The sequence below is a fragment of the Myotis lucifugus genome, unplaced genomic scaffold (genome assembly GCF_000147115.1).
Source record: "Myotis lucifugus unplaced genomic scaffold, Myoluc2.0 scaffold_0, whole genome shotgun sequence".
NCBI classification, from domain to species: Eukaryota; Metazoa; Chordata; class Mammalia; order Chiroptera; family Vespertilionidae; genus Myotis; species Myotis lucifugus.
In genome coordinates this window covers 15,243,030-15,315,118 of record NW_005871048.1, presented here as the reverse complement: position 1 = coordinate 15,315,118, position 72,089 = coordinate 15,243,030, and positions in this window count along the sequence as shown.

The window sequence follows — 72,089 nt, the reverse complement described above, 5'->3', positions numbered from 1 at the left end:
CTAGCTACTTCTGGTACAGCTTTCTTAGAATACAATGTGCAAATGAATTTAATTCCTACATTTATTGATTTAAAGTTTCAATGATTAAATAGTCAATTCTATTTCATCTACATTATCTTGTTTAGCAATCATTACCTGATAAAGTGCACAGCAAAGAACAATTACCAATCTAATGAATGTAAGCCAATGTCAACCCAAGAACTAAAATCCATTTTTACTATAAATAAACTTTCTGTATTTCAGGTAAACTCTAAACTATGACACATAAATTTTTATTCAAAACAATCTAGCAAATAAGACATTTCAGCTGAGAACACAGTAAAACCAATCTTTTTCTCCCTTTTCTTTCCATTTAATCCCCTGAGTTTGGGTAAATTTCATCAATGAAGGGTCATATTGAAAGCTCAGAGTTATCTGGAGGGTTAGTTTTCTGATTAAAGAAGGAACATTGAACTTTTAGTCAGGACAACATTCTGGGAAAATCAGCTATTCAGTCATGCTGCACCTGCTATTGGAATAATTTATTATGAAATTCGTTCACTTAAAAGAAGGTGTAGGTAATTAAATTTTCAACTCAATATTTGCTATGTAGTAGGAGCTAACATTTTAAATTAAGGGGGCTTTTGCAAGGGCACATGTATATGGGGGTTACTGTAGGTCCCAGGGAAAAATGACCCACTTACCATTGCTAACTCTCATGGCACGCTACCAAAATGCATTCCTGGAAGTTCTTCATCTTTGTTAGTGTACATATATCTGCCTCTTCTTGAAAATGGGCTGTTCTGTTATTGATGTTGAATGCCAATTCTCTGCATTCCCATGTTCACATTTACCTTTGAATTGGAATCACCCATGTCTCTGCTGTCAGCTGACTGCATACTCATTTTCCCTGAAGTTCCGGTTTAAGATAAGACTTTACTTACATTCCAGTCTCCAGCTGGAATATGTGCTTAAAAGCACTGACATGCACCCTTGAATGTGACAGGCAGAAATAGTGCAGGAGGAGTGCAATGTGGATCTTGGTAGGGATCCCATCCTCATCCTTCCCGTAGTCTGACAGATTGATTGTAATTCTGATCTCAATGTCGGCTCTCCACTGGATAATTACAGAATTCTGGGTAAAGCATTCACTCACCCTTTCTTTCTTTGCCAAAGGATTTGGTGAAGACATTGATGGGCTCCATGGCAGTTTCTGTTGCTATTAATCATCATATACGGAAAGCTTAGCCTAGTACAGTGATGGCGAACCTATGACACGCGTGTCAGAGGTGACACGCGAACTCATTTTTTTGGTTGATTTTTCTTTGTTAAATGGCATTTAAATATATAAAATAAATATCAAAAATATGTCTTTGTTTTACTATGGTTGCAAATATCAAAAAATTTCTATATGTGACACGGCACCAGAGTTAAGTTAGGGTTTTTCAAAATGCTGACACGCCGAGCTCAAAAGGTTCGCCGTCACTGGCCTAGTATGTTTTCTGCCAACATGAACAAGACAGGATTTTTGTCCTTTACAAATTCACATGGCTCAAGATGAAGAACTAAATAAAAATAACTCTGTCTTGTACCACTATGTCTGAAATTTAATTCAGAGCAGATAGTGTTATGGTGTTTCTGTTATTACAGATTCAGTATTGGCTAGAGTTGCATCTAGATCTCTATCACCTCGCTTTTATGTAGGTGAGGAATGTAAGAGTTGGCTAGGATCACTTAGCTGCTGCTGCTTTACATATTTTTCCTTAAGGAGATCTCCGAATGCCCCAGTATTTAAAGTGAATGCAATCAAGAATCATCTTTTGAAGTAATAAAATGTAATCTATAGAAAAATCTGACTTCAATTTTCTTCTTCCTAAATGTTCATTTACTCAGAAGAAGCCCAGTAGAGAGTTTATGGCTCATTTGAAGCATATCAGGATCTGTTTAATGAAGAGAAGCAGTTGGAGCTGCATATTTTCAGTTGTGAAAAAGGAAATTAATAAGAGATGGAGATAATCATGGCTTCTATGGAAGTCAGCTTGCAATACAGGTATGACTGCCTCCCACAGAGGTTTACACAGTTAGATACACTCAGCTGCTGATTGTCTTGTGCTTTTGTGCAGAGGCCTGTCACAATATAATGTGACAAGGATGTATTAAAGCACCATCCACCCCCACAGGTCAAAATATTCTGATACCGTATATTTAAGTAGCACCTGGCTCCAGGGACCTCACAGTGCTGACACACAACATTACTCCCTGATTACATTTCACAGGCCCCTGCAGTGACTGGTTGACCGCTGTGCAAATCCAGCCATAAGTGTGTACTCCGAGTGAGGAAACAGAATGGGACTTGGGAATCCAGCCCCAAGTTTGAACTTTAAGTGCAGTGCTGCATGATGAATTAAAGGTGAGGAGGCTAAGACTAGACTTCAGAAAGGGCTTCATCTCCAGAGCAACATTAAATGTAAAATTACGTTCAAGGATAGAGTGGTCATGACTGGTAATACAGAAAAAAATGGCTGGGAATTATGGGTGATGATTAAGAAATAAAGTAAGAGACTAAAGAAATAAAGTTATTAAGAGAAAGATGGTCTGACTGGTTGGTCCAGTTGACTACCATTTGTTTCCTGAGTATCAGTGGCTCATCAACACACAGTAAAAGAACTATGCTTATTTAAATCTATATCAAGCTGCAGCTCCACTTGTGGGTGAGATGTGTGACAGAGGCAGGAGGAATTTTTGGCCAAGGGAGCATCATACACATCCAAGCTATCTGGGAACTGGCAGACCGCCCAGTTCAGCAATTTAACACATTTATTGGGGTAATGGAATATACCTTTATATCAAAGGGACATGTATTCAGTCTTTCTCGCCACATTTTCTGCATGTGAATATCAATGGGGCCTCAGAGTTCAGAAAAACATGTGGCCTTGATTTCCACTTAACAGTAATGTCTCTAGTATACATTCTTATTTGTACAAAATGAGTGGTGTTGAGGATGCCCCTCTCCCTTCTAGATTCTTTTTGGTATATGGGCTAAGGGTAATAATTCCTTCTCTTCTGTCATTAGCTTGGCCTAATACTTACAGGATGAATGATAGTCATATTATTTTCATATGTGAGAAAACCCAATAAACCCCTCAAGAACCGACTGCAATTAGGTCACTGATTACCATATTGAATAACTTGCTACTATGTTGTCATCACTGTCAGAATGAAGGGAAGGAAAGAATAACTATGGATACCAAGTACAAGGACATTTTAGTTCCTTTTCCTTCCAATGCAGAATTTATGAAAATACAGTAAATATAAGACCTTTGTTGTCCTAGGCTCTTTCTCTAGGCTCAGGACTTCAGTGCAAACCCCTCTAGTCTTCTGGTTGCTCAACTCCCAGAGGAATGCCCTGAGGACCAAGAGACCCTGCCCACTTAAAACCCACTCCCCCCTTGTAGACCATCCTCTAGGTACCTACAACCTGGAAATTCCTATCTATTGGCCCCAGATCCACTTCCAGTGATTTTGTGTGCCTTTCCCCCAGACTTTTCTAAGTCTGAGGACAAGGGTCAGTTGTTTCAGGGTGTAGGAAGCTTTCATTTCTAGGTTGCATGTCCCAGGTATGCTTGGGAGGTCCCTCCCCATGTGATCATGGGTGGGAGTGTGATGGGGTGTGTGTGACTTGTGAACTGGGGGCCTCTATTTGTACTCTTGCCCTGTACTCTGTAAATATTAGGTGTGGGTCTGTATAGACACAAGGCAAACAATCTCAGTCACCACCCCCATATTTACCAATATAACCCCATAGTGAATCTTAGGTCTCTGCCTGCAGAAATAACCTTTTTTTTTTGTCTTTTCTTAAATTCTACAAAGCCCTGGCCTTCTTCCTTTCTTTTAAAACCCAACAGCCAACCACCAGCTTACATCCTACTTTTTCAATCTTCTAAAAATCTTTGTAGGAACAAAGAATGCCAAAGGCAGCGTGCATACACTCAATCAAGAAAGTAATTTTGGAAACTATGGTCTGCACAAATGGATAAGGCAATTAGGTAAGGTCAGGAGGCATGGCTTTAAGGCTCAGGGTGAAATTATGTTGAGGGAATTTTTTGGTAACTGCCCTCTGGCATGCTTTATTCCCTGCTTCTTGGAAATGATTTTCATATTCCTTATTTTTCATCAATGATGTCTTTTCATTCTCTATGGCAAGTGTGAGCCTGGCCAGGTCGAGTATCAGCAGGACTTTGAGGTGAGTAGACAGAGTAGCTGTTGTAGGATTAGAATGCTGGGTGTAATTTCAGAGGAGCTAGCCACATCTGTTCTCTTCCCAGACTAACACTCTCTTAGCCTATAGTTTATGCCTTTAGGAAGCAGGGTGCGGGGGTGGGGGGTGGGGGGGCAGAAAAGGAATAACAAATGAAGAGAAGGGAATGGAAATCAGTGAAGTGGTAAAAAGTACAGAAGGGAGATTACAACCAAATCTGGCCTTTTACAAAATTTTAATTTAGGAGAATCTTGGAAAAATGAACACCTATTTACAAACTGTATCACTGCATTTAGAATCATTTCTTAGAGTTGACTCTGCAAAATGAGCTTAGATGGGTCAGCGGATATCAGTATTTTAACACTCAATCTCTTTGTCAAATTATAATCTTCACTTCAACCAGAAGTGTCTGAAGATTCTTGTTTTATTGCATTTTTACCAGTATTAGCAAGGACTTCTGTCTTAATATTTAAAAATTCTTTGTGTAATAGCCAAGGTGTTACTTTACTGTTTTAACTTTATTTTCAATTATATAGACAAATACAAGACAGTGTTTTTTTGCCTTGTATTTCCTTATATTTTAAAATTACTTATTTAGGTATTTCGCCCTTATAAGTATGTTAGAATCTTAGAAATTTAGTTCCATAAGCCTTCCTTTTAGATATTAAATGGCACATCTGTATGTACGTAAAAAGCAACCAGTACAATGTGTTTTCAACTCAATTGGTTTTTCTCATATATACACCCAGGCATGATCTTTCCATTTATTTTATTTTATTTTTTTAAAAATATATTTTATTGGTTTTTTACAGAGAGGAAGGGAGAGAGATAGAGAGTTAGAAACATCGACGAGAGAGAAACATCCATCAGCTGCCTCCCGCACATCTCCCACTGGGGATATGCCCGCAACCAAGGTACATGCCCTTGACCGGAATCGAACCCGGGACCCTTCAGTCCGCAGGCCGACGCTCTATCCACCGAGCCAAACCGGTTTCGGCTATTTTTATTTTTTTAAAGTTTCCTTCCAGATCTTATAGCAGTTGAGTGACATAGGATGTGGTTTAAACTGAATTTGTCACATTAAAAGACTATATATTTTTTTTAACTTTTTTTTAAAAAAATATATTTTATTGATTTTTTACAGAGAGGAAGGGAGAGGGATAGAGAGCTAGAAACATCGATGAGAGAGAAACATCGATCAGCTGCCTCCTGCACGCCCCCCAGTGGGGATGTGCCCGCAACCAAGGTACATGCCCTTGACCGGAATCGAACGCGGGACCCTTGAGTTCGCAGGCCGACGCTCTATCCACTGAGCCAAACCGGTTCGGCAAAAAAGACTATATTTTAAAGTCTGATAATTTAAAATCCAAATAGAAGATACCATGGGTCATGAATTGAAACATAACTGTAGCTAATTCTAACTTGTTTTCAAGTCGGCTGTTTTTCACATAGGCACCGATATATGAGTCACATATAAGATGATTTTCTCAGCAGAGGAGAAAAAAATCAAAATGCTTTTTGCTCCTTTGAGCAAAAAGATATCTGGTAAGAGAAAGGAAAACTTGTGCCAAGAATTTTTCCCTGGTCCCCAGAGACAATCAAGTGAAATGGCCACTTCAGGCAGAGTCTCCATCTGCTACCGGAGTCCAGACTAAAGGCTTTCACACTTGATTTTCTGGACTTGATTATTTCTAAAGCATGTTCTCACATTAAAGGAATAGCATATATACCATGAGTGAAGAATAGGAAGACAATAAAATGTCCCTGCCTCTCAAATTAAATCAAACTTAATCTTTTTTGAATGGTTCAAGAGGTTGCCTTTTTCGTTCATTGATTCGTTTGTTCAATTAGTATTTATTGAGCTCTGTGCTTAAGGCATTAAGCTAGGTGCAAGAGGGATATAAAAACAAATTATTCTGCATCCTGCCTCATAAGAATGTGCGGTTGAGTAGGAATGATGTGACACATTTTTAAATGGAAATAATCCAAGGTAGAAGTGATAAATGACACGCAGGAGGTTCAGCTGAAGTGCCATGGATGTTTTGTGTGAGGAGAACATCTGAGCAGTCCATCTTGACAGGCTTCGGAACTGCTCCTCCAAAGTCCACTTGCTTATGTAGTTGGAGCAACTGTTCTGCACATAGCAGAACTTCCTGGGAGTGCAGCTCAGGACTGTCCCTCCATGGTTCAAGTAGGTGTGTGGAAAGAAAGACAGCCTACTTAAGGTATGACCTACAGTGACTCATGGACTAAAGGGCTGGCTGACTGGTCAGGGTCTTGGAAATAGCAAAGTTGAAAAATCGTGATAAGGATGTCTGAGAGAGAAGTGTATAAATGGATTTTTGAGAATGGGTAGAGCATGTGAAGATACTCATGTTCCACAAAATGCCCATCAGAGGACATCCACTGCAGAGATGAACAAGATGTTCTTTCCCCTGGATACCAGTCTCTTTTCCCCAGCCACCGACTTCTATTCAAATGAGTTGAAATACAAAGTACCTAAGGTGGCAGGAATAAAAGCTATGCATGGGTTCAAACTTGTAGTCTTCTTCGACTGCCATTCAGACTGCCACCCACAACTTAGACCAACACTGAACTCATGGTAGGGCACCATTTGCCAGGGAGGACCATACCTGGTGGCATGCTAGTTCTTGACCACTCTTTATATAAGGAGGACATAGCTTTGTCCTTACAGGGATAGATTCATATTTCAGGAATGCTCAACTCCCCATTCTTGTATCTGAGGAATATTTTCTTCATTGTCAAGGTGTATCATCTCTGGCCAGTGGACACATTTTTCATCATAATAAGTGTGGAAACAGGCACACACCCATGATCTCAGCATATGTGTCATTGGTGGGAAGCACTTGGTTTAATAAAATGGCAGGATGGCTGGCTGAGAGTTATGGTTCTAGCTAGGAAACACCTCGTGAAATTGAGCTACTGTATGATAAGATGTGGTATATGCCACAAACCACCATCTCTCTTAGCTAGTTTCTCATACATTAGTTTCTATGTTAGCCAGAACACATGGCTTCTGCAATAAAACAGTGAGGATGAGAATGGGTGGACCATGTTAGATATCTTTTGATTGCATTCCAGATGGCTCTGTCATTCTCCTGGTCTCTGCCTCAGAAGGCTATAGGTTCCAGTTTGGTTTGGCCATTGGGATTCTTGTAGGATTGCTTCAGGAAGTGTATGTCCCTTGACTGGGAGTGGCCTCTTTTACACAGCTCTATGTGAGTCTGGTAACCTTTCTTGTTACTGCACTATCCCTTGTGGCTCTCCTACACGGACTCACAGCTTTGTAAATAGTATTTTGACCTTTTTTGGCATATTCTAATGTGAAGTGTTACCTGCTTCTTATTGGGACCCTGACTGATACAGCTGCTTAACACCACAATATAGTGACAGACAAAATGAACCAAAATCCTATGTGCATTTTAGACCTATTCATCTGTAAGTTGACATTACAGTGATAGCTAACCTTCTAAATCATCAAAATGATTAAATTATATATGGTAAAAGTTTAAGATGTAAAACATTTTATGATAGCTCATATTTAATACAGACATTATTTTAGTACTATCATAAACTTTAGAAATATTTTATAACAATTTAAGGAATGAAGAAACAGCCAGAAATATTAAAAGACTTGGCCAAAATGTTAAAGTAGTACCAGAAATATGATTAGAATCTAGTACTTTCTTGGAATATCCTCTATATTTTTCAACTTGTGTAATATGAGAAGACTGGTATATTCATTTATCCTTATGAGCAAGGCTTTTCCATTAATCATTTGGCTCAGTATGTCCTATCAGTATGGATATAGTACAATTCATATAGTCAGTAATTGGAGATGACTTCACAGAATCTTCCAGAAATTTGGTGAATATTAGATTGCAATTTTGTATTTATTACTTTGTCTTTCAAATTCTACACAGAATTTCTTGAGGTCTGGACTTTATTATTTTTACATGCTCAATGCATTGTACAGTGTTTGTCACTTAGTATTCTGTCAGTATAACATATTTTTATATTAAATAGATGTCCAACACTCGTTACTGGGTGAGAAGTTAAAGAAGTCTTTTCTGAGTAGTCTGCTTTCCCTGAATATCTTGGAATGGTTTAATATATTTTATAGTTGTTTCTCTGAATATGAAGCCTGTGCTTTTATAAAATGCCTTTTTTTAATCTTCAAAGTTTAGTTCACACAGCTGCAGTCAGCATTGTTTTATAACCAGGAGCATTCCTTCTTATTTAAATTTCTCTTGCTCCCAGGAGCCTGCTCTGACTTCACCATCAGCTCTATAATTATAGAATCAGAAAGCTCATCTTCGAAATTCAGAATTTGCTCTTCAGGTGATCTGTTGGGACATCCTCAGGTATTATGTGTGAAGAGATTTATTGATGGAATCCCTTCTATCTTCATAGACAGAGAGGCTGGCCAGTTTAAAGCCAGTGTTCTATGACAAGGATGTTAGTGAATGAAAGCTGTGAGGGATCCCCCTGAGGATATATGTTCTGGAGACTGACTCAAGCCAAGGTTATTGGCAACCTGTCCCTGCTGGTTGGTGGTGAGACCCAAGCCCAAAGGAGCTTTAAAACTGTCCTTGTTGCAATAGTGATGTGATATCTAATATAATTCAGATCACTTAATTATTGAACTTCCAGCAAGATTTTCCTTCTGTTTTCAAATGAAAGGGAATAAAATTAACCCTTTAGACCCTGTGAATTGGGCTACGAGAAGCAATTCCACGTGTGACATAATGTGTTGAATTGACAGAAAACGTGCATGTAAACATAAGAGAAGTGCATATGATCATGTTAAAATTATAACAACCCAAGGGTTTGAAGGAACACACAGGTTTTGTTATTTCCCCGTCTCTGTACTTCCTCTTACAATAAATAAGCTTGCTGTGTCTCCTCAAGGAGAATATTGTTGTATTTTACAGAGTTTAGAATGAAGGAATTGCTATTCTTAATATTCACTTTCAGCTGTTAATTGCATCTTCAATGAAAGGGAAAATGACAATTGCTAAGAAATGGCATAATCCTTTGACTTCTTTATTTTCTTAGCCTGGTGCCATTTTGAAGTTAGGCAACTGAGAATGATGGTAGAAATTGGAGGGCATAGAGAGAGGAAAAGACAAACATTTCTAGTCCTATTGGATTTTTTAAAATACATTTTTATTGATTTCAGAGAGGAAGGGAGAAAGAGAGAGAGAGAGAGAGAGAGAGAGAGAGAGAGAGCACAATGATGACAGAATCATTGATTGGCTGCCTCCTGCATGTCCCCTACTGGGGATCGATGCAACCTGGACATATGCCCTTGACTGGACTTAAATCCAGGACCCTTCAGTCTGCAGGACTATGTTCTATCCACTGAGCCAAACCAGCTAGGGCAAGTCTTATTGGATTTTAAACACCATCAGCTGGGTAGGTGTTAATGCCTAGAGAAAGTGAAATAACTCATTATCTGCAAAGGGGGAAAAAGAGTATGAAAAATCAACAAGAGGAAGAATTTGTTTCTGCTTTTAATGTTTGGTCACAAAAATTGTCAGCCTGTGGTTTATAGCTACTGGACTTTTGGACACCATGCTCATGGCATTATGGGGATTTGAAAGGAATATTGCTACTCTTGATACACACAACTCAATAATCAGTACAAATTGCCTTTTTATTTATGTCTGTTGGTGTTTGCTTGTTTTGTCATAGGAATTTCTAGTAGCCAAGGGAATTGTAAGTTAGAAACACGTGTGCTTTTGTGTTGGAAATGAAGGGAATGGTAAAGAATGGAGCAGAATGGTGGCCAGTCTCTGTGGAAACTTTACTTTCTCTTCTACTTTCCAGAGTTGTCTTTGTATCGTATTTTCACCTCACGTTCACAGCTGTGCACAGTAGAAATTTGTAAACAAGAGTCTGTCTATGTCTTCTCTGTGGATTTGGGGTTTCCTTGGAATACTAATGGTGTCAGGGGAATGGGTAGTGTTGACACAGATTTCTGGACTGGTTGCTATTAACAGACAAACAATTAGATAGGTATGACAACCTATGTAGTTAAAATATCCTCTCAGAAAATGTCCCTTCTCAAAGGAGAGGATGGTGCATTAGTGAGTCACTTCCTTTGCACATATACCAGTCCTAGTGGGCAGAGAGCATTTAGTCCCCTGTGGTTTGCAGAAAATGGCTGTGATGTCATTGCCCAGCAAACAAGAATGTTATCTGAATGAGTCAAGAATCGATGCATCACTCAACTCAACCGAGTAAAACCTGTGATCTCGAGAGAAATACATCCCAGGCACAATTTCTTTCTTTGCTGTAAATTAGTCACTATGTGAGACAGTGTTAATCCTTCCAGGGCCCCAGAGTAAGGTGGCAGTGCTAAAGGAGTATCAGCAGAGCTTCACAGAATGCCTTTTGTACAGGAGAATTTGGTTATTCCTTCCTTCATAAAACAGATAATCTGGGCTCCTCTGTTGTCCTCAACCTATTTTTTTTATAATTTACTTTTTTTTTTTACTTATTCTTACATTGATCCAACATTTAATGAAAGCCTACCTTGTCAGGCCACTGTGCTAGTCCCAAGGTATATAAACATGAACGTGATGTAGATAGAACTCACCATTTATCCTTCAAGAACCTCAATCACACACCTGCTTCTTCAGTATCAAGAGTGCTTAACCTCAACTACCTGGTTGACTAATTTCTAAGACATTCTGCAAAATTGTGCGTGCATGTGTGTGTGTGCGTGCACATGAGAGAAGACCCATTGCTTTTATCATATTTGCAAACTGGCCTAGGAAATATGTTTTTTTCTAAAAAAATATGTTTTTATTGATTTTAGAGAGAAAGGAAGGGAGAGGGATAGAGAGATAGAAGCATCAATGAAAGAGAAACATCAATTGGCTGCCTTCTGCTCCCAACTGCAGATCTAGCTCGCAACCCAGGCATATATCCTGACCAGAAATTGAACAGGTGACCCCTTGGTTCATGGGTCAATACTCACACTGAGCCACACTGCCAGGTAAGAATCAGATTTTTATAATTAAAATTATTGCTCCTGGTAATTTGAGTAGATATTAGAATGTGTTTGATTAAATTGGCAGATTTTATTTATTTATTTATTTATTTTTATTTATTTATTTTAAAATATATCTTATTGACTTTTTACAGAGAGGAAGGGAGAAGGATAGAGAGTTAGAAATATCAATGAGAGAGAAACATCGATCAGCTGCCTCCTGCACAACCCCTATTGGGGATGTGCCCGCAACCAAGGTACATGCCTTTGACTGGAATCAAACCTGGGACCTTTCAGTCTGCAGGCTGACACTCTATCCACTGAGCCAAACCAATTTGGGCAAGTTGGTAGATTTTAGACATCAGGTTACATGTACAAGTCAAAAGTTGACAAACTTCAGGACCAAGGGAACAAACCAAATAGTTGCACAAGAGTCACCAACTTCTGCAAAGCAGAAAAAATCTTGTTTGCACATTTTCTTGGGCATCTGGGACTTTGTATAAGAAGTGATTACTCAACACATCACACATAAATAACATAAATACTGCAAAACAAAAGAATTTGATTCACCATCAGCCACTGATCTATCTTTTACAAATCTAGCTATTTTTGTTCATTGCATAACTTTACTTTAACTTTTTAGAAACTAGAATGTTCTCTGGAGTATGGGAAACTGTTTTGCTACATTTTACCCCTTTAGCAATATTTATTGTTGTGACCTATTCTAACTACTTAAAATATCCCGCCTTTAAAACTTTTCAATGTAAATGAACAATGTAATTTGGAAGGACAATTAGCCAATTTTTGAGTTGGGTACTTCGGTATTATAAAGGAAAACCATAGTAAAAGAGCCACAATTTATAAAATGTCTTACATTTTATTATCATTATCTTATTTAAGTTTCATGATAATCCTATTAGATAAGCACTATTATCCTTATAGTATAGATCACAAAGTTAATGCTTAATTACAATCTACCTTCTTTAAAATTATTAGCTATGTTTGAATATCAGGTAAGCAAAACAGAATGTCCTCTTATTAGTGAAATCTAAATGGAACATTTGCTGAATTTTTATCTACTATATTAAATATTGATGACTGTTATATACGAGTTTTCAATAGTTGTGTGAACACAATCTCTGATTAATACCTTTGTAGTCAATGTTCCTTATTGAAAACATGTACCTTTTTATACATTTGTTCTGTGAGATGAGAATGTTTCTAGATTCAGCAGTTATCTAGCGTAGGTTATAGAGTACATGGAAATGCTAATAGCATTTTATGGGAAATAAACTGTTTACAACTGGCTACCACTTGCCATAGGTGTTTTATACACATGAACATGAACTTCAAGAACAAGCCTTTGGGGAAGAAAATATTTCGGATGAGGAAATTGTTCAGAAAGTTGTATAACTTTTCTCAAGTTAGTCAGTCCATGACATGTCCACTCTGTATTCCAATGTAAGTATTTTTTATTTGAAAACTCATCCCATTACCCAAGATACTCTACTAGGAGCAAATTTGGAGGAAATACTGAAAAGGGTAGTTGATTGCCGTGACTCTCAAATTAGTTATGTGCCCGCTGGGTCACATGTTCTCTCAGAGACCAATAATGGAAAGGCAGTGTCAGTGGAAACTGATAGAAACTGACAAAAGAAACTCCTGTTGCTGATTTGTTTTCCCATTTGTTCTCAGAGAGTCGATTTAATGGCTGCACAAGCAATATCCAAATGGGAAGAAGGGTTTAGGGTCACCTAAAATGAATAGCACTATTAGTTCTGACCAGAGAGAAGCAGAATAAAGTTGGCAAGCGTATCTGCTCCTGTATTTTTCTCTCAAAGTCACCAAGCCAAAATCATCGAAGCCTCAGAGAATTTCACCATCACCTTCTGAGAGGATTGCTGTTTGCAGAAGGTGGTGACACGGCAGCATCTCTGGAATGACCTTGAATAATTTTCTAAGGTTAGGCAGAGTCAATACTTCCACATTTGAGTCTCTGAGTATGTCCTTTAGGTAATTTAATGTGTGTGTGTATGTGTGTGTATGTGTGTGTGTCTAGGTAGTATTAACAAATGTAGATATGTGTACTATAACAAGAGCTAACATTCACTAAATATTGAATGTTTCTGGATGTTACATTAACAACTCTAATCTTGATTTTACATCTGCAAGACATTATCATCCCAATTATATAGATGGACACACCGAGTCCCATGAAAAGTAAACATCTCTTAGACCTAGTATGGAATTTTAGTTACTGTGCTGCCTCACACACTAAGTGCATTGTCTGATACAGACACAGACGGACACATGTAAACACACCTATGGTAATGCCAGGGGCAGAACATCTGAATTTATGTTTCAGCCTTTCATTAGAATCACTTGTAGAATAAGTAGCAGTAGTGTATAATAAAAGTAATTTTTATTTCTTCAATTAATTTTGATTCAGCTAGTTTGCCCTAATCCATAGTACATTGACCAAAAATGTCATTGTTAAATTACAGTGATTCATTTGACACAGAAAAGTTGAGAAAGAGATAAATTATTTTAATAAAAATATAACCTCTCTACGAACAAGTCATTTTTTTTAAAGGGCAAGAAGAATGAGGTATATTTTTGCCCTGTCATCTCTGTGGCCGCCACTGAAATCTAAAGGTGCTTATTTGACTGTTATAATGAGCTAATGTTGTCCTGCAGACACTATGACAGACCTGCAATTACATTTCCCCTTTGATTTCTTTAGAAAGAGAAATGTAGACAACTTTGTGTGTGAAATCAAGTAAAGAGTGAAACTTTGTCCTAGAGATCTAAGCTGAGAGAGGAAGCATTTAATACTGAGAGTTGGAAAGGTTTTTAATTTTCACTTAATACCCGGGGCAAGACTGAGGGAAAAAAATCTTGAGCAAGATAGGAGGGAAAAAGGTACCATTTAGTCTATACCAAAGAAGGGGAGGATTTTGTCAATTAATTCATTAGTGTTACCAGAGGGACAAACAGCGTGATTATATGGGCATATATGACTTATTTTCTTTACTCATTTGATAAGTGGTGGAGAGATGTCTGTTTCCAGTGTAAGCCATGGGTTCCCTAGGGTCATATGAACAGCAGTTGGAGTGACAATCCCAAGAGCATGAAGAGGTGAGATAAGAAGTAGTGTGATAACTCAAGGGGAAGCCAGGAATAAATTCCTTGAGCAGCTAAGTGGGCCTCTCCCACCTCACTTTTCTGACTCCTGGTTCTTTCTGAATAGAGAAGACCAGTACCCAACCCAAGAGTGATATAGTGATTAGCTAGTGGACCTATTGGTTAACCCACCTTTAATGTTTATAAAAGAATTATCTTGACTATTATTTCTGGTTGTGAATTTTAAAACAACCCAACAACAAAAACACCCTGCCCAGTGGCACCTGAGTTTGTCCATGTATCTCTGTTTTTCAAACTAATCAATGTTTGATTTCTATAGATTAGCACTGGACATATAAAAAAGATAAGAGGAAAACATAGACTTGGTTTTGGGAACCAATTATAATTATTACTACCACATATGGAATGCCAGACACAGTATCTATAATATTTTACTCAATCTTCAGAACATTCTGACGAGACAGGTATTATCATATAATGGCACCTGGTGGTTAAGTATGGGCTTTGGAGTTCACTGTGTAGTGTCCTCTGGGTGTGATGTCACTTTTCTAAACCTCAGTTTCCTCAACTGTAAAACGGGATAATAGTAGCTACCTTCTAGAGATAGCCTGTGAAATGCTTAACACAATACCTGGCATACTGGAAACTGTGGATTGTTAACTTTATTAGAAGTTCAGAAAGGTTAAGCAATTTAGTAAAGGTCACAAAGTTAGTGTGTAGCAAAGGAGAGATTCACATCTAATTTTGGTTGGTTCCAAAACTCCTTTTTCTGCTGCACTAAAAATCACATTCATTTCTTTGTCTTAAAAAAAAAAAAGACTGTTTCTTCTAAAAATCAAATCCCACATGTAGAGTCATGTTGGAGAAAGAAATGGTCCAAAAAATGTAGAGCTGTATTAGATATCTGATGCCATACTTGGCCCAAATGTGAATTAGGAAAAACAGGAAGGAAGGAAGGAAGGAAGGAAGGAAGGAAGGAAGGAAGGAAGGAAGGGAGGGAGGGAGGGAGGGAGGGAGGGAGGGAGGGAGGGAGGAAGGGAAGGAGGGAGGGAGGGAGGAAGGAAAGGAGGGAGGGAGGGAGGGAGGACACCCCTGCTTTATAGTTCAAATCTGACAAATCCTATTCTAGAGCACAAGGACTAGTTAGAAATGGCTTAAAAAGAACAACCCAGAGCAGAGTTCTCTTAACCAGGCAGAATCCTTAGTCTCAACCTTTATAGTTTCAAGTGACAGAACTCCACTTCTAACTACCTTGTGCAAAGCAAGGGAGTTTGCTAGAAGGTTCTTGGGGGTAAATAATGTGCTCATGTGTAGAGTGGAAAGGCGACAGTGAAGCTTCGGTGCTCCAGAAACAGCAGGAACCAGATACTCAAATGACACCAGAACTCCATTTTACATCTCAGTGTCAATCTGTATTTAGGCTTTGTTATTATTTTAAAATACAGAATTGCAGAGAACATGACTGTTGACAGTTTCCAGTTTTCATGCCTTGCAGCATTCATCCCCACAGAGTCTAAATTACTTCCTCAGTTACCATTTCAAATCCCAAGGAAGAGCTCTGGTCGACCCCAGGAGGCCCACAGGGCAAGGGCTGTGGGAATGTTGCCGGACCCTTAATTAGGGGAGGAATGACTCTTAAAAGGGAGGGTTTAGGAGACATCACTGTCCAGCTACATCAGGAAGATTGAAAACAGAGGGCCCTTTGTTTTCAAACAGGTTTGTTAGAGTGTAAACTTATGAGTCCTGAGGCTTAAATATGGGCATACATGTTTAAAATATGCGTGTAGGAAACTCTTTTCTAGGGAAACTTAAAAAGGCCACACTATTCAGACTATCCAAGCGCTTCTCATTTTGCCATCGCTTATTCTTCTAAATGGATAGTGGAATTTTACAGGAGACTAGGGTATTTAGGAAGGTGGGGCTTTAACTTTTAAGATTAATGGTAAAAAGCATAGTTAAGTTTAAAAATAAAACAAAAAACAAAACTATGGCACTGAGATTTCAAATCTCAAACCAGATTGATTCAGTAACATAGCTCTTGAAGTTTTCCTATTTATTTGAAAGCACATGCAAATGACCCCAGCTTTTCTCTTGTCTTTCACTGTTTTTGTTTAATTTCCATCAGTATTAATCATTAAGGAGGTACAAACTGGTGTCTTTCAGAGCCTCATTTTACTCCGTCTGTTATGTTTTTTAATATTTTATTGATTTTTTACAGAGAGGAAGGGAGAGGGATAGAGAGTTAGAAACATCGATGAGAGAGAAACATTGATCAGCTGCCTCCTGCACACCCCCCACTGGGGATGTGCTCACAACCAAGGTACATGCTCTTGACCAGAATCGAACCTGGGACCCTTCAGTCTGCAGGCTGACGCTCTATCCACTGAGCTAAACCAGTTAGGGCTGTTATGTTTTTTAAAATAAGCTTTCTCCTAGTGAAAGACATTCTCAACAATCTTTGGCACTTGTTCAATCTTTCCTTGTCTTTTATGACCTTGACACTTTTGAAAAATATATGCTAATCATTTTGCAGAATGTCCCTCTATTTGGCTTGTCTGATGTCTTCCCCCATGATTAGATTGAAGGTATGCATTATGTTTATGGCTTGTACTTTTTCAGTCACCTTTTAAATGTTTTCTTTACTTCTAGTTTCCTTCCAGTTTCTCTATACTAAGTTCTTTTAGAAGAAAGATTTATCCACATCCCCATTCCTGCACCACTCATGCACACACAAATTAGGGATACCCTATTGCCTATTAGGAAAAGTGCACACTTCCGAGTCCATCCCCAAAGCCATGTGCAGTCTCATAACCACATTTCTATACTACTCTTGACTCATACTGAACTGGTGAACATGAAGCAGACTTTTTATTTTTCTTTATTGTTGAAAGTATTACAGATGCCTGCTTTGTTTTATTTTTCCTCATTGAACCCCTCCTTCCTGCACCTACCCTCCCAAACCTTTGCCACATTATTGTCTATGTCCATGGGCTGTGCATATATGCATAGTAAATCTCCCCACATACACCTTCCATCTGAAATTCATGTTTGTTCACAGTTATATGTCTCTGGATCTATTTTGTTTATTAGTTTTTTGTGGTTTTTTTTTGTTTTCATTAGATTCCACATATGAGTGAGATCATGTGATACTTATCTTTCTCTGACTGGCTTATTTTGCTTAGCATAATACTCTCCAGGTCCATTCACGCTATTGCAAATGGTAAGAGTTCCTTCTTTTTTACTGCCATGTAATATCCCATTGTGTAAATGGACCACAATTTTTTTATCCATTCATCTGCTGGGGGTACCAAATCTTAGCTATTATAAATAACACTGTTATTGCCCTAGCCCCGTGGTCGGCAAACTGTGGCTCGCGAGCCACATGCGGCTCTTTGGCCTCTTGAGTGTGGCTCTTCCTAAGCCTTAAGAGTACCCTAATTAAGTTAATAACAATGTACCTACCTATATAGTTTAAGTTTAAAAAATTTGGCTCTCAAAAGAAATTTCAATCGTTGTACTGTTGATATTTGGCTCTGTTGACTAATGAGTTTGCTGACCACTGCCCTAGCCAGTTTGGTTCAGTGGATAGAGCATCATCCTGTGGACTGAAAGGTCCCAGGTTCGATTCCAGTCAAGGGCACATGCCCGGGTTATGGGCTCGATCTCCACTGGGGGACTTGCAGGAGGCAGCCAATCCATGATTCTCTCTCATCATGGATGTTTCTATCTCTCTCTCCCTCTTCCTTCCTCTCTGAAATCAATAAAAATATATTTAAAAAAAATAACACTGCTATGAACATAGGGGTGCACATATTCTCTCTTATTGGTGTTTCTGATATATTCCTAGAAGTAGGAATACTGGGTCAAATGGGAGTTCCATTTTTAATTTTTTTAAAATATATTTTATTGATTTTTTTACAGAGAGGAAGGGAGAGGGATAGAGAGTTAGAAACATCGATGAGAGAGAAACATCGATCAGCTGCCTCCTGCACACCTCCTACTGGGGATGTGCTTGCAACCAAGGTACATGCCCTTGACCGGAATCGAACCTGGGACCTTTCAGTCCGCAGGCTGACGCTCTATCCACTGAGCCAAATCGGTTAGGGCCCATTTTTAATTTTTTGAGGAAACTGTACTGTTTTCCACAGTGGCAGCACAGTCTGCATTCCCACCAGCAGTGTACTAGGGTTCCCTTTTCTCCACATCCTGGCCAACACTTGTTTGTTGATTTGTTGATGATAGCCATTCTGACAGGTGTGAGGTGATACCTCATTGTCATTTTAGTTTACATTGTTTAGATGATTAGTGACTTTGAGCACTTTTTCATATGTCTCTTGGCCTTCTGTATGTCCATTTTAAAGAAGTATCTATTTAAGTCCCTTGCCCATTTTTTAATTGGATTTGTTGTCTTCCTTTTGTTAATTTGTATGAGTTCCTTATATATTTTAGATATTAACCCTTTATCAGATGTATCATTGGCAAATATGTTCTCTCACTCAGTGGGCTCTCTTTTCACTTTGTTGATGGTATCGTTTGCTGTACAGAAGCTTTTTATTTTGATGTAGTCCCATTTGTTTATTTTCTCCTTAGTTTCCTGTGCCCTAGGAGATGTATCTGTAAACATATTGCTATGAGAGATGTCTGAGATTTTGCTGCCTACGGTTTCTTCTAAGATTTTTATGGTTTCATAACATGAAGGCAGGCTTAATTGACTTTCCATTTTCTGTGCTGGACTGTTGGTTCTGAGTCCCCTCTTCCTCCTACTTACCCTCTATTATTCATATTATTATTATTCTCATTTTACAGACAAGGAAACCAGAGCTCAGAGAGATCTAATAATCTTGCCCATATTTAATAAGAAAACCTGATGTTTAAAATCAGATTGTTTTCCTCCCAGAAGTCAAGGGATTTGGCTTCTAGGATATATTGCAAACTCCTTTAGTAAAAAAAGTTTAGTTCTTATTCATCTTGAATTTTCTCACAGAATTTGGCACAGTGCCTTGTACATAGTATGGCTCCAATATATATTAGTTGAATGGCTGAATAAGTAAATATCGAATCCCATATGTAATTGTGATTGTGAAGGTTGGAGAGAGAATCAGAAGCTGCTTATATCAGCATTATACTCTGATGAGCGTTTATTATAACGCATACTACACAACAATCGTGTTTCTTTATTACCAGGGTACATTCCAAAGATGAGTCTATGATTGATTCCTTCTCTCATCAGCTTTGGAATTTAAATTATTTATGAAAGGCTGTGCATTTTCTTAATCTACCTTTGCACCGAGTCATACTCACTCCCAACACAGTCTTTGGTGTGTGACTAGCTACCTGGTAACTAACACAACTGCCAGGTTCAACAAAGCTGCCAGGTTAGGAAGCATGAGAGGGAAGGGAGGGCAGAATTGAGCTTTCTCAGAGCTCTAATGCAAAGATCCCTAAACCTCTCTGCTCAGGCAGGGAGCCAGGGAGCTGCTAAATCAAGAGGGCTTGAATGAAGGGGATTTTGATACCCCTACAGAGAGGTAACCCTCTGCCCTTTCCCTTGTATGCTTGCTTGTGTTGAAATGTAGATTCTGAGTTACTGGCCTTAGGCCTGCAGGGACTGTGAGCACAGCATGTATGTGCAACTCCTTGGCTGCCAGAGGGCACTAATGTTTCCCCCAACAATTTTGATTTGTGTCTTAATTTACCTTCAGAGAGCACATATTATATTTTCGGAGCTGGTTAATTCTCAAAACCTCTGGGTGTTATTGCATAAGTGGCATTTAAGTACTTTGCCTCTACTTTTAAAAGTGCAGTGCATTCTCATTTTCAAACTCCTTTAGGTATCAAAGATCTAGTGAGGGTGTTATAAATGCCACTCTCACCATTAGTCCTTTGAAGACTAATCTAACCCCAAAATCAACAGTGTGTCAATCTTGGGTAAAAGAAAGGAATATCAAATGCACTTTACATCTATTCAGTAAATTGCTTATTTTTGTTTTATTTTTCCCCCAAAGAGAAACTCATTTACACATCTTTTGTCAGTGACATTTTTAATCGACCAAAATCAAACTTTTGTAAGTTAAACTCCTTTCCGGTGGGAAAAAAGGTCACAAATCCCTATTTATGTGAGATTTGGTTTTATGCTTGAGGGATAATAATACTTTTCTTCTTTACTTCATCATCTTGAATTTTAGAAGCCTGAAATATTTTTATTGATAAAATGGGCAAGGTATATTCATATTCAGTCTAAATATCATCAAATCATTTGCTTAGAAAGGTGAACTGCAATTGATGACTCATTTGTTGGGGTATCTTACGAGAATTACAAAACAGGAATGAATATGCTTCAAATTATGTTTCATGGCAATTTTGCCTTAAACTAGGTCAAATACCATTTAATAATCCTTTACTCATTCCTCCTCATAAATATCTGCTCACATCAGCCTCTTTGTCCCAGGGCTGCTTTGGTGATCCATGTTATTATCCCTCTTCACTACACTGTGTCGTAGCCTCCCAACTGGTCTGCTTCTACCCTTGCTTGTTCTCAAATTCTTTTCCATACCACCTCCCCCCACAAGCCTTGAGTCATTCTAACAAATGCAAATCTTATCCATGTCACACCACTGATTGAAACTCTCCAAGGGGTCCCATTGTTTTAAGGATAAAGACCAAAGTTCTTTTATTTTTCTCCAGCTTTATTGAGGTCTGATTGACAAACATTATACTAGTATATATTTAAGGTGTACAACGTGAGGTTTTGATATACGTACTCAATGTGAAATGATCCCCCAATCCAGCTAATTAACCTATCCATCATCTATTTATCTTTTGTGTGTGTGGTGAGAACATTTAAGATTCACCCTCTTAGCAAATTCTAAGTATACATTTTAACTATAGTCTTCATGCTGTACATTAGATGTCCAGAACTTACTTATCTAATTACTCAAAGTTTGTACCCTATGACCATCATCCTCCATTCCTAATCCTGGGCAACCACTGTTCTATGCTATTTCTATGAGTTTGGCTTTTTTGCAAGTGGGATCATGGAGTGTTTGTCTTTCTCTATTTGGCTTATTTCACTTATCACAATGCCCTCTAGGTTTATTCATTTTGTTGTAAGTGGCAAAATATTCTTCTTTTTATGGCTGAATAATATTCCATTGTATATGTATATCACATTTTCTTTATCTGTCAACGAACACAGGTGGTTTCCATATCTTGGCTATTGTGAATAATGCTGCATGATTATGGGAATACAGATACCTCTTTGATATCCTATTTTCATTTTTTGTTGTTATATACCCAGAAGTGGTATTGTTGGATTATATGGTAGTTCTATTTTTAAATTTTTGAGGACCCTCTATACTCTTTTTCATAATGGCCTTACTAACTTAACAATACCATCAACAGTGTTCCAATTTCTTCACATCCTTACTAATACTTGTTAATTTCTGACTTTTTGATAATAGCTATCCTAACAGGTAAAAGGAGATAGCTCATTTTGCTTTTAATTTGCATTTCCCTGATGTTTATTGAAGTTGAGCACATTTTCACGTACTTGCTGGCCATTTGTATGTTTTCATTAGAAATCTGTTTATTCAAATACTTTGCCTATTTTTAAATTAGGTTATTTGAGTATTTTTTTATTTGCTTTTGAGTTTCTTATATATTTTTTTATAATAACTTTCTGTTGGAAATATGATTTGCAAATATTTTCTATTATTTCATAAGTTGCCTTTTCATTTTGTTGATGGTTTCCTTCACTGTGCAAAATCTTTTTAGTTTGATATATAGTCATACTTGCTTATTTTTGCTTTTGTTGCCTGTACGACTGAACGACCGGCCAACCGGCCGATAGCTATGACACGAACTGACCCAGACCTTGCTGCTGGGGCCCCAACAGCCCCAAATCTGGTTCACCCGCACCCCAAACCCAGACAGGAGGGAGGAGGGAGCCCGATTCCACATGGAATTGGCTGTTGGTTAGCTTGCTGCTGGGGCCAACCTCTCGCGGTCCCTTCCCCCGGCAGGCTGGCCCCCCTGATCGGCCCCGATTGCAGCCAGGCCAAGGAATCTGTGCATGAATTTGTGCACCTGGTCTCTAGTATAATGATAATAAATGACAACACCAATGTTGAGAAGTTTTTTTCCCTTATGTTTTCTTCTAGGAGTTTTATAGTTTTAGGTCTTATGTTTGTCTTTAATACATTTTGAAATGATTTTAGTGTATAGTATGAGATAAGGGTAAATTTTATTTTATTTTTTTGCACGTGGTTATCCAGTTTTCCCAACACCATTTACTGAAGAGACTGTCCTTTCTGATGTACACAACTAAATGGAAAGATACCCCATGTTGGACAGACAATAGAGCGGTGAAGGCCTGGAGAGGGGGTGGGAGCCAGTCAATGGGGGAAAAAAAAGGGGGACATATGTAAACTTTAAACTATAGCAATAAATTAAAAAATAAAATAAAGAAGAAAATATTAAATTTACCCTATGCTGATCTACATATCCTACTTACAAAAAGAAGAAAAGAAAACGAAGAAAGATACCCTATATTTGTGGATTGGAAGAATTAATAATATCAAAATATCTGTAATATCCAAAGCCATTTACAGATCCCATGCAATGCCTATCAAAATTCCAGTGACATTTTTTAAATAAATAGAAAAACAATTCTAAAATTTGAATAGGGAAGACACACTCTAAATAGTGGGGGACATATGAACAAATAGTGGAATACAAAATTACATGTAGTCAATTTGATTAAATTGTAGAGCAGTGGTTCTCAAACTCAGTTGCATTTGGAATAATATCAAGAATTTTTTGAAAATGCTGTTTCCAGTGTCCCACCCCTGGAGATTCTGATAAATTTTCCTCAGGGACATCAGTTTTGAAACTTCCCCAGATAAATCTAATGTACAACCCAGGTAAAAATAAAACCAAACCAAACCAAAAACACCACCATTCTAGAATATATAAAACTAAGAGAAAATGTTAGAATTGTAAGTTGGGATAATATACTGGAGGAAATTACATAGGAGACTCTGAAGATTAGGCTTTGTTTTATAGACAGGAGAACTCATTAAATACTTTTTTATCAAGTTGCCAGTAGAATATCATAGTTCTAAGTGCTAGCTGTGGAGTCAGACTGCCTGGATTTCAATCCTAGCTCTGCTACTAGCTAATCATGTGCTCTTGGGCTTGTGATTCTGCCTCGATTTCTTTATACGTAAAATAGTTCTACTAATATTTCCTACTGCAGAGGGTGGTTTTGATGTTTACATTAGGTAGTCCATTTTAAGATTCTTCATTTAATACTTGTTCTAAACAAAGCACTAAAGTCAACTTTATTTTTTAAGGACTGAACTTTAGGAAGATTGACCTGATTTTGATGTGTAGGATGGTATGTATTTCCATTTGTTTAATTCTTCATTCAACACATGTTTAATGCATACCTACCATATGCCAGGTGCTATCAGTGGTGCCAGAAACAATAGCAAAAATAAAAATAATGTCCAGACAGCACTTTAACATTTTTTGAATTGCTTCCACATAAATGAACTTTGATTCTTACCACAACCCAGTGAAGGGGAAGCAGGGACTCAGCACTACCCTGAATTAGTATTAAGAAATGTTAACTTTAGGGGTTAAGCTGGAGAGAGATGCAACTTAATGCCAGAACTAGACTAATGACCTGGTCACTTAGAGATGCATGGTGCAGACAATGAGTAAAGAGGTGAAAGAGACACACAAGTGGAAGGTAAAGTTCAAGGAGAAGAATTTTCAATTTCAGTTTTCCCTGAAGACCATAGAGTCTAGAGACTATTGATTTTAATGGCTCAGACTGCCTCATAAGCAAGTGGCATATCCATGGTGATGAGAAAGTTACCTGTAGTCTTCCAAAAGCTTAAGAGTCACACTGGGATTCTGGTGTCTTGGGGAGATGTGTGGCCCGCTTCATGGTCCACTTCTTAGCCTGGCCTGTTTATAAACATCAGGAGTTTAGACACAGTATTAGTATGGTAATGGGTTTTTATTGGTGCTTCTTAAAAAAATGGAAATTAAAGGTTTAAAATGGAAAGAAGTAACTAATCTATCAACTCACTTTTCATTTTAAGTTTCACATGACCTCCTTTTCTCAATTGATAAAAACTTATTTTATTTTAAATCTCTCCAGAGAGGCTCTTGTGAGTTTGAGGGGCAAGTGACTTTCTTGAACTGGGTAAAATTGTTCCTAAGACTCTGTGTATAGGAAAAACAAATAATATTCTGATGTCAACATTTAGGTAAATGACAAAACACTATATCCAATAATATGTTTTCAATATACTTTCATTACTTAGTGGAACTCCCAGGTTGATACTGATCTACTGACAACAACCTTGAGTTGCCTTCAGGTTATCTGTATGATCAACCCATGGTTGTATAATTCAAGCCACATTTTCCCAGTTTAATGTTGAGTATGCCACAGAGGATGGCATCAAAGTCTTTGTAAAGTCAAAATATATTAACTCTATTGGTTTTCAGGATGTGTCAATCTGTCAAAGAAAATTAAGTTATCCTCACCAAACATACTCCAAGTATCGCCCTGGACCTTATTTTCCATAGGTTGTCCAAGCATGGGTTTTTAGACATAATGATCTTTCCCAGTATCTTTATATCTGGGATCATCAAATGAATGCTCAAAATTAACTTTGTGTTTTAAACACCTGGTCTTTCATATAACTCAGGGACCCATGAGTGAATTACTAATGTAGAAAATATGGGATTTAGCAAAACCTTCCCTGGGATTTTCCCCCCACTGGCTTTCAGCCAACTTAATGGGGAAGATTTCCTCAGTGCCAAAATCAAAACATTAAAAATAAGTGTTGCCATTCATGTCCAAATATGACCCTTCTGAGCCTTTATCCTGGGGCCTGAACTCTGAGTTTGTTTTCTCAGGACTGTAGTTTATAAATTTGCTCTGGTCTAGCCTACATTGGTTGTCCAGCATTCTTGTAATCATAATGAGATGGTTAACTGGGCTTCGAGGTGTCATAGGTAACTGTTATGGTGCAGAGGACAGCCTGTGACCCAGCTTGTGCAGGGACAGCTAAATTGATGTATTGCCACCTAAGCCAATAACACCTTGCTGTGTTACCCTGAGTTAAGGAAGGACAGTGATAATGTTTGCCCAATAAATCATGAACACATCCACCATATATGAAGAATGAAGATTATTATAGTAATATATATAAAGAAGGAAGATTATTATAGTTCTCTAGGAATAAGTGTTTAAACTAAAATGCTTAGAACCAAGTAGAAGAGACAGGAATAGTATATGTGAAACAAAGGAGAACTTGTAATACATATACTCAGATGGCATGCAGAGATTTTAATACTGTCCACAGTTGTTGAAGGAATGAGAAAAGACTGCGGTTGGTGTAATGAAGGAAGCTTCACAAAGGCTGTATGACACGAACGTCGAAATTGAGGATAGAACTTATTCCAATGTAAGGATGTAAGAAGAGTCAACATGTTTTACTGTGAAAACAGCTGTTTTGTTTTTCTGATGATTTGCTTCCTTGGGAGGCTCCAGCCCATTCTTGGGGAGTGCACTTCACTTCACACACCCTACCAACAGGGACAGAATGCAAATATTTTCCCTCACCTCAGGGGAGTGTTTAAGAATACTCTCTTGGAAAGGAAACTAATTTATTTGGTTGCTAATTATTTTGGCTCTGGTTTTAATGAGCCATCCACTGTAAAAGATAAAGAGGATAATAATGCCTTTTCTTTATTTGTTTTTTGGTAAAGTGATTAAAAGGGTATGGGCAAGTATCTTGTAGTAATTAAGATCATGGGCTCTGGTGGGAGACTATCTGTGTTTGTATCCCTGATTATTAGATGTGTGACCTTGGGCAAATTGCTTTTCCTCTATGCCTGAGAGTACTCATCCATAAAATAGGAATAATAATAGTACCTATCTCAAAGGGTTGTATTGAGGATTTAAACAGTGGTTATTATTATTGTTAGGATTATTATTTATTGTTATATTATAATGGCCTGGAAACCTGGAAAGATATGGGGGGTAGGTGATATGGACAGATGGGAACACAAAAACTTGCAAATGATTTCAGAGAAATTGGCTAGGCAATGTGTGTGTGTGTGCGTGTGCGTGCACACTGATGGAAAGGAGAAGCTGGGGATGAGGCAGAGTGCTGTTTGGACAGTGCTTGTTGAATACACTAGATAGGACTCCATGAAGAAAATTGTTTTGATACCCAAACAATCAGATTTCTCCCCTGTAGCCAGCTGCTGTCCCTAGTGAAGAATTTACTTTGTCTGAACCCAGGACCCAGCCAGTTGATCCTGCAAAGTCTAGAGGAAAGAATATGATCAAGTCTGCTGTTTCTATGAGTGTTTATTAATTGATGGTCCAACAGAAGCAAGGGCCATTAATGCTACAGGGATTTGGTTTGGCTCCATCAATTAACCTGGTGTGGACAAATATGAACCCTGCAAAACAAATAAGTGAACAAACAATAAAACCTGTAATACCTCTCTCAGAAGAGGGTCTTCAGACACAAAAATGTTGGTGTTGGAGGACTTCCTCTAAACCTGTATATCTAGGATGCCTGAATTGGACTTATCTGAATAGTGTTTAGTGACACCTCCTGTTACAAATAGCAGAATCTTGAAATTGCTGAAGCCCCCCTCTCCCCTCCTGCTTTAAAGAACTACTTGTTCCATAGAAGAAGCTCCTCAGAGTGGAGCCACTCTGGGTGGATCCACACAGTGTAGTCCATGGACCAGCAGCTTCAGTATCACCTGGGAGCTGGTGAGACACACAGCATCTCAGATTCCATTCCAGACTTACTAAATCAGGCACTCCCTTTACCGGGTCCCAGGAGACTCATGTGCACATTAAAGTATGAAAGCTCTGCTCTGTGCACTGAAATGGATCACCCCCCATTGTCAGGGTGCCTAACTCATTACCCTGGAGTCACAAAGCACTGGGAGAGACTGGTTGATCATTTCCCCAAATTCAAGGAACAGTGTCCCCAGAAGGCAGAGATAATGATAATAAGCATAAAAGTTACAAATAAAATCCCTTCTTTGAATTAGCAATTAAAGAACGATCCGAAGAAATGTAATTCTTCATTTTGAGACCTTTGAGGCTTCAGAGGTCTCCAAGTGAAAGATACCTCTGAAATGCAGCATAACACAGATCCCTTAGAAATGTAGATCAAAGGTGACCATCCTCAAAGTGGGCTCAAAGGCAAATAGACATCAGTTATGAAATACAAGAGTGTGCTGAGAAGGTTTTTGCCCCTCTGTGTGCCTATATGAGGAAGAGCACTGCTTGAGCCTTTGAACCTTAGAGACCTGCCCACTTGAATGGAATGTGTGACATTTTCCTTTGAGCTACAGGTTGCATTCTGTGCAGATCCTCAAGCATCAAGGTCAGGCCCTGTTCAGAATAACTGAATGCTAATTGACTTGCTGGGTATTAATGTGCATTATCTTGTTTATACCAATGTTCTGCTGGCAGTTTGTAAACCATTCTCTCTCTGGCAAGCTCTGACAGGGATTTGAAGTTGTTTCAGTTTTATAGGAATTTGTTACTCTCTAGCTGTGCTAGAGGGTGAGAGAAATTAGAGTGAGAGAGGGGGATGTCTCCTCTGCACACTTCTATATCATGAATGATCACCACAATTGACAGTTGATTGTGGAGCCTGCATTTACCTCCAGGTAAGAAACAGACTGGCTATATAATTATGCTAACACTTTCCAGGGAGGTTTTTTTTTATTGTTGTTCTTTAGCCTTGCCAAATGTATACAGGCTCCTACAGGCTGGCACACTCATAAAGCAGGCAAGGTGACCTCAGTGATTTGTGTGGCTACCCTTTGCCACGTTCCATTTCTCAATGCAGTGGGCAGCCTTCCAAATACACAGCAGCTCTCTGCGCAGTAATCACTTTGACTTCCACTGAAACTCCAAGCAGGAGCTGTTTGGTTTCCCTACACCTTGCTCTGCCTTTGGTAGCTAGAATCCCAATGTTGTTTATTTTGCTTGCCATTAACTGGCCACGTGACCTTGGGCAAGTCACTGTGCTTCGAATTCCTTATCTATGAAATTAAGGGGTTGTGTTTTTTAGCTATAGACTTTCCTTTGCTTTTTCCTTTGGTTCTTGGAAGCAATGTGGTTGCCAGCACCAAGGCTGCTGGTCTTGGATCTGAAGTCTGGAGGAAGCTGCAATGCTGTATGAGAACTGGCCTGGCCTTAGAGACTTTGTCTGGAGTCCCGGTCTGCCTCTGACTCGGTGTGCGTCTGACCTTTGGCATTTCTCTTGAATCTTCAGTGTCTTCACCTGTAAAATGGAGATAAATATCCTGTCTTGCCTACCCTGCAGGGCTCTGAGGAAAGTGTGCATTGCATTTGGGAAAGTGCTGTCCAGTGCAGAAATTACCAGGTTTGTCTGATCAGTCCTTTTAAACAGGAAGATGACATCAAGCTGGTCCCAAACCCTGAGTGGCCTCAGTTGGCCACAGCTCGGGCTACACAGCAGGACCCTGGCTGCCCTCAACACCATCCAATCAGAATTTCTGGGGGATAGTGTTAGACTCATGAGATAGATGTGCAGCCAGACTTGAGAACCACTGATCTGAGGACAAGGAAAAAATACCACTCTCTTGATCTCAAACCTTGGTATTCATTGTAAATGACAGGATGACTCTTCTCACATCTAATGCCTGAGGTGTAGCATGGACAAGATAGAGTCTGCGGGGAACTGTCCTCCTATAGCCTTCTTATTAAGCTTGACAAATATACCTTCTAGTTTTGATTCATGGTTTCCTTCACCGTATATTAAATGGGAAAAATCTCTGACACTACTATTGGAAATGAACTTCCTGAGAACTGTATATCTTTTGGAAACTATGCAAGGTTCAACTTGAGCTACATTTAGCTCTCTCTAAGCCCTCTTTTAAGTATCAGACTGGGCACAATTGAACTTGATCTTTTGCCCTTTGGATCATAGCAGTTATAGAGGGTGAGAGAAAAAGGAGAAGAGCAAGTAGAGAGGAGTATCACCAATAAGTTTCTGCTCAGATGATTTTGTTATCAGAATGTGTTTGGAACTGACACTAGTTGAGTTCTGTGCTTAAGGAACAAGCTGTGGGGTGAGTACTGGGTTTATGCAAGTTATTTCACAAGCCACCACGGTTTAGGCTTAGTCTTTCCTTTCACTGCTCTTCTGAACAATTTCCACCATGTCTGGGACTAAACTCAAGCTAGATATTTCAGAGGCACAGTCCAAGGCAGGTGCCATTAAGAACCTCAGAAAAGGGGCCTAGGGTGGAGGGATGGGGGGGAAAATAACCCTGCACGAAATGTACGACTCAAAATTAAAGGAGCAAAGCAAATTCCCAGGAGGTGAACTTTTTATTTATTTCATTTTAGTTTGTCAGTGGAATGAGATAAGAACATCTGTCTCCTGCTAAATAGGAGCCACATTCTTTCAGGTAAGAATGATAATGCCAGAGTAACGCATTTCTGCAAACTTGCCTTAATCTATTTCTGGGGTAATGGACTTTCACAGTGGCCTCAAGTGCCGCTGTTAATAGTTTCTTGCTTCTCCCAGCAGAAATGCACTAGAGCTGTTTTCAGATGTATGTTCACTTTGAGAAAAAGAACAACAGAACCTTCTCTGAAAGAAAGGGGAAAAAAAGATTAAACCCTTTCTTTAATCTAGCAGAAAAGACGAAATTACCTCAGTGCACGCTTCTATTGGTATAAACAACAGTAGGAGGAGAAAAGCTAGTTTCTTCATGACTGGAAAATATTTAGGGCAGGGAACGTGGTCTCCAACTCCTCTATACTTCCCTGCTTACTTTCATACTGTGAGTTGTGGACTCCAGGGAGAAAGTCTAAAAATACTGGAGCCTATTTGTTCCAAAGCAGGTAACAAAGATGGAAGGGGCCTGCTTTTGCCTCAAAGGGAACAAAAGAAATATAAAATCTTAATGTTTTCATTTTTAAGCTCTAAATCAAAGTGAAAACTTGGACTGGTGTTCTTTATTTTTATTTTTAATGGGCAATGTGGAGAGACTGTAATACAAATTCAAATGGCACAAAGAAAAATATATCAAAAAGTTAGTCTCCCTTTCAACACTACCCACCAGCACGCCAGTCCTCCTTCCCCAAGGCCACCTCTGATGCCAGTTCCTTGTGGTTCCTTCCAGAGACATTCTCTGCATATTGAAGTGTGTGTGTGTGTGTGTGTGTGTGTGTGTGTGTGTGCCTGCCCATGCACATTCAGAGGGCTATCTCTCCCTTTGTGCAAAATAAATAGCTCATTCTACACACAATCTCCTATCCCTTGCTTTCTTTCACTTAAAAAGATGCCCTAGAGGTAATTTCAAATTGCGACATAGAGACGATTGTTCTTCATGTTAATAGCTGTACAGAAGTCCACTGAGGCATGTATCATCGTTTCCTTAACCAGCTGCCAATTGATGGGAATTTAGGCTTTTTTAATCCATCTACTACTGCAGTGTTAGAATGAATCATCTCATCTTCTAGTACATACATCTACAAGTGTAAAATATTTTGGAATCAAGCTGCTATAAAGTAACTTGATTCTCACATCTCTTTTGTGGTTGCAAATTTCTCCCAGGCCCAGCAGAAAACTTCAGCAGACTTAATTGAATTTTGTTTTTGCAATATTACCTGTAGGTCAGAGTGCAGTGCTGATTTCTGGTTTTGGGATTTCCCTCTGGTTTAGTTTAGCTGTTATCAACCTCACCAGGGAAGACAAGATTGGAGCTGTGTTTCCACCCACACTCTGGATCAGTTACTGAGCAGATATGAGCCTTTCTGCTACCATTGTAAGGTCACAAAAGTCACCTTAACAGCCTGAGGAAATCAATTACAACAATGGTCAAGGTACCACCTTTGACTCAGGGCTTTCTGAATGTATAGACTTTCTGCCTCTGCATTGATAAGGCCATACACGTGTATTCACCCAAACTCAGGGCTCTCTAGGCTCTGGTTTTCAAAACTCCGAACAAATACAAACTGGAATACGTTTAGGATGAGACTGAAGTCTCTGGAAATAGTAGACCTTTATACTTTTATCTTTTAAATAACAAGCATGTTTGAGGGATGAGTAAATAAGGATCTAGTCATGTAGGGATGGGGAGGCAACCTTTCCTTTTATCAGATGGAGGTCCATTCAAGGATAACAAGGTTGTCTTTAAAAGCTGGAAGCCTCCAGGTAGAATTGCTAGAGAAAATCTGTCATTTGATAAAGGAAAAAGAAACAATATTGGGGAGGGTGGCATATAAGAATAAGGTAGTAAAAAAAAACAAAACAGAGGTTGAAAGTTAGAAAATCCATACTTTCATTCAAGAACCACATGAACCTAGTTACAACCAAGTCAGAAAGCCCGTCAAACCTAAGTAAAAAAGAAAACGTATTTGCTATGTGGGTTTGTCTTGATTTAGATATTTAAGAAGAATCACTGTACCGAGTCCCTCTTCAGCTTTCAGGCTTTTGTCTCCTCTGGGTTGGCTCCAAATGATGGTACAGTGGCTGCCAGCAGCTTCTGTCCTGAATCCTCCTGGGCTCAAGACTGGCAAAGAGAAAAGCTCTTTTTCCTCTAAGAGTTCAAACAAAAGTCAGACCCTGCATAGGCAAGGGTCTAAAGTCAGAGTGCTCTTACAATGAATGTGGAGATGACTACCTGGTTCCCCCAATTCATAAATGTCCCAAATGGCCTCTCACTAGTAATATGGCTTGGACTCACTTAATTTCTTATTGCCTTATTTTCCTTGTTTTTCAAGTGTGGTTAAACTTGATCATCTTTGTGGCTTCCTGTGGTTCTAACCTAATGTCCTTTCTTCCTATCATCCTTTGCTTTTCTCATTTATTGAACATTTGCCCTAGACAGGCATTTTGTTTGTATTTCTGTTTATATTTTAATAGGTATATAAACAGATAGGTGTTTTAAAGTAAAAAATACTTTAAATACTTATCTCTAATCAAATAGAGATAAGTATGAAGAGCAATAGGAACACAGAAGAGGGAGCAAACAATTCACTACTGTGATCATACTTTGAATCCAGTTTGAAATTTGACCAGACTCACAAGTCTATGGTTAAATATATGAAATAGAAATGTGAAGCTGGAATTACTGACAAGGAGAAAAGTGCAGTGGCAAATTCACCAACATTTACGTATTAATGTACTAGAATCATCTACTATTCTGATAGTACCCAAAGAGGGTTAAAGACAATATGGAGACAGATAAGAAGGCATTAGTTATTTTAATAAGATATTGTCAAGCCCAGCCGGGTTTAGCTCAGCGATAGAGCGTCGACCTAGGAACTAGGAGGTCACTGGTTCTATTTATTTTTAAAATATATTTCTTTATTGGTTTCAGAGAGGAAGGGAGGAGAAAGAGATAGAAAATCAATGATTCTCTCTCATCATTGATGTTTCTATCTCCTTCTCCCTCTCCCTTCCTCTCTGAAATCAATAAAAATAAATAAAAAAGATATTGTCAAGAAACCAAAAAAGTCTAATTTAAAACAAACTAAATGACACCACCACCATCACCACCAGAAAGAAAGCACATGGTGATTTGTAGGACACAACTCAATGAAGTCAGAAATCAGTCAACCAAGAGATTGGATTTTTTTTTCTAAAATCTTGAAACATAGGAGAGCCACCCTTGTGATGGGTTGTGTATTTATACCTGAAGTCAGAGAAATGAACTAGAAGATCTCTTAAGGCCCTCAGTCCTCACATTTTAATATTTTGTGTTACCTCAATGGCTGTTCTATGAAGGGACTTTACCCCTAATGAAAAATTGCTACTGTGTAATAGTTGATGCTGATTAGGAGTCAGATATGCTGGTCCAGGGAACTGCTTTAAAGCATACGAAGAGAATTCCCTGTCTCTAAATTCCAGGGGAAAATAACAGCCAGAATTATTAGAAAAAATAACACTTATATTCTCCTCGATCATATTCTCCTTGAGGATGCCAACAGGCACCACAGCCATGATCCTTGCAAGGATAGCAACAGCTGGAACAGGAAAGAGTTAACCAGGGAAGAAAGAGAGGGCTTTCCTACCCTACCTTCCCTTTCTAATCCAGTTTTTTTCTAAATTAAATTTTAAGAGTATATACATATATCCACATTTCTAGGAAGAGTTAATTCCAGTCTTATTTAGAAATAAGAGAGTGGCTTACTTCACCATTTAAAGTTCCTTCCATGACTACTGTGTTTCTGTAACAATGCCTTAGGCATTAAATAGTGTCAGAAAACGAAATATGTGTTTTTGGTTCTAACTCAAAAAGGGAAAACAAGGCTTCAAAGAGAAGAAAAAGAGAGAGGGGTGAGAGAGAAATGAAGTCTTTCCCATTCAGTGTTTACTGTTCACAGGAATACAAATATTTAGCATTGTTTTGACTTTTACACTGATGATGAATGTCAGTTTACTGCAAAGATGTGAATTAATTCTTGAGCTAAACTCTAAAACTCAAATTTTCAACACATACTAGGAAGAACAAGCTGTGCTAGGTAGTGTGGAGAATATGAAGACATAGTCACCACCTCAGGGGGCTTCCACACGAATGGGAGATAAGATTTAGATGAATGCAGGCATAATACACTACGAGATTTCCAAGGGAAGAAACATTTTTCAGGGAAAACTCTAAGGATGAAGTAAAATTTGAAATGGACCCTGAATCAAGGGTAGATTTTCTGGCAGGAAATGAGGTGAGTGGGGAGGAATAACATGAGCAAAGGGACAAGGTAGGTGAGCACAAGGGGAAACAGGTATATCGATTTGACTGGAAGAGCCAGTTCTATATGAGGGGGTAGGGGGTGGGGAGGTGACTTACCAGGGACTTTAGTAGTAGGAGTGGCATAGCAATAAGCTATGTACAAATTCTGGCTTATCTTTGGGGAAGAGGGGACTGACCCATCTGGAAGTATGGACAGACCTTTGTGCTGAGCCCTTCCTGCTAGACCATCATTCTGTGTTGTAGTAGGAAGGAAATGGGGCTGGAAGGACTGTGAGGAGATAAGGGGGGAAGAGAGAAAGAAGAAAATATTCTAGTCCCATCTGGGTTCTTATGTTTGAGGCCTATTCTAATAATTGTCTGAGTTTGGTCTTTTACATTGTTTTCTTCCTCCAGAGCAAACTCCTAGTCATGGCCCCAGCTTTAGCTCCCATTCCTCTCTTATGTGGTAGGAACAGTGACCTTCTGTTGTGCATAATCCTTGGCAGGTACTTTGACTTGAGGTCCCTGATTCTGAAATCAACCCTGTAAAGTGAATATTATTATCTCCATTTTATAACCAAGCCAAATGGAGCTCACCAAATTAAGCACCTGTCCCCAAATAATATGGGCACTGAGGGTCAGAGCCAGGTTGTTGCATTCTAATCCAACATTGTGCTTCCTTTTTTTCTTTTTTTTAATTCATAGGGCCTTAATTTAAAAATTTGCTTGTAATCTTCATAATACTGAGCTTGTTGTCATGCAGTGATTTTCTAAAAGGGAAGTTGTTTTAGGTGAACTTCATTTAATAAATATCAAATTTAAACATTTTTATTTACAGCAGAAATAGCAAGGTAGGCTGATCAATCATTATAAAACTTACCATGTGATTCTATTAAGTAGCCAATCAATAGAATCTATATTAACTTACATAGATAGATGGGTGGATAGATAGATAACTTTTGATTGAGACATGCTTATATTATTAAAAAAATCATTGCTAAGAAAGATAAATAGTACACGTTCATAATAAAAGTTACATTTTCAATTTTTTTTTAAAGAAAAGGTGAGTGAGCCATCTTTGAATTGGATCCTGCAGACCTACAAGCTGACATATGACTGAAACCACATGAGAAATTCCAAATAGGAAGCCTAGTCCTTACTTGATTTCTGACAAAAAGAAACAGATAATAAAATGGCTTTTTCATTTAAAGCTACATGCTTTGTCCTGAGGATACCAACCACCCTGTCCTGGCTAAATTGGCTCACAAAGTGCCCATCCTATTAGGGTTAGAGGTTATTTTTAGATTCAGCAACAACGGTTTCTACTCACCAAGGCGGATCTATCTACAGCCTCTGCTGAGTGTCCAGCTGGCCAGCAGCAGGCCAACGCTGAGCCCCTGATGCAGCACTGTTCCCCAGGGGAAACACTCAGCTGATTACACAGGACCATGCCCATTAGGGAAGAGACAGCACGTTCTCATTGGAATAGACATTAGTCTGGGTACTGATTTGCTTTCCCTGCCAGAACCACCATTCATAGCCTTAAGGCATGTCTTATTCACTGTCATGGTGTATTAGTTTTGAATGTTGCATAACAAATTACCACAAACTTATTGACTTAAAACAACACACATTTATTATCTCAGTCTCCATGGGTCAAGATTGTGAGCATTGCTTATCTTGGTTTTTTGCTGTCTCACTCAGGCTGCGAAGAGCTGGCAGGCAGTGTTCTCATTTGGAGGCTTCCAAACTCATTTGGATTATTATTGGCTGTCATCTGGAGAATGATCTCAAGTCCTAGAGGTCCCATTCAGTGCCTTATCATGTGACCCACTCCATAGGCAGCTCAAAAATGGCTATTTACTTTTCAAGGCCAGCAGGAGAAACTTTCCGGTTTGTTAAGATGAAATCTTATATGATGGAATATGATTCTGAAAGTAACATCCCATGACCATTGTCATATCTGGTAAAGTACTTTTTGCCATGTAAGGTCACATAGTTATAGTTTGCCATGGGGATTAGGATGTGAACATATTTGGGCAGCTATTATTCTACCTACCACAGGAAATTCTAGGAAGCAGGAGCCCTGGATGAGCTAAACATCTTACCATGAAGAGAACAGGTTCCACAACAAAGAATTATCTGGCACAAATGTCAGTAATGTTGAGGTTAAGAAACCCTGGTTTAGGGTGATATGTTTTATAGCATTATTGAGGCATTAGTTGAATAACACTGATAATAATACCAATTCCCTAAAATTCTCAAAGTCTTTTTAAAAAATATTTTAATTGATTTTTTTTAGAGAGAGAGGAATGGAGAGGGAGAGAGAAACAGTGATGTGAGAATGAAACATTGATAGGCTGCCTCCTGCAAGTCCCCAACCCTCAAAGTCTTAATGAAATTGAAGGAAAAGTAAAGAGCTAATAGGCATCAAATTTGTTTTTAAATCTAAGACTTGTTATATATATTAAATATTTGGAGTGTGAAAAATATGCCCCTACATCTCAGTTTAGTCATTTATAAAATGGAAACAATTATATACTAGCTTATAGAGTTGCTCCAAGGCTTAAGATAACTTATATGCATAAGAGATCTTTTAAAGAGGTATACAAAACTAAAATATTTTTTAAATTATTAGTATAACTGGAATTTTATTTTTATAAAAATTACATTAGAATAATATATTGTAGAACTTATAAAACAGGTTTAAATATTTGCCATCAGATTTTATGGATTTCTTTAACTGGCCTATTACAATTTGACACAGAAATGAATATAATATTGTAAAAAAATATTAGTCACTGATTTTTTTAATTAAAAGAAAAATGCTCTCTCTCTCTCCATATATATATATATATATATATATATATATATATATATATATATGGTCAAATATAGGCAGTGTTTATCTAGATATTATTTTGCATTTTTCTTTAATTATATATAATTAAAATCAATGATATTTTTACTAAGAAGGATGGCTTCTCTCAAATTTTTAACCTTTATTTTCTTTCACTTGGTAATATTAGTTTTGATCACAATGAAAATGTAATATAATGGAAAAGAAAAATCTGATTATAAGAAATTGAACAGAATACACTGGTGAATTCATGGGTTCCAAGACAGCATGTAAAAGAGCAGAGCAGTTAAGGAAGGTAAGACTGCAGACTGTTGAATGTGTGCTTTTGTGACGGGAGGTGGCGTTAAGTCAAAGGCACACAGGAGTCACTGGAATTTAGCAGTTCAGGCCTCACTCCTGGCTGCTTTCATTACAGGCTCCTTTCCTGTATTGACCACAAGACTCACATAGACAAAGTAACTATTAATCAAGAGCAAATCCACTGTACTATAGAAGCTTCATCTTGGAGAATTTGGTTTGAAGAGAAGTGTAGGAAAGGTTATAGAGCTTAAAAGGATATGATTTTAAAGGGTGAAGCATTTAGGTCTTATTTTAAATAAGGTTGTTCTCAGCCTACACACTTAGGAACTTCTTGTGTACCTGTAAACCTCACTGTGTCTCCCACTGACTTGATTGTCTCTAGTGAAACAACCTACCCTGACTAACACAAGCACCATGTTTCTAGAACCTGGGTGTTTCATGGAGAGTGCCTGTGAGTTGGCATTTCCATTCTGTGCTACAGCATGTGCAGACCTTGGGCCACCATTCCAAATTTCTAAAATTTGTAGAAGGCAAGTATATTCTCAAAGTGACTCCTTTGGAAATGAGGCAATATACATAGATAGATGCCCTCCTCTCCCCCAGATAATAGAAAATACATAGTCTTTTTTAAAGTGAATTTTTATTGTTGAAATTGTTAAAGAGGTCCCTCGTTTTCCCCCCATAGCTCCCCTCCACCTGGTTCCCACCCCACCCCAGGCCCTCGCCACCCTATCGTCTGTGTCCATAGGTAATGCATACATGCATATAAGATCTTTGTCTAATCTATTTCTGCATCCCCTTGACACCCCCCTCCCTCTGAGAATCTTCAGTCTGTTCCATTTCCATGCCCCTGATTCTATTACATCCACCAGTTTATTCTGTTCATTGGATTTCTTATTCATTTGATTTTTAGATTCAATTGTTGATAGATATGTATTTTTTGCCACTTTGTTGTTCATATTTTTTATCTTTACCTTTTTCTTCTTCTTCTTCTTAAAGAATACTCTTCAGCATCCTATATAATAAAGTGGTAATATGCAAATTGACCATCACTCCAATACACAAGATGGCCGGCCCCATGTGGACACAAGATGGCCAGCAGGAGAGGGCAGTTGGGGGGGGGGACCAGGCCAGCAGGGGAGGGCAGTTGGGGGGAACCCAGGCCTGCAAGAAAGGAGAGTTGGGGGGACCAGGCCTGAAGGGGAGGGCAGTTGGGGGGGGGCAGGCCTGAAGGGGAGGGAAGTTGGAGGGGACCAGGCCTGCAGGGGAGGACAGTTGGGGGGGACCAGGCCTGAAGAGGAGGGCAGTTGGGGGGACCAGGCCTGCTGGGGAGGGCAGTTGGGGGCAACCAGGCTGGCAGGGGAGGGCAGTTGGAGGGGACCAGGCTTGCAGGGGAGGGCAGTTGGGGGCAACCAGGCCTGAAGGGGAGGGCAGTTAGGGGTGACCAGCCTGGCAAGGTATGGCAGTTACAGGTGACCGGGCCTGCAGGGGAGGACAGTTAGGGGCGACCAGACTGGCAGGGAGGGCATTTAGGGGGGACCAGGCCAGCAGGGGAGGGCAGTTAGGGGCAATCAGACCAGCAGGGGAGGGCAGCTAGGGGTGACCAGGCTGGCAAGTGTGGGAAGTTAGGGGTGACTGGGCCAGCAGGGGAGGGCAGTTAGGGGCAATTGGGCTGGCAGGGGAGCAGTTAGGCATCAATCAGACTGGCAGAGGAGTGGTTGGGGGTGATCAGGCTGGTTGGCAGAAGCAGTTAGGGGCAATCAGGCAGGCTGGCTGGCAAGCGGTTGGGAGCCAGCAGTCCCGGATTGTGAGAGGGATGTCCCAGATTGGAGAGGGTGCAGGCTGGGCTGAGGGACACCCCCCCTGCACGAATTTTGTGCACCAGGTCCCTAGTTTCATATAATACTGGTTTGGTGGTGATGAACTCCTTTAGCTTTTTCTTATCTATGAAGCTCTTTATCTGACTTTCAATTCTAAATGATAGCTTTGCTGGGTAGAGTAATCTTGGTTGTAGGTTCTTGCTACTCATCACTTTGAATATTTCTTGCTACTCCCTTCTGGCCTGCATTGTTTCTGTTGAGAAATCAGCTGACAGTCATATGGGCACTCCCTTGTAGGTAACTAATTGCTTTCTCTTGCTGCTTTTAAGATTCTCTCTTTGTCTCTTGCCCTTGGCATTTTAATTATGATGTGTCTTGGTGTAAGCCTCTTTGGGTTCCTCTTGTTTGGGGTTCTCTGTGCTTCCTGGACTTGTAAGTATATTTCTTTCACCAGGTAGGAGAAGTTTTCTGTAATTATTTCTTCAAATAGGGTTTCAATATCTTGCTCTCTTTCTTTTTCTGGCACCCCCATAATTCAGATGTTGGTACACTTAAAGTTGTCCCAGAGGCTCCTTACACTATATTCATATTTTTGGCTTCTTTTTTTCTTTTTGCTCTTCTGGTTGGGTGTTTTTTTGCTTCCTCATATTTCAAATCATTAATTTGATTCTTGGGATCCTCTAGTTTACTGTTGAATCCCTGTATACTTTATTTCAGTGAGTGTATGCTTAATTTCTAACTGGTCCTTTTCCATTTTTTCCTTGGCATTTTCACTAAGATACTTGAAAGTCTCACTAAGTCCTTTGGAGGTTTCTAGAATATTTTTGAGTAACCTCAGAACTGTGGTTTTGAACTCTATATCCAGTAGTTTGCTTTCTTCCATTTCTTTCATTTGTGACATGTTTCTTTGTCTCTGCATTTTGGTTGCTCCCCTGTGTTTGTTTCTATGTATTGGGTAGAGCTGCTAAATCTCTTTGAGTTGACAGAGTGGCCTTGTGTAGTTGGTGTCCTATAGGGCCCAGTGGCTCAGCCTCCCCAATCACCTGAAGTGAACACTTTAGGTGCACCCTTTTGTGGGCTGTGTGTACAGTCTTGTTGTAGTTGAGCCTTGATTGCTGTTGGTGTCACTGGGAGGAATTGACCTCCAGGCCATTTATCTGTGGAGACCAGCTGCGACTACAGTGGGAGAGCTGCTATGCTGGAGACACCCTTATGGGGCAGGACTTGCTTCAGTAGAGCTTTGGTGCTTACTGAGTTTGCCCCTTGAGTGTGTTGCTTATGGATGTGAAGAGTTCTAATCTGGTATGATCTCACACTGACCACTGGGTACACTGGATCTTGGGTCTCCAGGGAGGTGCAAAGTCAGCCACTGCCTGGGGCCACCCAGCATTTGCTACAGAGAGATCTGCAGATTCCTCTTCTTTGTACCAGGTTTGGAAGTGCCCAGAAGAGGCCCAGCTGTGAAGCAAGGCAGGCTGGTGCTGGTGCTGGGTCTTGGGCCTTTTTATTTTTTTAATATATTTTATTGATTTTTTACAGAGAGGAAGGGAGAGGGATAGAGAGTTAGAAACATTGATGAGAGAGAAACATTGATCAGCTGCCTCCTGCACACCTCCCACTAGGGATGTGCCTGCAACCAAGGTACATGCCTTTGACTGGAATTAAACCTGGGACCTTTCAGTCTGCAGGCCGACGCTCTATCCACTGAGCCAAACCGGTAAGGGCTCTTGGGCCTTTTATTGGTAGGTTTGGAGCTCCCTGACCCAGCTGCAGTTTGTTTGACAGGTTTTTAGCCTAAACAAGGACAGGCCATTATATGCAAAAGCCGCTGTGCACAGCTTGGGTGGGGTTGTAAATTGGGTGGTGCGGGGTCTCAGGAAATCACCAGGGCAGAGCAAACAGAAATGGCTGCCAGTCAGCCCTGCACCAGGAAGGTCCCAGCACGGGAACAATGATCGCTGCAAGCACTTCCATCTGGAAGAAAGCCACCCCCAAATTCCTGCCTTGATGCCACATAGTCCAGTTTCTCCTCGTATATGTCTGGGTCCCCCAGAGCCTCGCCCGCCCGGCACTGGAGCTCAGAAGTGGGAGCTTGTAAGTTCATTTCCTGGTGCCGGCCTTTTAAAAGGAGCAGCTGGGTCTCTAGCAGCCTGTGTGTCACTCAGCCCCAATCTGCACTGGTTTTTACAGCCCGTAGTTCTTACTGTCCATAGGGACTTCTTTTTCCAGCTCTCAGACCCTGGGCTGGGTGTCTGGTGTGGGGCTGGGACCCGTTGCTCCTCCGGATGGCCTCTGCAGAGACAACCTCCCTCCCGATTAAAAAAGCGGCACACCCGGGTGCTGGACCAGCCCGTTCTGCATTTCGACACCTCCTACCAGTCTCGGTGTGCTTTCTTCTTTAGTTCTCTAGTTATAATACTTCCATTCAGCCAGCTTCCTAGCGGTTCTGCATGATGGTTGTTCTGTATTTTAGTAGTATTTTGATATAGTTGTGGGAGGCGGTGAGTACAGGCATTTACCTATGCCGCCATCTTGGTTCTCTCAAAAATTCAGTCTTGATATGAGATTTTTCTCAGTTGAATTTATTTCACAGTTGACCACCATCATTCTCTACAGACCCTTCTTCATTTGTACAGCCTTGTGTCTCTTTATGATCTGGCAAACTCTATGCTGTTTTGAGCACATGATCTTTCCTGGAATATGCACGGCGATGTGCAGTTGCACCCTGGCATTGAGAACGAGGCTGATTGAGACTGAGCAGAATGAAAACCAGAAGGAGGCTCTTTGGACTTTGGGCTTTTAGCTCTCAAGAGCAAATAAATTTGATTTTGAAGCTAAATCACTTTGGACTTGAGTGTTTTTGGACTTAAACTTGCAAGGAAATTTAATCTCTGAACTTTTCTCTCTGGGAATTTGATAATAGGAAGGGATTTATATTCAATTTTGGTACATCTCTATTTTGGCATTTTATTACTGGGGTATCTTTATGTTGTCATTTAATCTCATAGCAGGATTTATGATTTGCTATTTTGGGTTATGTTGCTGGATGTTCTTGAGAACCAATATAAAGAGACTGAGTTTTATTTTCAGCCTTGAGTACAGAGTGGAATTGATTTAATTACTGCTCTTCTCTGATCAATTTCAGAATATAGTGGGTTCAAATATAAACTATCTACAACTTGTCCCAGAATAATACACCATGGTCTTAGAAGAGTGGTCTTGTGAAAGGGAGAGCAGGGCTCAGCCCTGATGGCTTGCTCTTCTCCCCTGAAAGGAAAAGTCTCAGCCCTGGTGAATCACAGGCTTAATGATTAATCTCAATGGTTAAGACCCAAAAACAAACAAACTGGTGAGTGTTGGTAGCAAACATTTCTTCTCAACTCCTTATGTTGTCTTCCATGAGGAGGGACCCCAATTAGTGCTATTCTTGTTCGTTCTCCTTCTTTATTCATTCTACCCCAGGACAAAGAGAGAGCTCTTTATATATTTTAGACTTAAGTCCTTTGTCTTATATGTGATTTGATATGCTTCTCTCAATCTGTGATTTGCTTTTCATTCTCTTAACAGTGCTTATCAAGGAGTAAAGTTTATAATTTTGATGAAGTCTAACTATTAATTTTTTATGGGCTTGTTCTTGGTATAATGTCTATGGGCTCTTCACCAAACTCTATGTCATAAATTTGCTTGCCAGGTTTTCTTCTAAAAGTTCTATAATTTTATGTTTAAATTTAGATCTGTGATTTATTTTGAATCAGTTTTTATATGAGAAGTTTATATATTTTTCCTGCACATTGATTTGCAATTGCTCCAATACCACTTGTTGAAAAACTATAATTTATTTATTGAATTTTTTTGTATCTTTGTCCAAAATCAAATTGCCATATTTTTGTGAAAATACTTCTGGACTTTCTCTTCTGTTCCATTGATTTGTGTGCTATCCCTTCATCAGTACCACATTGTCTTTGAGTCCAACTGTTTTCTTTTTCACATTTGTTTTAGCTATCCTAGTTTCTTTATTCTTTCATATAAATTTTAGATTCAGTTTGTTTATATCTATAAAATATCCTAAACTTTTGATTGGTAATCCATTAAATATATAGACAAATTGGAGAGAACTAACATCTTCCTTATGTTGAATCTTCTTCATTTTTCCCCCTGCCCTTTTTCTTATACATTCGTCAGCTTCTTGATTCTGTCCTGGGTCATATTCCTTCAATGTCTACATTTTATTCTTAGCTACCATCTAGTCCTAAATTTCAAGTATTCTCTGTATGCAGAAGACCTTAAATCTGTATCTCTAATACATATTTTATTTTAAGACCTAACCATGTATCTAGGATTTCTCAGTTTGAATGTCCTGTAAAAAGCAAAAACTCAGAATGCCTGTAGCAAAGACCTCAACATCCATTCTCTTCTTCTTTTAGGACTAGAAAATTTTTCTCTGCAGATCCTTACCAGATTTTCTTTTATCTTTTTTCTGAAGTCAACTTTTAAAGGAATAATATATACACAATAAAACACACCTATTTAAAGTGCATAGCTTGACAACTGTTAACAAATATATACACTCATAATACCACCAACATAATCGAGATATAGAATATTTCCATCACCTTTTTCAATTCTCCCCAACCCTTAGCCCCAGACAAATACTGATCTTATTTTTGTCTGTATAGATTAGTTTCTTCTATAGTTTCATATAAGTACAATTATAGCAATATACGCTTTTTGTATGTCTGATTTCACTTAGCATAATATTTTTGAGATTCATACATAACTTTGTGTGTATCAGTAGTTTGCTTCTTTTTATTGCTGAGAAGTTATCCATTTTATGGATATATCACAATTTATTTATCCATTCCTCTATCAATGGACATTTGGATTGTTTCTAGGCTACTATGAATAAAAATACTAAAGTCTACAAAAATAATTCATTTCTCATGAATGTCTAGTAGTTCAATTTTATTTTACACATTGATAAATGTCTATGAGTGGAATTTATTTTTTCTTGAGTTGGTTTTGGTAACTTGTATCTTTCAAGGATGTGACCATTTTTATCAATATTGTCAAATTTATTGGCCTATTTTTAATATTCTCTTATCCTTTAAATGTCTGCAAGATATACAGTGGTGGGCAAAAATGGGTTCACAGCTGTAATACAAAGAAATTATATAATAATTAATAAATAATAATACAAGAAGAAACTCTGACTTTCATGTACTCACAACTTCAAAACTACTTTTGCCCACCCATGCATAGGATGACCCCTCTTAGATTCCTAATATTGGTAAATAGTGTCTTTTTTTTAATAGTCTAACTGGAGGTTTATCAATTTTAATGATCATTAATGTCTTAGTCAGAGCTAGGATTTGAGTTTAAAACCATTTTATCTTATTGTCTGTAGTCTTTTACTGTGTAGTATTACATTATCTTTACTCTGTAGATAGGAAAGGTTCTTTGTTATTTTGTTTTTTATTCCCTAGGTCAGGAGACTGAAGAGAATAGAGGTACTTAATAATTCCTCCAAATAGGACCAACAGGTAGGATAAGGTCTTTTTGTGACAGAAATTTTGAAATTGAATCCTTTGTCCATTGACATATTATAACTACAGTGGTGGGAATCCCTTTACAGCTGTCAATTAGCATTTCCTTACATCTCCCAGATATTTCTGAAAGTATCCAGGTTACTTTGTTCATGAGGAGAGTCTCATCTTATTCTAGTCCAGAATTCATGCTGCCTCTTCTATTGCATCCATCCTTGTAAAATTATGGTTCCATTGGGCAAAGCTGCCCTCTACACATGTTTTCTGCTCCTGTAATTTTGGTCTCAGTAAAGGGGGCCCTGCTTCCCTCTGTAGCTTTAAGGATGGACTTGGCACATTAATTTTCCAGACTGTAGCAAAGATCAGCCTGTAAATTTTAAGGAAACTCAAACGTAGTAATCCTTAAACTATTGCAGAGACGTAGGCCCAACCTGTCCTAGGGACCTCAGAGAGCTAATTTCCTATCTTATTTCTGCACAGCTCCATGTGACTGGGGCAGCTTGCTAACCATTACCTGGTACTTCCACATTCAGGAGTCCAAACTAAATTAATCCCATGCTCTGAGAAAGAAGCAGGTTTCTCTTTACCTCTGTCTTAGACTTTGTTCCTTATATTCTTCCCAGAATATTTGCTATGAGAATATCCATTCCTTTCAGGAAAACCACCAACTTGGAAATAGTCTGTAAGCCTATAGCCTGACAAAGCAAATATACAGTCTTCGTAATTACATTTCTCAAAATCTGGGTTACTTAACATCATCCTTGTGGTACTATGAAAATGTTTTAGTGAGTTTACTTTTGAAATCAATAGACAATAAGAGAAGTAGACAATCTTCTGTATATATACATTTATCTTGCATATGTCCCTGCTAAGTTTTGTTGACTTGAGGGAGAGTAAACTGAGTCTGAAACATTTAGGTGATGAGGGGTCTTACATATTCAAATTAAGGGAAGATGCATTATTCGTGTAGCATAGCAGGATTAACAATGTACACAATATTCATACAGACTCTCCTCTCTCTACTCTGTCCTTGACAGAGGAGGACAGGCCAGCGTCCTTCTTTGCACCACCCATATGGTTCTTTTTTCCCCACCAGGATGCATATATTGTAAAGAAAACTTCTCTCATTACAAGGAAAGTTGGGGTGAAAATGTCATTTCTGGTAGCCTGAGTATTCCCATACTGGGTATGTGACATTTAAGGAATGAAGAAGGAGGTGGTAGTTGGGAGACTCAGGTTCCTCATTTCAGCAGTGTAACTACTGGTTAATATATGGGCTTTGGCATTAGGAAGCTCTTGGTTTTAATTATTGTTCATTCTGTTTATGCCAGTTACTAGTTGAATAAGTTGAGTATCTTGATTAACTAGTTGAGGAACTGGTTGAGTACCCTTGTAAGGAAAGTTACTTCTCTTCTGAGTTTCCTTCTCTAAGCTGAGAGAATTTAACATGATGGTACGAATCAAGTAGATACCAAATGATATATCATGCTTTTGGTGGTGAAGTGGCCTGCTCCAGATGTACTTGCAGAGGGTACATTGTCTGAGGAGAATTAAAAATAATATTACCTACTAAAAGTTGGGTTATAATTTATTTTCATTGTGTGACATCAATTCTAAACAATTCAGTAATCAAATACTCCACCCTGCCAGATAACCCACTCCCATAATTTCTACCTTGGTATACCACTGAGTAGTTAGAAAATATGAGTCTCTTTTATAAGAGATATTAATATGTGAATAAGTTTTTGATGGCCAACTAAAGTTGGATGGTAAAACAATCCCAGCCCTAGCCTTTCTGCTGTTAGTATGGGTGTGTAGAAATAAGGTTACAGAAAACCTCTTTTCTTTCTCTATGAAGACACAGACCACATCTGATTAATTCCTAAACTTTTTGTCCCTTCAGAAACTCCACAGAATAATTCAATGGTCAAAATAATTTAATTTAAAATTACCTTTTGACAAAAACCATCTGCTGTCAATAATTACAATAGTCCAGATCTTTATTCCAAAGAAATAACGTTGTTCATCTTCCATATTCTACTGAAGACAGAGGGGTTTGTGTACCTCCCAGAAAAATAACCCAATTAGCTTAAAAAGAAGTGTTCACTATTAAGCAATTAAAATAAGTATTTGCTGAAGGTTACTTTGTGTCTTCCTTTCTGAATGTGATTCAAAGGCATAATTAGCTCTGAGAGGAAGCAATGTGGTTATCACTCAGAAGCACTCTCACATTAATCTTTTATTGCATGAAATAGTCTCTCTATCCTGGCTTTTCATTCTGCAGAGAGAATGGATTCAAACAGACCTTCTTTCTTAACTTTTCCTTCCTTTCATTTTCATAAGTCTGGATTGGGATTGAATTAGGGCTGATGTTATGGTTTGTCTTCTCTTGAGGAGAATGTTTAATTTTTTCCCCCTTAATTTATTGGCAAGTCTATTGTCCTGACATGAATTCTGAAGCACAGCTAAAAAACCCTATTTACTTTATCTTTTTCTTCCCTTTGGTTGCATGTGCAATCAATTGGGTAAAGTAAAAATCCCAATACCAAATTAAAAATCAAGGGCAATTTACATTATTTTTTGCTGTAGTACTCTTTTCTCTCCAGGCACTGAAGCGCTGGTATTGCTTCCGCACAGTGCTGATGTAACAGGTTTTCTAAACCTAAGTAGCTGTCTGGTGGTTCATTGAAGACACAGGTGTTAGACTTTATTCCAAAATGAAAATGATTAAAAATCTCCAAGGGACACTTGATTGCAAGAAATGAGAACTTGCAAGTTTATGTTCCAGGCATAGCTATTTTGATAATCCCTATTCATGTTATCAGAGATTATTTTTACTTTCCAACACTCTGCCATTAAGCCAAAATTTATCTATTTCTCTAGCCTAATCCCCTTGAAGAAAATCCCCTAATTTGATACTAACTTCAAGTCTTCAATGATAATGTTAGTGGCTTCAATGCATTCCCACAGATGCAAGCATTAGGCACTGCAGACCCTATTTTTCTGCCCTAGTCACTAGCTAAATGCCTATTATATTTTGTGTTTAACCATACTACATGAGGAATGAGAATCAGAATGAGCTTCCCTGGTGTCAGCTAGTCTCACACATTTTGTTTCAGAGTGAAAACTTGTCACTACTTCCCCATTTAATTCAATTTTTTAATTTCATTCTCTGTTTCTAGAACAGAAATTTATTTTCATTTTTTGTAATAGTATAGCATGGAAGGAAATAACATTTTGAATCAACAGTGTTCACTGTAGCTCTCAAATGTTATTTAATAGAACAAACTACATAGCAAGTGAACAACCAGGCAAAGCCTTATCAATATGTTTGAAACAAATCTAAGGTTTCCATGATTTTTCTCCTTTAAAGTTTCCTTACTAATCTAGAAAGGGTATAAGCAACAAGAACAAGTAACTTTGCCTTTCTATTTTTCTTTATATTATTTTCAAGAAAGAATGGAAGAGGTGGAGTCAGTCATCCAATAAATGACGGTTTTCAGAGGGAGAGCCTGGGTGTTTGTGTTCCTAGATGTCTGGATGAAGGGAAAATATAGTGCTGTTCTTGTTCTGATGGTGCCACATGCCATCCAGGATGACTAGCCAGAATAGTGAGAACAAGATAACTTACTCTTACCCTTTCCCTATAAAATCTGAAAGTAAAATTGGGAAATATTGTTCATAGATATCAGATTATATTTTAGGGCATCAGGCATCCAAAGAAAGCAGCACACTTCTTTACTTTCTTATTATCCTGTTTGGAAAAGAAGAGTTTAAAAATTCATGTTTTTTTCCTCTATCCAGATCAGGATGTACTAGTTATTTGTTTCTGTTTAACAAATTAGCACACACTCAGCAGTTCTAAATACCATACATCTTCTCTCACAGGTTGTGTGTGTGTCAGGAACCTGGGCAAGGCTTCACTGGGTTCTCTGCTCAGCATCTCACAAGGCTATACTCAAGGTGTTGCCCAGAGCTGAGGTCTAATCTGAAGGCTTGAGTAGGGAAGGGTCCACTTCCAAACTCATGTATCAGAATTCAGTTTCTCATGGGTTGTTGGACTCAAGACCACAGTTGCCAGCTGGCTGTTGTCTAGTGGTTTCCCACAGTTACTTGGCATATGACAGCTTGCTTCATCAAAGTATGCAAGCCAAGAAAGTCAACAGAAAGAATTTGTTAGCAAGAGGGAAGTCAGTCTCATGTAACCAAATACAGAAGTGATATCCATTCAGTGTTGCTGCATCTACTGATTAGAAGCAAGGTGCTCAAGGGGAAGGGACTATACAAGGTTATGAATAACAGGAGGCAGGAATCACTGGGGGTCTTTTTAGAGGTAGTGTATTGCAAAGGAATTTTCTGTTTATCTCTCCATCCCTCTGTTCATATTTGTTATATTTATCCCTCTGTCCATCTATTTATATTTATTATATAAATTAATATTTATAAATTCCAGGCACTACTGTAGTTAGCCAGGATTCAGCAGTAAAAGGAAAAATGGAGCTGATGTTGTCATAGGAGGTATAGATAGTAAGGTAATAAGCAAAAAAATAATTGACATAATTACAGGTAGTTATAAGAGCTATGAAGACAAGACAGGAAAATGGATAGGTATGGACATGCTATATTTAATGGGATGTGAGGAAAAATTCTAATAAATTGAAAATTGAACAGATATGAATATCTGAGACTAGGGCATTCCAGGCAGTATAAAAAGCAAACATGAAATTCCTGGGACAGGAATTAGTTTGGTGTGTTTTAGAAATAACAAGAGGCTAGTGTGAATAGGGGGAAGTGAATGAGGAGGAGATGAGATCACAGAATTGTGCAAGGCCCAGGCCATTTGAGCCTCAAAAGGCTTGGAAAGAAATTTAAATGTATTCTGACTGTAATGGGAAGCCACTGGAGAATTTTTTATTAGAGAATGTAATAATTAGGGTAATTCTAGCTACTGTCACAAACAAATAAAAAATATACAAAGGCACAAAATGATATAAGATTATTTCCCATTTATATAAATTACAGAACATGTATTCCTGACCAGTGGGTAACTCTGCTTCAGAGGGTTGATTCAGAGACTCAGTGTAATTCCATCTGGAGACAAGTTGCACACTTGCTTCATCAAGATAGCAGAAGGGGAAAGAGCAGGGAATCATACATGGAGGTTAGACTTGGCAGTAGCACATATCACTTCCCCATATTTCATTAGTTAAAATGAGTTGCATGACAAAACCTAACTGCAAGGGAAATTGTAAAATGTACTCTAGTTTTGAAAGCAAGAAGAAAAAAGCTAGATTTTTTAGTACCAATTTATTCTTTGCTTTGGGGCATAAGAAAATTTTGAAAAGCTCATGTTAGCCTTCATGTGGGCAATAAACTGTGGAAGGGAAGAGTAGAAGCTGGAAGTTAGATGAGTATTCAAGTAGTGCAGCCAGAAAACGATGGCTCCTGGACTAGGGAGATAGAAGTGGAGGTGGTGAGAAATTGTTGGACTCAGGATATATATTGAAGATATGGTCAAGGGGAATTGCAGATGGGTAAGATTTTGTCTGATAAGAAAAGAGAAAAATCAAAGATTACTCTTAAGTTTTAGCATTAGCAAGTGGCTAAAAGATAGTGCTGAAATGAGGAAGATATGGGGAAGGGCAGATTTGTGGTTCAGGTGTGAGAAATCAATAATTTTCTTATTGAATTGCATGAGATTATTTAGGTAGGGAATAAACATTTTGAGATTAAAGTTTGGGGTACTCTAACATAAAAGAGTGGGGGACAATGGTCAGTGAATAGGAAAACTTCCTAATGAGGTTGATATTCTTGAAGCCAAGTGAAGGAAGTGTTTCAGGAAGTAAAATATGTTATATTGGGAGGACCAGAGAAATAAAAGTGATTATTGGATTTGTAAAGATGTAGTCATTGTGAATATGACAAAAGGAATTTCAATGTGGTGGTGGAATTAAAATTTGAAAAAGAAATTGGAGGTAAAGAAGTGAGGAAAGTATCTCACGTCTTTCAGAAATTCTTGCTATAAAAGGGAGTACCTAATAAAAAGTATGACAGCATCAAGAGAGCTTTTTAAATAGAAAATATTATAGTATGTTTTATGTTATTAGAAATGGTCTTATAAAGAGGTAATTATAATGAGGAAGGGAGAGGAGATACCTTCCTTGATTAGGTGAGAGAGTAGGTCCCAGTGTACATTTTAAAGAAGTGGTTATAGAAAAGAAGCATGAAAACAGGCCAAAAAGTTGAATTAGTAGGTAAACAGAGTTCATGGGTACAGATCCCTATTGGTCCAAGGAAGTAATTCTGGAAACAAAATTCTTTCTTCTGATTGTGCCATTTTTTCCCAGTTAAATAAGAAGGGAACTCAATAGCAAAGAGTAAAGAGAAACTGTTACATATCTAAGGCATAGAAAAGTTCTCTGATAGGTAAGAGACTTATGGACTATGCAAAAACGCTCCAAGAATAAGTTCCTTTTTTTTTCTTAAATTGATTTCAGAGAGAGGCAGAGAGAGATAGAAACATCAATGATGAGAAAGAATAATTGAGCAGTTGCCTTTTGTACACCCCCTACTGGGGATTGAACCCGAAACCCAGGCATGTAACCTGACCAGGAATCGAACCATGACCTCCTGGTTCATGGTATATGCTCAACTACTGAGCCACACTGGGCAGGCTAAGTACTGAGTTCTTTATGGCATCAATATTATTGCTAAAAATCTGCACATTCCCTCTTAGTATCATACATTTATTACTGGAGGTTTTGGGCAGAGAAATCGACTATGAGGATTTTTGAAGGCCCTTTCAGACTGAAGATTTTATTATTCAGTTTTTCATTTTTACACCAACTTGTGGATTCTGCAACAATTTAACAAGGATTTATTGAGTTCAAATTGTCCAAACACATAGTTGCTGCCCTCAAGGAATTTACAATCCTGATTCATTCCATTCATGGAGGTGAGATGATGTCAGAATTTTAAAAAATACTGAACACTAATAGGTACCTGCTATGATCTGAATGTGTCCCTCCAAATTTCATTTTAAAATCCTAATGCTCAATGTGATGGTAACTAGGATCTGTGGACATTAGGGGGTGGGGCCCTCATAAATAGGATTAGTACCCTTATAAAGGAGACTCTAGAAAGATCCCATTCCTATTCTGCTACATGAGGAAATAGTCAGAAGGTGACATCTATGGACTAGAAAGCAGGCCCTTACACCACAGCTGCTGGCACATTAATATTGAACTTCCAGTGTCCAGCACTATGAGAAAGAAACTTCTGTTGTTTATAAACTACCCAACCTGTGGCATTTTTTCATAACAGCCCAAATGGACTAAGACAGTATAAATTTGAGGAAATGAAAATTTAAAATATTTATCTTGTTTTCAAACTTGCCAGTCATCATCCACTCATAGAAAATGGTCTTTTGGAGTAATCAGTTGCTGGAGAAAGATTTCTGCAAGAAGGGTGAATATTCCCAAATAAAATATTTAGCTTAAATCAGTAAGTAGACTATGATCTACCTAATGTTTCTCTCTCCGTCTCTCTCTCCCCCTTTCTCCCCTCACAAATGAGACTACCAGGATTTTTGCAAGAGTTGTTTATACCCACTGTCTTCATTTTCCTACTTCCAACTCACTCTGTAAATATACTTTAACCCGGAAGCACATTCAGCTTCTCCAGTATCTGGCGGCCCTGAGGTTCCCCTGGCTCTCCCTTTGTAAGCCTTATAGTGGAATGTTCCTACTGAGACACTTCCTCTAAACAGCTTTCTCTAGAGCAGCGGTTCTCAACCTGTGGGTCGCGGCCCCTTTGGGGGTCGAACGACCCTTTCACAGGGGTCGCCTAAGACCATCGGAAAACACATATATAATTACATATTGTTTTTGTGATTAATCACTATGCTTTAATTATGTTCAATTTGTAACAATGAAATTGGGGCTCACCACAACATGAGGAACTGTATTAAAGGGTCGCGGCATTAGGAAGGTTGAGAACCACTGCTCTAGAGGGTAAGTTTTTGGAAAGTTGCAGATGGTGACTTTTCAGCAGCTTCCATCAGTGGGGGGGGGGAGCACGGCAACTTGGCCATTCAGTGAGCCATGGTTGTATCCTCTCTAATGAGGTCTGGATCTCAGCCCTGTGGTGGCTGCTTCCTGTGTGCTCAATTCTCGTCCAAAGGCTGTTCCTTATATCTGCTGTTCTTGTGTTTTTTAGAGTCCTTTTTATTAGTCAATTTTTCTTTACTCCAATCCCCCACTATAGTCAATTATTTAATTAAAAAATTCCCCTGTCAAATTATAATGTAATTCCTCTCTCCTAATTGGATACTAACTGATACTACCTTCATTAAAAAAAATATGAAACTCATGCTAAAAACTAGTTTAAATGTGTGCAAGTTCACACAGCTGGCAAACAAAGAATAGGTATTTGAATCCAAACAGTGTAAATTCAGTGCCTATGCACCTACCCACTATGCTAAACTGCCTTTACATGCAAATATAATGAATATATTGTTTCATAAAGTCACCAAGTATGCGATATGAAACACCTTTATGATTTGTTCTAAACTTGGGGGTGATATATACACTGTTATGTATACACACTAGAACTCTGATTCTATAGTGTTTTACCACATGCTATATTCTGTACTGCTCACTCACTTCAGTTGATTCTTTTTCTTTTTAATGGAATGGTACTTAAATCATTTAAAATGTTTTCTTAATTATCTGGTCCCCAATCAATCATGTTAATTTTTCCAGTCCTCTCTGATTTTATCATATAGATATGTTTTATGGTGAAGATTTCTATGCATGTATTGATTGCATTTGTTACCCACCTATAGAGTTTGCAAGTAACTTTTTGAGTATTTTCTCAAACCATACTTAGAATTAGTCATATGACCAGGCCATCCATCATTGGTAAAATATTGAAACATATATAATGTGTAAGTTGTGACTTTTTGATATCTTATTACCATTCTGCATCTAGTCGAATGTAAAAAAATAGCTAAATATTTAAAGAAGATATCAGAATTAAAGTGTGGAAACTCTGATTAGAGGTGATGATTATTGAAAGAGAGAATGATTTCTCCATGTTAAATATGGATAGTCTTGATTTCCTCCTCAACCTGTCTAGATTTGTTTACTTAAAAAAGTAAAAACTCCACAAGAATTTGTGCTCTCTCTAGTTCCTAATTTACACTGCATCTTTATGTTGGGTTTCTCCAAAACATTTTTGAAAAATTAAGCTACTAAGTCAATTATCTCTCCCACTCTCAAAAAAAAAAATAATCAACAGTTTCAGTCCTGTAATTTGGAGCATTACATACAACCTCAGGAAATGTAAAACCACAATAATTTACTGGTTTTAAGAGAAATAATTGAGTTGTAAACTTTACCATGGAAGAGTATAAATGAGTAAGCAGTGTTCCCACCTGATAGCCAAGCAAACAGCATCTTCTAGTATGTAATTTGGCTCTGCAATTCATTATTCTTACCATCACTATATCTCCAATGGGACAGTTTTAGTTTTCTGAAAATGATTTAATTGGTTAAAAAAAGTCCCCTGTCCATTTCCAAGCAGCAAGCTGACTGTCTTGTTCTTTCTCTCAGAGGGGAAGGATAAAAGTCAAAGGGCAGTGGCTCTGGAGATATTTTGAGACCCCTATAGAGTAGATGTGTCCCTTTGACCTATTCATCAGTCTTTTCATTCCTCACAGAAAGATTCCAGCAAGACAACCTGGGAAGATGCCTGATGCAGAACTGAGTTCCCGCTGTTAGCAATCTGCGATATCCAAACAGAATTCATGGTAAGTAGATTGCCTTTCGTTTGTGATATTTTTGAATATAATTTTAAAGATCTCTTGGTGGTTGCATTCATTTTTTATTGTGTGCATTCCAAACATATGTTTATAAAGTGTGTGTGTTTATGCACTAGTTTATGCTTCCGTAAACACAAAATGACTGTCGGAGGTGCTGCTTTCATCGTGGTCCCTATACACTGGTTATTGTGATTTTTTTCTTAACTATGCCCAAAGGACATTCCTTTTGTCTATTTTGCCATGAATAAACCGATGTTAGTGATGTGAGGGATTTTTTTCCCCATTTTGTCTTCTTTCAGTTAATTTTGACTTCATTATTAAGATGAATTGTAATGATGTTTAAAACCCCAGAGGCCAACTAGCTTCATTTGATTTTTTCTGGTAGATGAAAAAAAAACTGTTAACAATTTCAGTCTTCTGTGAAATGTGCCCTGTGCTTTGTGCTTACATTTTTAATGTGCCTTTTAAAACAGAATTGATTTGGTTCTTTTTCAAAAATATATAAAACAGTAAATATTTTATAAGGGAAGGGATAGCTTTTTTCCCCCCCGCTTTTTTTGGGGGGGCTGAACAATTGAAGCAGAAAAATTAATCTTACCATATTAACCAGTTGAAAACAAAGCAATGCTTTAAAAAATTATTTTGAACTTCCAAAATTATTTGCCTCAAGATGCAGTGTATTTGGCGTGTGCTATCTAGGAAAAGAACTTGGCCTCAGCACTCTATGCAGTCTGTCCCCCACTCAGGCCTCTGGTATCCCAAACAGAGAATGGAAGCCAGTAACAAATACTATCCGGAATTCACTCAAAGGAAAATGTGATATAGATATATCAAGTGTTAATTTCGGGTGGAATTTCAGGCATCTTTATGAAAAAAATGACATATTTTTCATGAATTCTGTAGCTCTTTGTAATATAAACTTTTATTTCATGAAAGAAGGTGACCATTTTTTTTCATGCTCCCTGTTCAGGCCTTGGGAGCAGAATCATCTGCATATTAGTCTCTGTATTAGACCCTGCCCTCTTCCATTTCTTTATGTGACAAGCATTTATTAAGTTCCTTCTCTGTGCCTTGTGTTTGCTGAAGGGGATAAAAGCCGGCATTAAACACAGACTCTGCCCTCAAGAAACTTCAAGTCTAATGGGAGAGAGGAACAAATGCATATTATTTATACCCATGGAAGACTCAAAGAAGAAGGAGGATGAGGAGGAAGATAAGAAAAAGTAAGTGTCACGTGAAAGGACTATATGAGTCATTTGGGATCTCTTGTGAGAGGAACTTGACCTAAAGACTGTTTCTTCTTTGCATCAAGTACAGAATGAGGTGTATTTGTCTGGAGGTTATTTTACTGTGATAAAGTTTTATCTCACCTGGATTTTAGGGAACAGAGGCATTTCCATTGCTGCTTCTTCATCTTTTCTCTCTCATTAGGGCAGTGGCTTCTGTGAATTAAAGCAGCCCCTCACCCACCCTTTGGTAACAATCCTAAGCCTGCCTTGCCAGCCTAATTATTAGCAAATTGCTCTTGCTAGATCAATGGGCATGCTTTCAAGTGTAATAAGAATGAAAAAAAAAGTGTTTTAAGCTGAGATATTTTTAGTCCTACAGAGAGATTGATTTTCTATGAGGTTCTGAATTACTTTTAAAAAACTTGTTTTTAAATCCACTAACATTTCAGGTTTGAGACTCACGATGATGAAGGAACATTTTCCTGGATGTCCTTTCTTCTTAAGTTAACATCTCATCATTTCTTTGGGCTGTGAACTCGTTCATGCTTTCTCAGTAAATGTAACACCTTGATGGTATCAGCTCTTGCTATATTAAAAGAAAAGTGCAACTCAGATGCCTATAACAATAAATATTTATAATTTAACATGATTCTGTAGGCTGGCTAGATGTTCTGGGCTGTGCTTGATCGACTGAGATGCGGATGGCCTTACATTTTTGGGAACTCGGCTGGGGAAGCTGTGAGGGCTGGGATCTCTCCATGTGGCCACTTTCCTGGAAGCCAAACAGACTTTCCAATTGAGATAATTAGGGCAGAGACAACATCTCTGCCAACTGGGCAGCAATACCTCCAATGGTTTTACCAAAAACTAGAAGGAAGTCACCAGTTCTGTAGTGCTTCCTACATGTCACCGTCTATAAAACTGAACCTTGTAGTATCCTATTTCTGGGTCATTTTCAGAAATAAAATGTGGGGGCATCAAAGGAGGGAAAAGGATTTGATTTTGTTTTCTTCCCTGTCTCAACTATCAAATTAAGTCTCAAATTCATCATTCCTGAAACATACAAGTGCCATATTTACATCTACTGTTCACTCTTCATTCTTTTTACCACTCACAGGAACTAGAAAACAGTTAATTCCATGAAACGTTCCAAAACAGTCATGGCATGAAACAGAATTTCTTAGAGGGTAGGGGACACTTCTATCAGAGTTTCTGGTGAAGTGGCTAATCATTTTTTAGGAATGATTTTAAGAATAGCCCTTCTAGTAACATTAGAACTAGATGAATATCAATTTCTACTAGAAGAAAATAGTAATCCTGGAACATACTCTTGAGGAAATTAAAAATCTCTTCAGTTCAAGCAAGTTCACAAAACTGGTATTCTCCTACCGATAGACATGCGACTATCAGAGCATGAATATTTGCAATAGAGCTTCTGTCCAAGTTTATCAAGGCTCTACCTCTACACACCACCAGGTATGCAGGGCTGCCTTCAGGCACCTTGGATAGAGTACCTTGTCCACTTTTTCCTTCTCACCCCAACAGTTTAAGATGCTACTTTTAGAGTCCCAGATAGGTTTATCTTATTCAGCACAGAGGGTACAGTAACAAAATTGTGATTATAAATACTCCAGAAGAAAAAAAAATGCCCTACACTCATCTTTGGACCTTTTGGAACTCAAATTTTGTATCTTGCAAGTTGCTGAATCCTTTCTAACTGGCTTTCATGAGAGTTCATCGAGCAAAGGGAAATGAGGCAGGCACTGCCAAGTCATTATTTCTGTAAAATGTCTGTTCATGGTCAGGTTGCCATGTCTCAGCTCCTATGGTAGGTGGGGCCGTAGGACGTTAGTTAACTCTCAGACAGGGGACTTGCTTCATACCTGATTACTTCAGAATAGTGAGTTATAGGAAGTTGTTGCTGTGTCTGGTATGAATTAATTCCCATTGGGGGAGGTGTGTAAGTACAGAAAATGGTATGAAATTATTTTCTAGGAAATCTCAAGCAGACAGGTGTGTGACTTGAACAGCGTGTATTATTTTTATTAAGTTAAGAGAACTTCCTCAAATCCCCAACTAAATTGTTGATTGTTATAGATGGTCATAACAGCAGGAAAAAGAGTTTCACTGGAGAGCCAAATATTTAACCTGCCAACTCGTATGTTTTGCATTAGCTGTTAACACTGATTTCCTTTATACACACTCCTTATGGGTACAGGAAATGACAGTATAATTGATGGGCTCAAAATTGTAATCAGGTCAATGAACTGCCTGATTTACTAACACTATGTGTCAAACAGTCTCTCTAAGGTAAAGGAGCTGGAGGTGGGAAACATATTTTTACAAACTAAAAATGCTAGTTGCCATTACAAAGAAATGACCAGCATAACCTGTTATGCATTGCCCTGTATTGCATATAGTTTAATATACAGGGTAGGGCAAAAGTAGATGTACAGTTGTGAGTACACAAAACAGAGTTTATTCTTATTATATATTAATTATTGTCTAATTTTTCATATTAGCAACTGTAAACCTACTTTTACCCCACCCTGTATGTGTCTTCTGAATTAATAGATGAAGATATTTAACTACAGGCAAATAAGGGAGCCTCTTGTCTATAGGGAGGGATTAGAGAAAAAATCTAAAGAGTGAGATGTAACCAGGTATCTTATCAAAAGCAAAAGGAAGTTCAAAAAAGAGAAAAGGTTCAGTTAGGTTTTCCAAGAATTACAAGAGAATCCATTTCTGCAGCTATGGCTGAGATTGTACCTGGCACCTCTTTGTTGTGATCCAGGCAGTAAGAAATATAGAAATGAAGAGGGACAGAGTTTAGTTCCAACTGCTGTCTTTCTCCCACACATGCATATACCCACCAAAATGCAACTACAATGCTTCTTGGCATGGACAACATACCCTCTGTCTAAACTAATTTTAACCAGAGAAAGGATATTATCTTGTAAGAGCAATATTGTAAGATAGGCTATATGACTGGATTTCATGTGGATGAGACAATATGACTAAAATATCAAAGAACGACTTCTGCCATGTAAAGCATTCTTTGGGGGTTGAGGACTTTTAATTCCCTTTAATTACTGCAAGGGCTGTCTATACAACTACCTTTTGGATAACCTTGTGTCTCCCTACCAGGAGGCTAATCCATATTAACATCTACCTGACAAATTTTCCTCCAATTCTTAACAAAAAGGGGCCTGTCTTCTTATCCAGCTCACTTCCTCATCTATTCCCTTAAATCTATCTCCTGCCTCATTTGTGCATAATGGTTCCATTTACTAACATTTCTCTCTCCTCCAACATCTATTCATCTTCTATGCTGACTCATTTCCTTCCCTTTTCAAGAAACTCAAGTGCCCCCCCATTTTAAACGACCCTACCTTGATATCATCTAATTGCCAATTCCAGTGACCATTTCCCAATTTGCAGCTTACAGCTTCTCTTGTGCATACTCGCCTATGCTATGTGCTTGGTGTTGGTGACACAATCTTCTTTCAGCTGCCCTCCTCTGTCTGTGCCCATTTATGCTCCTCCTCATCCCTTAAGTGTTGGTGAACCCCTGGCTTCTGACTTTTGCCCAAAGTTCTTCTTGTTTACATATTCTGTGTCAGTGCTATCCTCTAGCTTGAGCCCTTTCTTCCATGACTCCCAATGCATATCCTTAGTCTACATTTTTCTTCAAGTTCCTTTAGGTGAGCTTGCTGGACATTTGGGGCATTTAAATGTCTCAAACATCCTCTCAAACTCAATATGTCCCAAATTAAACTTATCAGTTCCCCCCACTAGAATTCCCCCATCTACCATTTTGTTTGTATTTTGGAAATTCAAAAGAAAAAAAGAACCAAAATTTATAGCAATTGCTGTATATCTAAGTGGCAGAAAGATACTGTTTAGGTCCTGATTCAGGGACAGGACAGGGTTATCCCTGTTCCCAGCTTAATATAAGAAAAACAGATCTGGTTTCCTACCTTACCCAAAAAAGCCCTATGACCCCTGACCCTGGCTGGATATTACAACCCCACTTTTTAATTAAGGAATATTTTATCCAGTCCCTTCTATGTTCTAATCTTCTCTTATTTCCTCCCTCAAAATTCCCCCCACCAAAACTTTGTCAACAATGTTCTAGCTCCTGGGTCTTTTAAAAATTAAAATGTAATTACCCAGAATGTCTATTTATTTGAAGTGTATGTGTGTGAAGAACTGCTGGAGAGTGGAGAGAGGTATTCTTGTATATGCTTTGTCTGCAATTGCCAGTTAACCTGGAAATATCAATAGGTACCCAGTTCCACACAAACTTTTTTCTGCCCCTATTATGTAGTAGTCATCTTACATTCTTATGGTAATCAGTTAATTTTCAGTTAGCAGTCAGAGTAGTACTGGCATGAGTGGTCTATAGGCAGGAAGAACCAAAAATGAGTAGCAGTAGCCATGACTTTGAAATATTGATTAATCCATTGATTTTACTATTAAAACCAGCTTTACTGAAGAACAGTTTATACTCAACAAAATGAATCCATTTCAAGTATCGACTTCAATGAGTTTTTAATTCATTGGGTCACATAGTAATCAAAATAAGGAATATTTTATCACACCCCAGATTTCCCTCATGCTCCATATTGGTTTCCTAGAATGCCATAACAAAGCACTATAAACTGGATGACTTAAACAATAGAAGTTTATTGTCTCAGTTCTGGAGGCTAGAAGTCTGAGATTGGAAGGTTGGTTTCTTCTGAAGTTTGTAAGGAAGAATCAGTTCCACGCCTCTCCTAGTTTCTGTGGGCTTGCTGAAAATCTTTGATGTTACTTGGTTTGTAGATGCATCACCTGATCTCTGCCTTCATTTTCATATGGCATTCTCTCTGTGTGCCTGTCTGTGTCTGTATCCTATTTCCATATTTTATAAAGACATGGGTCATATTGGATTACAACCTACCCCAATGGTCTCAACTTGACTGCATTTGCAAAGTTACATTATGAGGCACTGGGGATTAAGAACTAACATATTTTCCACTATCACTCTCCTTTTCCTGAGCTCATTCCCCAAAACACCACATGAAAAGAATCCCTGTTCAGTTTCTTTTCCTAGCAACCTGTCTATTGAATATCATGGCCCAACAAATTCAGTGGTGCTAGAAGTAATATTAGGGGATATGAATGCTGTGCAAAATCCCTGGAATGGCCCCATAGGAGAGTCACAGTGCAGACCTCTAAGATTCTGAGAAGAGTAATGTGTTTTGGAAGCTGTTTGAAAAGCACCTCATGGTTTGCCTTGGTAGAAATGGAAGGACTTTATGTGAATATGCCACCAGGGGTGTCTATCATGTTCAGGGTGGTAACGGATCTCTGAGGTCACAATGTCAGGCAGGTGCAGCAGGAATCCATTTATGATAGAAATGTTCAAGCAGATTCAGGAGGCACAAGTAAGTGTTTCAAATTCCCATGTCACCTGTCTCAGAAAACATTTATAATTTCTTGTGGTTTTCTTCAACAACCAACAGAGCGCTCAGTATGTCACTGCTAGGCAAGAGTGAATAATCACTGCATTAGGGCCTTCTCAGGGGTGGTCATAAAGAAAGGTTATGAAGAGAAATCTTCCCAGCGGTCAGGGCTGTAAGCCATGCACTTCCATATTCAGGCTGTATGAATAAAAATGGAACTGAAGTGTGGATATACATGGACTTATAAGCCATAGTTAATAGTTTGGTTATTCAGGGATGTCAAAATAGCAAGATTAGATGAGCAGAAACAAAGACATTTGAGGAAGAGACACGTAGATAGACTTATGGGAATGGGCACAAAGATTGAGCACCTTTGTGTCTGTGACTCACCAGCATCCACCTGAGAGGAATCACTCAGTATCAGCTGCATAGAGACTCATCTTGTGCTTATTAGCTAGTCTTTCTCCTTGGTCATCGTAACAGTTACACAGTGGGCCTGTGAACAGAGTAGTGATTACAGCAGGTATAGAGGCTGCTTCTCTTGATTTGATATCACCCCTTAGAGCAGTGGTTCTCAACCTTGGCTGCACATTAGAATCACCTGGGAATCTTTTTAAAATCCTGATTTCTGGGTCTCATCCTCTGGAAATTCTGTTTCTTTGTTAATAATGTTGTGGCCCCACCCCATAACAAAGAAACAGAATTTCCGGAGGATGAGGCCCAGACATCAGGATTTTAAAAAGATTCCCAGGTGATTCTAATGTGCAGCCAAGGTTGAGAACCACTGCCTTAGAAAGAGGCCAGGAAGCCTCTTAAAGGCAGGTTGATTATATCAGAGTCATTCAACCCTGAAATTGTCAAACCATATCCCATATTTCATTTATGTATTTGCTCTCTTTATCTGAAGTACCTCTACCAACACTATCCTTTGAGGGCTTTGAAAGCCCAATTTATCAACATGAGATCTGCATGACATTGTCTCAGAGCACTGGACACTTTTTCTTATAAAGAAGGTATGACTATGGGCACATGACCACCCATGTGGATCCACTGCTACTGACTTATCCACATGATGTTGGAAAAACCTTGTGTAATAGGATGATAGAGCGGCTTATTAAAAGCTTGAGTATCATACTCCACAGGGTACAGAATCTGTTCTCAAAGGTGCAGCTTATACTACATTGAACGGATGACCAATATTTTGTGCCCTGTATTCAATATCTAAACTATATGGATTTGGGAACTAAGTGTGGAAGTAGGATCAGCTCTCTCACCATTTTTCCAGGGACCCACTATGGAATTTGTGTTTCTCATCTATGCAATCTTAGTATCTGTTCAATTAAAACCCCTCATTATCATTGCTGGTGAAGTAATGCTTGGACCAGAGGATATAGTAACAAATCCACTGATCCTGAAACTATGACATTTTGAGCTCCTCATGCTATTGAACCAGCAAAAGAATGAATTACTGTACTGGTGGGAGATCTTAATTTCAATGAGCTTTATCATCGTATCCCAGTAAGGATCCTGGGTTATTGCTGCACAAGTGAAGACAGAAAAAAAAAAGTCTAAAATCATGGAACTCACCTTGTGAAACCTTTAAACTCAGTGACAATCATACATTAAAAAATTGAAGCAACAGTAGCCCAATAAGGATAAAGCACTGGAAGAGTCTGATCCTCAAGATTGAAGGTCACCTAGACCAATGTAGGTGCTAATTAAAACAATCCAGAATGCATAATAAAAGAATTAAATAAAATAATTATGCATATGCTTTTCTATGCTCTGATTTTGGGGTGAGGATTCTTAGACATTTATAAAATCTATAGAGGGTCAGGTTAATGGAACTCACTTTCTCTTAATTCTTATCCATTTTTACCCACATTATTTTTGTGTTGTTCCTTTTGGTGAATTGTAGATCCTATGCTATTGTGCATCCATTGCCAGCTTCTGTTACATTATTTAGAAAGCACTCTGGATCTTTAAAAATTTTTAATGTGTGAAATATATAAATCATATGGAAATTATAGATAATGATATTGAAAACATATACCATAAAGCTATTATACTATATTCTTTCTTTCCTCTTAAATATATATTTTATATATTATCTGTGTTAAAACAGGCTTTTGGAAGTCTAACAAAGCCCTTATAAGCACAACTACTCTCCAAAAATTTAGATCCATGTCAATTTTGGAAGTGTTTACTTTTCCTCCCTAGCTTAGAGCCAAGAGCATCCTCTATACTGGCTTTCATGGTCTCCAGCAGTCTTCCAGGGAAGTATTTGTTTTGGAGGCTTCGAGCAAGTGGTAGCCGGTAATCTGTTACTTCTCTAGTTTATAGCCCATTGCCCTTCTAATAGCAATGGCCAGGCATTATTAAATACACTTAGTTCTATCAGTCACATAACGGTGAACAATATAGCCAGGAGGAATTTGTATATAAACAAAAATAATATAAAAGCAATTAATAAAGTTTTATGGAGCTCTATTTGCTTATTGCATTTTACTACTATTGCATAAATGATGACGAGAAAAACATTCTTTAGAGGGATAAGACCAATAATGTGTGTGTGTGTGTGGGGGGGGGGGGTTACCATGTATCTGGGACAATTTATCATGTACCTGGTACATGCCAAGTACTTTCATACAACAATGGTAGAATGCAGGCTATTGTTCCCTCATCTCTCCTGGGAAAGGTCTCTTGGTCATATGGAGGAAAAGGATGCCGTAGTTTATATGACATGGATAATAGTGTATGGACATTCTGAAGATAGTCACTATTAACGTGACAAATGCTTGTTTTCTGCCATAGCAAATTTCACTGTGAAGTTGCTAAAGACTCCATCAGTGATGTCCAAGATCTAAAGAGCCTGCGCTTGCTCCTCAGAATTGAATGTCAAACCCTGGCAGTGATGCTAGTGAAAGATTGGGAGCAGAGAGTGTACATGAAGACTGGAGAGGGAGAAAGACTAGGAAGAAGTGGCAATTTGTAAATTCCCAGCTGAGATTGAATTTAATGACTAAAAGGTTATTTGACTGGGAAAGTAAAGAAATTATTACACCAACCTCCGAATTCTTAAATTGTATCATCATATAGTAGCATTGGGATAGAGTAATGTTTTTGAAATGTTAACTTATGTTCCTCCCCCCTTTCACACAAATAAGAGCCTATACATGTTGGCATAGGGAAGAAAGGTAGAGCAGAAAGCTCACTGATTTTAACTCTTTTTCTGGATTATATGTTCATAAATTCTTTAGCTTTAAGGTAACATGGACAAAAATATTGTCAATGAGTATCATGCATTAGAGAGCCAAAAGTTGAAAGAATATGGGAGTTCCCCTGGAGATTTAAAAATAATTTCCCAGTTAAAAGGAAGAAAGATATACTAGTATATCAACATATGTGTAACTCCATCTATTGAAAAAAATTTGCATTATTAACTGGTACACCTAGTAGAGAAGAGCTGTTGAGATAAGGAACCTGGTGGGTCTCAAAGATGTGTGCTGGTAGTCAGTCATTAGTGCTGTTCATCCAACATATCTGGTTAACCCCCCCATCTCTACCGTAGCAAACAGTAGAATTGTGTTTCTCAGTTTTCTTCAGATTGGATGTGGCCATATGACTTACACTGACTAATGTAAGAGCCATGGTGTGGCTCACCCTCTTCCCTTCCCACTGGAGTGGTTTTGGTGGAAGCACCTGTTGAGGTGAAACCTCCATCAGCCTGGGTCCCTGAGTGAGTACAAGGAGCAGAGTTTCTCTAGCAACCTGCATCAAACACAGCATGATTCAGAAGCTGACTTCTTCATGTGTGTGTTTGGAGACTCTGTGTGAGTGTGTGTGTGTGTGTGTGTGTGTGTGTGTGTGTGTGTGTGTTTAGTCTCAGAAGGCCTTAGAAATAGAACCTTGATGTCAAAAGTCTAGCTCAGATTTTGAGGTCAGATTTCCTGGTTTGCAATCCTGGCTCTGTCACTGACTAGCTAGGTTGTCTTGGGCAAGTTATTTGCCTTTCTGTACCTTAGTTTCCTCATATGTAAAATGGAAATAACAGTAATACTCTGCACAGTGTTATTGGGGATTAAATAAGTTAATCTTTAAAAAGGGCAAAGAACAGTTTGGGGCACATATAAGTGTTATTTTTTTTCTCTCCTTTAACTCTCACTCCCTCTCATGTGAAGCCTTCCCTAAGAGATAATCCATGACAAATAAATGAGCAAAAATATTATCCTTAAAGGATTCAATAATAGTGTAATTCATTTGAAGTTTTAAAAATGTATCAGTAAGATTCTTAATGAGAGTAATAGAATGTTTCCTTTCATCATAACTGCTTACCTGCATTTGTTGCAGTTATGTGTGTGCTCCTGTGAGATAACTAGGCATTTAATGTCACCAAATAACTAGTTTTATATGAGCACCCCCCACACACACACCCCATCCTACTTTTCCCTTCCCCCTCCTCCCAGGGAAGGGGCCACCAAACATCCAGGAAGAGAGCTAACTAATTAACTTTTAAACTTGGTTTCATCTTCTTATCCCCATCGAATCTAGAAACCTCCCTAAGCTATATGGGTAAGTGCTGCAGGTTTGAAAGCAATCTTTTAATATATTCACTTGATTTTAAAGACAGAAACCTCCCTGGAACATTTAGCCTCAGGCACCACTTTTGCTCTTCTGAGTAGCTGCTCCCTGGACTTCTCTGAAGCTGCTGTTATAGGTGGTTGAAATATATTTCCAAAGATTCAAGTTCTGTATTGGACCATTAAGCCTTTGAGGTCCAAGAAAAACCACAAAGGATTGCTGGTGTCAGGACTGAGGGGGAAACAAGCCTTGAAATATAGGAGAGGATAAAAGCAAAGCCTCTGCAGGTATGTCATTCCCAATCAGATAAAAATACAAATCAAGTGAGTGGACGATAAAGGCGGGCTTTGCAAAGCTGCTGCCATGGGGTGGAAAAGTTGGGGAGGGGAGGGTCAGAAAAAGGGGATAAAAACCCCTCCTGGCACATTTAAACCTGCTGTTTAATGATAGTATTACCACCAAAATTCTTTCATGCCTGTGGAGATGACCAAAAAGGAACAGAGTAAAAGAGCACACAGGCAGGCATTTTGTGGGATCCTGGACACCAGAGCCCTGTTTCCAGTTTAGAAGTTTCAGAATCTCAGGTTTCATCTGCATGGCTCATCAAAAGATCACAACTTCCATTTTTCCTCCAGGATGCTGATGAGAACATTCAAGCAGAAATAAGGTCACTGTAAAGTGATTCAGGGTTTATTGGATTCTTAAGGTTGTTTTCCAGGGATATTTATAAGAGAAATATAATTTTGGAAGGAAAATGTGGTGGCAGTTCTTTCTGGCCCCAGATCTTTATTAAGGCAAAAAGCACTGCAGCTCCACAGAAGAATCTGCGTCACAGCTTTAACTTTTCTTCACATAAAAATGCACCAACCAGAAAATTCTGTAGAAGGACTGGATTTTTTAATGCCTTTAGTTTTGTGGTTCCTGATTTACATGGGGGCATTGTGCATAAATATGCAGTGCCCCACTTCCTTAATGAAAATATGCTTTCTTATTTTATGAGCTTGCAGACATTGTACAGAATTTCTCTAGCAGGAACAAAATTTATGTTGAAAGCTGATCCAAGGAAAATAGACTTGAAAGGATTTCTCCAAACAGTAGCAGACGTGCCCGCTTTAATTGTAGTTCCTGGTAGTTGAGCTCAGTAGATAATAACATGATAATTATTAATGATAATAACATGAACATTTTAATAAAAATCAGTTGATTTAGGAAATTATAGGTCACAGAGACCTCTATCAATTTACCATGACTTTTTTTATAGAAGTTTCTATTTACTTCCACTCAAGAGATTTGTCATGATGCATGACGTCTTCAAAATCATACTTTAGGAGAGCCTACCTACACATTTTATAGTCTCAGCCTTGTTTTCTAAGTATGGATATGTTAAACGCAGATCTTTTTTTAATGGAGTCTAGTTGAGACCATATATGATTTCATTTTGCCCTAATGCATGGTTCATCTCAGCTCTTATTATAATTCTTTTGTTTAAGATATTGTTTAGCCTTGCTAAAAGTTTCATATCACACTTATTTTCCTTTGATCATGCTTCCTTCTTCCCTTGCCCTTTTCCTGCCCCCTTTTCTCATCCACATCCTTCTCCTTTAATGCTCATATCGAATAGCTTATAACAATAAAATTCTAGGCTTCCATCATTTCAAGTCTCATGCAGACCTGTGGTAGAGCAGCAGTGATGTGGAGGCTATTAGAATAGATTTATTCATCTAACAAGAGCTATAAGCAAGTGTCTGAGGTCAGTAGCACAGGGAAACATAAAGCACACCATCTGCATCCAAAGGATTTACAGACCAGTGTGTTGTTAAGACAGGAAAGAGAGTGGGAGAGTAGGGTAAATTGTTGAAAATCCTTTATGACTTTCTCCCTTATAGTTTCCTTACTCCACCCACACTCACAAGTGAGGAGAGATTAATGGTCTCAATTTCTTTCTTTCTTTCTTTCTTTCTTTCTTTCTTTCTTTCTTTCTTTCTTTCTTTCTTTCTTTCTTTCTTTCTTTCTCTCTCTCTCTCTCTCTCTCTCTCTCTCTCTCTCTCTCTCTCTCCCTCCCTCCCTCCCTCCCTCCCTCCCTCCCTCCCTCCCTTCCTTCCTTTCTTCCTTTCTTTCTCTCTCTCTTCTTTTTTTTTGCCATTTGAAATGTCTTTGTTTCTAAAAAGAAGTTATCTTTCAGCAAGTGGGAATTTATATAAAAATCATTCTATTCATAATGCTTTAGAGATATAAAATATAATTTCCCTAAACCACTTAGGGAGAAATGTTGAAAATTAGATATGCGAAGTTATGCAAATAGAATTTGAGTGAAAACATCTTTGGGAAGGACTAATGTGCATGAATGTGACATTTCTCATTTGACCAGACTTGACCATAGAAGCTGTAAATTGGGTCTACGTGGTATAATCAGAATAATAGTTTAAAAACCAGTTGGATTTCATGTTTCTTTTATTGAACTAATTGTTTGAGAATATTGACTTGTTAAAAAGGGGAAAGTGGCTATGTGCTTAGTGAGATGTGGGCACAGGGCCCTTCACTCTGATCCCAACCAATTTTTACTCCACTTCTGATTTCCCTTTGCTTCATGGAGGTTGCTGGTGTTTTTCATGTTACAGTACTCTGCAGCTCAGAGTACACTTGCCACAGTAATACAAGTTTTCTTAACTAACTCAAGTATTTTTTTCATCTGCTTAAGGAACCCTCTTCCTTTTTTAAGGCTAACCTCTTCACCCTGGCTTTTGAAGCTTTATTTTCACTATCTGTGGTAAATATCTGGGGAGGGAGGGAGATACCCAACGTGCATTCTCTGCTCTTCTCTGCTTTATCCTACATGGCAGAGGCTCCACGCCTGGGAACTTCATTTTCTGGACAACATTGTCTCTAATGTTTTGGATAGATTGACCTTGAGCCTAGTAGATGTGTAAGATTTGGAAAGAAGAAAAGAGGCAAAAGCCATTGTATTCTTTTTCTGACAGTAGACTATAGGTTTCACAGAGTTGAGTTTGTTAATGACCTCTGTTTTCATTTGCTATTCACCTGCCACAGATGTGGAGGAACTATCAAGTGTTATTGGTTTTCTGTAGGTTTTTAACCTCTGGACAGGAGTTTCTGACTCTGTCCAGACTTTTCTATATATGCTCCTAATTCTCTATATTATATCCTTTTCTGTTTAAATAAATAAATAGAATGGTCTCTGTTTTTCTAACTGGACACTGACTATGTAATATAAACCCTCCTCTATCCTAAAACAAATGGCAAAATACAGACTGTCCCCATGTGTTTGTGGGTTCCTTTGTCTCTCCCTTTGTCCACCTATTCAAATCTATCTATGTCTGCCTCCATGTATTATTTCCAGCTCCTGAGTCCTCACTAAATTTACATTTCTTAACTGTTTCAATGGTAGTAGCCTATAGTAAACAAATTATCAGTTTCAATTTTCATTCTCTTTTGTATTGTTATTTTTTATCTTATTTATTTCTTTAGTATCCACTATATTATTGTGAGCTCTCTGAGAGCCAGTATATTATTTTAAATCTCTTCTGATTCTTTTATAGTGCAGTACTGTATGACAAACATAATGGGCTTACTAAAAAAAGAAGAAGAAGAAAAAAAAGAAAAGAAAGATCCCAAATACCTCTGTGGTTTTGTTTTATGATTATAAAAGTTATGTGTGTTTACTATACAACATATAAAAAGAAAGTAACAAAAAATATTCTTCATTTTCTAATTCAGAAATGATCATTATTAACACATCAACACATTTTAATCATGAATATTTAAATATAACTTAAAAATTTTATTATGAATAGTAATACAGTTTTTTATATAATTTTTCTACTACCGATATAAAACAAATATTTTGCCCTCCTTAAAATTCCCCATGAGCACTGAGATGGCTTTATGGTATCTGATTGTACATAAGTGCCATCATTTACTTAACTATTTTGCTGAATAATTAAATTGTTTTGCATTTTTTACTATAAATAATGCTGCAGTAAAAATAATTGCACATAAATCTTACCATCATGAAACAGTAGTGGACATATTATTTTCTTAAGATTAGAGATATTTCGGGTTTACCTATTCAAAATAAATAGTATTATAAGTAACTTGCAAAGAGCTATGAAAATACAGAGGAGAAAGCAAAGAATCCATTGATGGAATGGCTTTCCTCAGATATTGATTTAGCAAATAAGTAAATGAGAAAATCATTAAGTGAATGAGCAAAACAGTGCTGTTGCAAATCCATCTCACCTGTGTCACATAAGTAAAATAATTGGACTCTATTTAGAAATATACTTTATATCAACATGGGTCATTTATACATACACAGCTAGATTTATCGGTTGCATTTCTTGGAATATGCACTTTTTTATAATTTATCCTGCATCTATGGATCTTGATGCTTTTTTGCATAAAAAGTTAACCAAAGCCTAGTCCATATTAACACTATCAAGTAAAGAATCCAGTCAAAGAAATTATTTCACTTCTCATTTTAATTTAAGAACAAATTACTTAAATTCAGTGAAATCCGGAGGAGGGGACATACTGAGGGTCCTTGGAAGATAAGCAGGTGGCACTTGGGAGTTGCAGTCTGCCTGAGTAGAGCAGATTGCCCAGAGGAAGAGAAGAAAGGGATGTGTCATAGAGTGCTTACCTGGGCCCATGCAAATGTTCTGGGCCAAAGCAGAATTATTTTGAGGTTTAATCATTTTAGGAAACTGCTCCCAGGACTATGACCTAGATGAGCAATAGGATGAGATCACTTCTGAGTTGTAGGAATTGCAGTGGGTAAACAAAGACAGCTATTTCCAACTTAGCCTCTAGGCAGTTAATTCCCTGAATTAGCATTTAGCATTTCAGACACTGATAGTTTCTTTGTATGTGTTGGTGTTTTGAAAATGGAAAACCACATCAAATACCAATATAATTTAGGAAAATAAAGGTCAAGTTTCATATAATAAAGGAAATCAATTTGCTCTGCTGACAATCCCTAGAAGTTCAGCGCTCAGGGATGTTCAGAGGTAGTTGCATACAAAGATCAGAGGAGAAAGCTTTCTAAAAATTATAACAAATCTGATGAGTAAGATTTCTTTCAAAAAAGTGTCCCAAAAGGAAATTCTAAAGGAAGCAAAAAAAAAAAAAAAAAAAAAAAAAAAGACAGGTGTGCCGCGGCAGGCTGTGCCGCAAGATTTTTAAAACAGGCAATACCTGACTATAGTCAGGGGCACTGATCTCTTTTCTCTTAGATTGTAAAATTTAAAAAAAAAAATGACAACAGCCAACACAATAGCCGTCCAGTGTGAATGAATCAAGATTATACCTATTTTTTTGTCAGTTTGGAAAAAAATATGTTTTTTTTGGTCAGCAACAAAATTTCAGTGATTAGTTTATGTGTGCCATGAAATGAAAATGGTTGAAAATTGCTGGTTTCAATAATGGAGTAAGAGTTCACCTTGCAGAAACTTGTAGACAGCCTTCTCTTTTGTTTGGCATGGGTGATTAATAGCTGGTTCTGCCCATAATTTGTCATCACACACACTGGGCTCTCAGCACTCTGTTGTATGTGTAGCCAACACAGCTCTTACTCTGGCACTGGATACTGACTGGAACAGTACTCGAGACAGATCACAGATGCTGTTGTGCACTGTGCTGGGTGACTCAGGAGTAGGGAAATGGTGGATCTTCCAAATGCATCTTAACAGTGGGTCATAAATACATTCATTCTTGGAGACAATAAAAGATATATATATATTTAAAAACTTCCTACTATGAGTCTGGCACTTTTTAAGTACTTTGCATACATTAACTTTTTTAGTCCTTACAACAGCTGCAAGAGGGAGGTACTGTTAGGATCCTCTATGAATGAGGAAACTAAGAACACTCATAGAAACAGTACCCACAACATTTCCCAGGTCACAGAGCTGAAGTTTCTGGGATTCAGCACACTCTTTTCCTTAAGATCTCTCTGATGACTTTCAATGCACATGCCAACTAAATGTTTACAACCATCTTTGTCTTATCTCTTATTACTGTGCAATATGCTCAATATGTATTCTAGGCACCCAGATTATTTGCCATTTCCAAAATGTGCTTTGTCTTACTCTATCCATATCTGTCTGACATGCATTTCACTTCTTGGCAAATTTGATCTTCAAAGTTCAACTGAAATAATCTCCTATTTTTAAAGTCGTCATGCATGTCTCCTTTGCAGGACAATGTAATTATCCCCTCCTCTGTTCTTCAATAGCCATTTTTCTTGTCCTGATTAGCACTTATCATGTTGTATTACTTGTCATTCTGAC